At 47.1% G+C, this 68,686-nt stretch overlaps 8 protein-coding genes across 15 annotated transcripts; 3 read left to right on the plus strand and 5 right to left on the minus strand.

Moving 5' to 3' along the window:
• Positions 1–3,149: 3,149 nt before the first annotated feature.
• Positions 3,150–20,443, minus strand: LOC133926285 (uncharacterized). 3 transcript variants are annotated; one of them, XM_062372132.1, is made up of 7 exons: positions 20,163–20,443; positions 19,828–20,087; positions 19,148–19,177; positions 4,838–4,850; positions 4,644–4,716; positions 4,346–4,433; positions 3,150–3,920 (listed from the first exon to the last, which is right to left on the minus strand). In XM_062372132.1, the coding sequence occupies exons 2-7, from the start codon at positions 19,948–19,950 to the stop codon at positions 3,801–3,803; spliced, it is 447 nt and encodes a 148-aa protein (XP_062228116.1). In that variant the 5' UTR covers positions 19,951–20,087; positions 20,163–20,443; the 3' UTR covers positions 3,150–3,800. The 3 variants fall into 3 exon arrangements, with proteins under 3 accessions (XP_062228116.1, XP_062228114.1, XP_062228115.1); XM_062372130.1 differs by lacking the exon at positions 3,150–3,920 and having other exon boundaries at positions 3,935–4,433; XM_062372131.1 differs by lacking the exons at positions 3,150–3,920; positions 20,163–20,443 and having other exon boundaries at positions 3,935–4,433; positions 19,828–20,149.
• Positions 20,444–20,584: 141 nt separating this feature from the next.
• LOC133926286 (uncharacterized) lies at positions 20,585–22,774 on the plus strand. Its single transcript, XM_062372133.1, has 3 exons — positions 20,585–20,822; positions 21,998–22,114; positions 22,209–22,774. Exons 1-3 carry the CDS (start codon positions 20,646–20,648, stop codon positions 22,245–22,247), a joined length of 333 nt encoding a protein of 110 aa, XP_062228117.1. The 5' UTR covers positions 20,585–20,645; the 3' UTR covers positions 22,248–22,774.
• A 6,813-nt stretch (positions 22,775–29,587) lies between these two features.
• LOC133927857 (uncharacterized) lies at positions 29,588–30,902 on the plus strand. The gene has a single exon (XM_062374246.1). The coding sequence runs from the start codon at positions 29,588–29,590 to the stop codon at positions 30,524–30,526; it is 939 nt and encodes a 312-aa protein (XP_062230230.1). The 3' UTR covers positions 30,527–30,902.
• A 4,153-nt stretch (positions 30,903–35,055) lies between these two features.
• Positions 35,056–45,598, minus strand: LOC133926288 (ABC transporter C family member 10-like). Of its 6 annotated transcripts, none has more exons than XM_062372139.1 (14): positions 45,453–45,548; positions 45,135–45,237; positions 44,793–44,840; positions 42,630–44,665; positions 41,927–42,247; positions 41,760–41,846; positions 41,010–41,606; positions 40,601–40,765; positions 39,889–40,183; positions 37,610–37,824; positions 37,211–37,516; positions 36,876–36,939; positions 36,181–36,420; positions 35,056–35,789 (listed from the first exon to the last, which is right to left on the minus strand). In XM_062372139.1, exons 3-14 carry the CDS (start codon positions 44,806–44,808, stop codon positions 35,680–35,682), a joined length of 4,452 nt encoding a protein of 1,483 aa, XP_062228123.1. In that variant the 5' UTR covers positions 44,809–44,840; positions 45,135–45,237; positions 45,453–45,548; the 3' UTR covers positions 35,056–35,679. The 6 variants fall into 6 exon arrangements, with proteins under 6 accessions (XP_062228123.1, XP_062228124.1, XP_062228121.1 ...); XM_062372140.1 differs by having other exon boundaries at positions 45,205–45,237; positions 45,453–45,538; XM_062372137.1 differs by lacking the exon at positions 45,135–45,237 and having other exon boundaries at positions 45,453–45,598.
• A 1,011-nt stretch (positions 45,599–46,609) lies between these two features.
• On the minus strand, positions 46,610–47,460 carry LOC133926287 (histone H3.2). The gene has a single exon (XM_062372134.1). The coding sequence runs from the start codon at positions 47,385–47,387 to the stop codon at positions 46,977–46,979; it is 411 nt and encodes a 136-aa protein (XP_062228118.1). The 5' UTR covers positions 47,388–47,460; the 3' UTR covers positions 46,610–46,976.
• Positions 47,461–48,846: 1,386 nt separating this feature from the next.
• Positions 48,847–49,546, plus strand: LOC133926290 (histone H3.2). The gene has a single exon (XM_062372143.1). It carries the CDS (start codon positions 48,960–48,962, stop codon positions 49,368–49,370), a length of 411 nt encoding a protein of 136 aa, XP_062228127.1. The 5' UTR covers positions 48,847–48,959; the 3' UTR covers positions 49,371–49,546.
• A 101-nt stretch (positions 49,547–49,647) lies between these two features.
• LOC133926291 (GDSL esterase/lipase At4g01130) lies at positions 49,648–51,797 on the minus strand. The gene is made up of 5 exons (XM_062372144.1): positions 51,226–51,797; positions 50,935–51,147; positions 50,419–50,570; positions 50,053–50,323; positions 49,648–49,949 (listed from the first exon to the last, which is right to left on the minus strand). Exons 1-5 carry the CDS (start codon positions 51,506–51,508, stop codon positions 49,693–49,695), a joined length of 1,176 nt encoding a protein of 391 aa, XP_062228128.1. The 5' UTR covers positions 51,509–51,797; the 3' UTR covers positions 49,648–49,692.
• Positions 51,798–51,920: 123 nt separating this feature from the next.
• On the minus strand, positions 51,921–56,856 carry LOC133926289 (uncharacterized). Its single transcript, XM_062372142.1, has 5 exons — positions 56,476–56,856; positions 55,542–55,591; positions 54,422–54,577; positions 53,032–53,142; positions 51,921–52,267 (listed from the first exon to the last, which is right to left on the minus strand). The coding sequence occupies exons 3-5, from the start codon at positions 54,569–54,571 to the stop codon at positions 52,133–52,135; spliced, it is 396 nt and encodes a 131-aa protein (XP_062228126.1). The 5' UTR covers positions 54,572–54,577; positions 55,542–55,591; positions 56,476–56,856; the 3' UTR covers positions 51,921–52,132.
• Between the last annotated feature and the right edge of the window lie 11,830 nt (positions 56,857–68,686).

Here is a 68,686-nt window from a genome sequence, read left to right on the forward strand (position 1 = left end):
CTAGGCCTTAAACATGTTGAAGATACAACCTCAAATGCATTAAAGAAAGCTTTGACTGAGATTCTTGCTGACCATGGTTTACCTATTGCTAGACTAAGCGGGTAGGGATACGATGGAGTTTCAAATATGAGAGGTGAATTCAATGGTTTGCAAAAGCAGATTCGTGATGAGAACCCTTATACTTTATATGTTCATTGCTTTGCTCATCAATTACAGTTCGTCATTGTTTCTGTTGCAACTTGTTGCTCATCTTTTGATGATTTCTTCAACTATGTGAATTTGATTGTGATAAGTACTAGTGCATCTTGCGAGAGGAAGGATAAGTTACTTGCAAAGCATCACGAAACCATTTTGGGAAAGTTGGAGAGTGATGAGATTTTTAAAGGAAGGGGGAAGCACCAAAGCACAAACTTTGCTAGAACTAGAGATACAAGATGGGGCTCTCATTTTACAACATTAGTTCGTATTGAGTCAATGTGGGATTCCGTGGTCAAGGTGTTGGCCATGATTCATGAGGATGAATGTAATCTTGGTCGAGCAAGTGGTTCAGTGCGTAAAATGGAGAGCTTTTCCTTTGTTTTAAACATGAAGTTGATGTTGAAAGTGTTTCGTATTACAAATGATTTATCTCTCTTGATGCAAAGAAAAGATCAAAATATTGTTCAGGCCATGTCATTGCTTGTTGATGTGAAAGCATGTTTGATCACCTTCAAAAATGAAGGTTGGAAGCCGTTATTAGAAGAAGTCAAATCATTTTGTGTTGCAAAACATATTCTAATACCAAATATGGATGAGGCAATACCAAGACGACGTCAGTCAAGGCTTGATGGGAACTTGATCACTCAAGGGCATTATTACCATGTTGATACATTCTTTACTGCGCTTGATGCTATTATCACATAGATGGATCATCACTTCAATGAGGTGTCATCGAAGTTGCTTGTTTGCTTTTCTTGTCTTGATCCAAAAAATTCCTTCTCTAAGTTTGATGTTGATAAGATTGCTCGACTAACGGAGATCTATGATGGAGATTTCACAATTGTTGATCCTTCTCTTATAAAGGATCAACTTGATACCTTCATTATACATGTGAGAAGAATTGATGATTTCACTGCTTTTCATGGTCTTGGAAGTTTGGCCCTGAAGATGGTTGAAACTAAAAAGCATATTGCTTCTCCATTGGTCTATTATCTCATTGAGTTAACATTGATCCTACCAGTGGCAATGGCATCAGTTGAAAGAGCATTCTCGGCTATGCACTTAATCAAGTTAGATTTGTGCAATAAGATGTCCGATGATTGGCTCAATTACTTGATGTTGTGCTACATTGAGAAGGGGATTTTGAAAGGATCAATGCTATAAACTGAACATTGTTAGAGTAACTATACAGCGAAATAAATTATATGATGACAAAAGATGGGTAGCACCATTTGCCCTAAGGCACTACCCCAAAATAACAACACACGAGTAGGATGACACTACTCCTGCCCGTTGCCAACATCGATAAACGTAAAGTAGTCAAAAGCTAAATCTTCCTCACCTAAAAAGCAAACAAAGCACGTGAGTACGAAGGTACTTGTAAAATTTAATCCATAATTGACACTTATAAATGGCCCGACTCCAAGGAGAATGCAATTTAGATAATTAGAAAGGACTCTGCCACAAGGTTGAGTGAATTTCATATGCAAGAGCAATTTCGACTCAAGTGTACACATCTACACCTAACCATAAACAACCTTCTATCCTAAGATCATTATAATACCATATTATAACTTGAACTGTATCAAAACTTCAACAACACCACCATACACTTCCCAACATACCATCACAACCACAATGTAGGCGAAGTTGTCACGGCCAAAGCCGACGGAGACGAAGTTGTCGCGGCCAAAGCCCCCTTGGTCGACGTCTGAGCTGACGTAGGCTAAGTCGTCGTGGTAGAAGCCCCTCTGGCCGACGACGTAGTCGACATAGACATAGTCGTCACGACCGAAGCCCATCTAGTCAACGTAGTCGTAGTCGACAAAGGCGTAGTCATCGTGGCTGAAACCCCTCTGGTTGCGGCTGAAGCCCCTCTGGTCGACGTAGTCGTAGTCGACTGAGGCGTAGTCATTGCAGCCAAAGCCCCTCTGGTCGCGGCTGAAGTCAATGTTGCCAAAGGCCCCTCTGGTCGACATAGTCGGAGTCGACGGAGGTAAAGTTGTCGAGGACTCTATCCAGAGTCTCGACAACGTTGTCAAAGCCGAAAACAAAGACGATGATGACTCGTCTGGAGTCTCACCGATGTAGTCGAAGCCAAAGATGAGGACGACTCTCTCTAAGTCGATGTCGATGCCGAAGGTGACGACGACTCAATGCTGAAGGTGCCAACATAGTCGAAGTAGTAGCCATTGTCGACGAAGGTGGTCGGCAATGTACCGTGTACGAAGGGACCTTCGGTTCCATAGAGCGCAAAGGGTCGTGTTTTTAAGACCTACGGTCTGAGATCCGAGTGGAGCGTTGTCTTTACCTGAAGGTGAGCGGCAGCTCGATCCTCTTTTGTGGGCCTTTATATGACTTTTAAGCCGATTGGTGTGCTGCCTTTACCTCAGGACCAGCGGCATTTCGATTTGATGTCCTGCAAGACACAATGTGTTTCGCATTTTTTTTCGAAAACAAAATACACGTAATAACTGATGAATGCTTCGGCGCATGCACATGAAGAATAAATATTTAAATGCATTGATGTAATCCAAAGACATGGTTTGTCTTCAGTGTAGGGGCAGACACTCTTAGCCCCGTCTTTTTTCTTTAAGTCGAGAGGTGTGTTGCCTTTACTTTAAGGACCAGTAGTACTTCGGCTTTTTCTTCCTGAATGTCTTTTTTGCCTTCGATGCGGGAGCAGGCACTCTTAGCCTCCATCTTTTGTTTTAAGTTGAAAGGTGTGCTGCCTTTGCTTTAAGGACCAGCAGCACTTTAGCTTTTTCTTCCCGAATGTCTCTTTTGCCTTCGGTGCGGGGACAGACACTCTTAGCCCTCGTCTTTTGTTCTAAGTCGAGAGGTGTGCTACCTTTGCTTTAAGGACTAGCAGCACTTCGATTTTTTCTTCCTGAATGTCTCTTTTGCCTTCGGTGCGGGGACAGACACTCTTAGCCCCCGTATTTTGTTTTAAGTCAAGAGGTGCGCTGCCTTTGCTTTAAGGACCAACACCACTTTGGCTTTTTCTTTCCGAATGTCTCTTTTGCCTTCAGTACGGGAGCAGGCACTCTTAGCCCCCGTCTTTTGTGCATGCGTTACATAAATGTGCGAAAAGTACAATCGAAAAGTAAATACTTTAGCATAATGATAAACGTAGCAGTGAAGAACAAAACCTTCGGTATATGAGGGATACGCCATATCCTACGAAGATTAAAAATTCATGTATATGAGCAATAAGAGCTCTCATGCGAAGGTTAAAACATGTGTACAAGGAATATTTCCTTGAACGAAGGGTAAGAACCTGCATATGCGAAAACAAACGCTTTGATACATATAAGTAATGCAAGCGTAGAGAGCACTTTAGCACTTACACGAAGAATAAGTGCTTCGATGCATATGTTATGCGGGCGTATGAATAACAAACATACACGAAGAATAAATATCTTGACACACTTACGCAATGCAAAGCGTGTGAAGCGCATGCATCCATAGTGATAATGCTTTGTATATTCATGAAGAGTATGCACTCCGTCGCAAAAGAGTAATGATGATATTCATATATGCGAAGTGTATATATGCGCGAAGTATGCATGCATGCAAGTGCGCCAAAATAAACACCTGGCCTACGCCAAAATTATAATTTGCTTAGGTGTATGCTCCTTGTAATGATGCCCGCAGGCCAAGTATGCTCCTTGTAATGTCAAGAGGCCACTATGCAGAGTGCGCCAAAATAAACACTTGGCCTGCGCAAAAAATTATAATTTGCTTAGGTGTATGCTCCTTGTAATGATGCATGCAAGCCAAGTATGCTCCTTGTATGCTCTTTGCCTAGATTGACCCCTTCAGTACTGTTCATGGAAATAGTTTCAACACAGCCAATATTACAATAACTTGTACTTATTTCTAGAAAACTATTGGAGAAGGAACTAGGAAGAAGCATTACATGGAACATTACTTTACTTCTCTACCCAATGTCCATATTAACTAGCCACAATATATCAGCAAAGTACATTAAAAGGAGATTATACAGGAAATGGGAAATATCAAAAAGTTGCAAGTCCCCTAACAGGAGGGATCCTCCTAAGTTTCTATTAAAGTTAACAGAATACTCTAAGCACTCCTCAAACTCCAACCAAACAAAAAGAGATTCAAGAAGGCAGAAATTTACCTGAGTAACCCTCTCCACAATGCAGTCATAAGCATAAGTTCCCTTGTGTGTGCATGCTAATCTATGGAACCTAGGGTCCTTGGCAATTCTGTAAGAGAGCTAAATTAGGTCATACAAACAGATGAAAATTATAGTGAAGTACCAAATATACCCACAAGTATGTGCAATCAACATTTGTATAAGTGGAAGATGATAAGCAGGGGCAGAGATGAAAAACTACACCAACCCCTATTTGAAGGCAATGAAGCAGATAAATCCAAAAAATGCATCAAACACAGTAGCATTGGGTAGAGCACACCTCAAGGCCACACGATACTTCTGTCCCAGCTTTTCAAGCTGAGCCATAACACAGTAGGTGATACATGGGGTGCCTTCATAGTAAGACATTATAATTTGTCAGTGAAGACAAAAACAGTCCAGAAGATGTTAAAGGGATAGCTCAAGTGACTAAACAGATAAGGGGAAAGCAGGATAACAGAGTTACATGCTTACATTTTGCATAAAGGCAGTTGTCGGAGGACTAACTCCTGTCGCAGGGATCCCGAGAGACCCCTTTTTAGAGATTCGGCCGGGGGGATGATCCTGAACGAGTTCGTCGGAGAAATAAATGCGAGTGGAAATAAATGCAACGGCCGGTGGTGGGGGATGATCGACCTAGTGCAAAGGGAAGCAAATGCACCGGGGTTTAGACAGGTTCGGGCCGCACGGGGGCGTAATACCCTACTCCTGTATGGATGCAATAACTTTCCCCGAAGGGGGATCCCTCAGGGAAAATATCTGGTTACAAGAATATATGGTCTAACTGAGAGTTTGAGGCTCCCTTGTTCTAACTCTACCCAAGCTTGCTTGCGGTGTTCTTCGGATGATGTCTTTGATCGTCTCGATCTGTCTTCGGATGTTTTCTCGTGTGATTTCTGATTCGGGGGCCGCCCTTTCTTTTCTCTGCCTTTTCTTCCTTTTATGCACTCGCCGGCCATGACATACCCCGAATGGGAAAGAGGAGGCACAAGTTCCGAGACGCCACGACTGAGAAAGGCGTCATCATTCCCTCTGGTGAAGTGACAGGGGAGGTGGAAAAAGGCGGCGCGTCGCCCGATCGCCCGCCGCCGTGGACGCCCCAGCGGTGGGCGCCGTTGAGAGGGCCCACCGGGCAGTCATAGCGGCATTCGGCGCGCCCACTCTGTCTTGTCCTTCTGCCAGGGCAGGGTGGCAGGCGGAGCGCTTTGATCCTGGCAACGTTATCCCGAGATACCCCGGATGATATGGGACGGGACCCGTGCAATTAATGGACCCACGCCCCCCTGCCAAAGTATGACAGGGACTGACACTGCGGCGGGAGCAGTTGGGAATGTCAGGATGTCAGGCCGCACATGCCCATTAAATGCAGCCTCGGACCTTTGACTGGTTGACACCTTGCCGATGGGTCCTTCTGGGTCGTCGGGGCATCGGGTGTTCTCGCGCGAACCTTCGGGGAACCGAGTGCTCGGGGGCTGCCATGTGCAACCCCGAGCACTCTCTCCCGAGCACTTCTGTAGAACCTTCGGGGAACCGAGTGCTCGGGGGCTGCCACGTGCAGCCCCGAGCACTCTCTCCCGAGCACTTGTGTAGAACCTTCGGGGAACCGAGTGCTCGGGGGCTGCCACGTGCTGCCCCGAGCACTCTCTCCCGAGCACTTGTCTGTTCGGCCCATCGGGGGACTATGGTACTCGGGGGCGAGCGGGCACCTCCCCGAACACTTTCTTCCCGGTACTTGGACTCTGCGGGTCATCGGGGAACTGGGGTGCTCGGGGACCAGAGGATGTGGTCCCGAGCACCTTCTTCCCGGTACTTAGATTTTCCTCATCCTGCAGGAGGGACCTCGCGGGATGGTGACACGTGGCGGACGGCCGGCCTGGTCTCGGGACTCAGGGACCCCCAGTTCCTGATACACCGACAGTAGCCCCCGGGCCCATTGGTAGGTGATGGCACGGAGACTACGGAATGCCCTTCGTCGCGGTCGAGGCCGAGGCTGGCGTGGACGCCACATGGCAAGCTTTTGAGAGGTGGCCTTTTTAGACCCGGGCCTCGGGTACGACCCAGCGGGGAGATGAGTAGACGCGTGTCCACACAACTCCCGAAGGGTGTGACGACCGTACGGGCGGCACGCGCGGCCGTCGCGCAGATCGAGGAAAATACGCCTGGCAGCCGCTGACGCCGCACGATCGGCGGGAGATTCGCCTGGCGGTTGCGCCGATCGAGGGGGCGTTTCACCGAGCGAACCGTTGGGCGGCAACATTTGAACTTTGAGATATAAAAGGGGGAGGGAATCGGTCCGTCCCCCCCTTTACGCCTTCCTGCACTCTTGCTCTTGCCTCCTCCATGCTCCGAAGCCCTTAGAAAACTTTCAGGCGACCGAAGCGCTTCTCCTTCTTTCTCTCCACCACCAAAGCACCTCCGCTCCTGCCGAGATGCCGAGAGTCAGAGGAGGCCGTTGCAACAAGGCTCCGGACAGCATTCTGCCGGAGTCTCGTCTGAGGAACGAAGAGGCGGCGGCCAAGATTAGGAAGCTGTTGGTGCCCGAGGGGCAAGAGGGAGCCGTGGTGGTGACGCCGGCGACAACCGTTCCCGGGTGGATTGTTCTCTTCACTTCTTTCGTGGCGGTGGAGTTGGTGCCGCCGTTCTCTACCTTCTTCCTCCAAGTTCTTGAGACCTACGGCATCCAGCTGGTGCAGTTGAGCCCCAACTCCGTCGTGGTGTTGGCGGTCTTCGCGCACCTCTGCGAGATGTTCGTGGGGGTGGCGCCTTCGGCGACGCTTCTATGACACTTCTTTGTCTTGCGGCCGGCGGGGAAGAAGAGAGGGCACTCCACGGTGGATGTCGCGGGGTGCTGCAGCCTTCGGCTACGAGACGGCCTGGGGGAGCACTACATCCCCCAGGTACTGCGCAGCAAGTGAGAGGAATGGCGACGGGACTGGTTCTTCGTCGACGTCGACCCCCACGAGCGTCTTGATCTACCAGAAGCGGCGGTGAAACCTCGGAGGTCGACGTGGGAGGTGCCGCCGCTGGAGGACACGAGGTTGGAGCCGGTGTTCGAGCGCATCAAACTCCTACGTGACTCCGAGCTGACCTCGGTCATGGTGGTGGTGGACTTCCTGCGACGTCGCCTGGCGCCCCTGCGGGAGCGGGCCCGGCCGTGCTGGTTCTACACCGGGCCTGAGGACATCACTCGGACCCAAATCGGCGCAAGCTGGGACCTGGGCCCGGCGGAGCTGAGGGGCATGACCCGAGTGATCACCGGAGTGGAAGACATGAGCCGGGCGGAACTCCCGTGGCCGGAGATGGCGCTCTGCACCAATCCCGATCGTGTGGCGATCACGGCGCAGCTGCCGGAGTTCGATGCCCAGGGGATCGTGGACCGGCCGAGGAGCCAGAGCCCCGAGGCCTCCGAGCTCCCTGGGTTGGACGAGCTGATCAGCGAGGAGGCCACAAACAGCCCGGCGCGGGCTGGTGGCGGGGCTGTTGCGGGCAGTAACCGCCGTACCAGAGAAGAGGGCACCGCCGATGTCGTAGAGGTGGAGGTGCCGGGGGATCAGGGGAAGCGCCCCCGAGTCTATATCCCAGTGCCAGACTCCCCGCCGTCGTCGTCGGCAGCGGCGGCGTTCCCGGTACTGGAACTGCGACTTGTGCGGATGGGGCCTAACCCGGCGCCTGAGAGCCGCACGGTGGCCCCACCGAGCCCTCAGCGGAAGAGGAGACGGGAGGACTCCGCGCTGGCGCTGTCGGATCCGGACTTCAGGCTCCCGGCGGCCAAATGGCAGTACCGGGGGACGACGACCGGGTAAGTTTCCTTCTTCGCTCTTTCTTGGGCGCTCCTTGCCCGAACTGAGCTTTGAGTTTGATCTTCGCCTATCTCTCGCAGGCCGACCGCGGGCGCCACCGCGATTGAAGGGGCGCGGGCGCCGAGGCCAGAGCCAAGCCCGCCGGTCGCATCAACGCAGGCGGACGCAGCGACGGCGGGGGCGCCAACGGACGCGACGGCCAAGGGGAGGACGGCGGAAGCGGCGGCCGAGAGGAAGACGGAGCAGTCGCCCAAGCCCTCGGCGTCGGCGGAACCTACCCCAGGCAGGCAGAGCCCGGGGCGGATGATGGTGGAGACAGCGGCCTTGCCGGGGCCAGCGGACGCGGCGGCCGAGGCGGGCATGCGGTCGATGCCCGAGCCTTCGGCACCGGTGGAACCTACCCCGGGCATGTAGAGCCCGAGGCGGATGGTTGTGTGGTGTCCCATGGGGGCCTCGGACCCGCCAGAGGCGGATCGCGGGGAGGCCGGCGCTCCATCGGCGCCCGGCCGGCCCGCCGACCCCCTCCTGGCCACGATCGAAGGCGTCCAGGTGGCGGTCAGGCGGCTGGGCGCGGCAGTGGACGCGAAGGAGGGGCAGCTCAAAGCTGAGCGCGCCCGGCTGATTTTGGAGGGGGCGCAGCTCGCGAGCGCCCAGGAGGAGGCCCGCGCGGGAATAAGAGATTTTGAAGGGCGGGAATAAGAGATTTTGAAGGCCGCGCGGGAACAAGAGATTTTGAAAGTCGCGCGGGAACAAGAGATTTTGAAGGCCGCGCGGGCGGAAGCCGCGAGGGAGCAAGAAGATGCCGCCCGCCTGGTCGAGGCGTCGCGGCAGCAGGCTACCGAGGCCCTTGCCAGGATGGGGCAGGCGCAGTAGAAGGAGGCAGCTGTAGCAGTCCGCGAGAAGGCGGCGGAGGAGCTGCGGGCCGAGCTGACCCATCGGGAGGGCGAGGCCGAACAGACGCGCGCTGACCTCCAACGTTGGGAAAACAACCTCCGGAAGATCAGAGAAGATATCTGCCGGTGGGAGGAGGACATCTCCCTCCGGGAGGTGGACAATGAGATCACGGCGGCGGATCTGGGTGCCCGGGAGGACGTGCTGGCCCACCAAGAGGACGTGCTGGCCCGTCGGGAGGGGGAGCTAACCCGCCGAGAGGGGGAGGCTGCCGCGGCGGTAGCGACCGCCGCCACCAGGGAGGAGGAGAACGCGAAACACGAGGCGGAGCTAACCGCCCGTGAGCGCGCCTTGTCTGAGCTGGTGGTGCAGACAAAGCAAGCCGCCAGCTCCGCAACCGACGGCGGTTCTTCTGGCCCAGCCGGGGGCCAAGGACTTGAGGCGCAGCTGCGGGCTGCGAAGGAGAAGCTTGAGACCGCGTTCGTCTCGCAGGTCAACCTGCAGCAAATGTTGGAGGACATACTTCGGCGGATGCGGCGGGCCGTGGAGAAGGGTGGTCTCGGACGACTCGTCGAGGACCAGAAGAGTGACAGCCCCGCACGACAAGTCCTAGGGCTTCAGCAGGTCTGCGAGCGCCTCGAGTCCCTGCCCTGGGCCGTGCAGGACCTCGCCGCCCGGGAAGGACGCGGCTTGGCCCACGCGGTGGCCGAGCACGTCCTGGCCTGCTACCGAAGCAGAGACCCGAACTTCCCGCTGGAGCCGGCGCGGGAAGGAGTGGTTGAAGCCGAGGGAGAGGCCGCCCGGGAAGCGGTTCGGAGTACCGCTGCCGAAGTGGTGGCCGGCTTTAGGCGGGAAGTGCCGCCGCCGCCAGCCCCCGGGGATGACCCAGATGACTCGGACACCGCCTCTGCCGCTGACTAGGCTTTTTGTAGTTGTTTCTCTTTCCTTTGTTGTTGTCTTGGACGGATATAAATATGGGAGTGATCCCTCAAAAATGCTTGTATTTTCCTTATGAATATAATGGCAGCTTTTCTTTGGGCTCGCAACTCCAGTGTTCTTGAGTACTTAGTGTTCCTTCCAATGTTTTGTCTTGAAGTCCCGGGGAGTACTCAGTCGGACAGTTCCCGACCTTTTCATCCCCGGGAATGAAGTTGTCCCGATCGTTGATCTTGGCGCGTTCAGCCCTCGAGCCCTCGCGAGTCCACATTTGTCTAAGTCAAAAGACAAAGACACGAACTTCCTTGCTCGGGAGATGGATCGATCCAGCACGGAACACGCCGTGACCGGTGAATACTTTTTCACCTCGCGACCACTCAGTCAATAGACCGGAGACGCACGCAGGCGGAAATGTGACCAAGAGTCCCCGTGGCCTGATGGTGCCCGGGCTTAAGATGGACCGGACCGAGCACTGACAGCCTGCCCCTGAGGCCTGCGCTCCGGACTACTCGAGCAGCTCGAGCGATAGGATTACCCAGGGCACCTAAGAACTCGGTAGTGCTCGGGGTCCTTAAAAGCGGACCGAACACCACGACCACCACGAAGGGCTTCGGTCGGACATTAACGTATGTGCGGTACACCTTTCTACGAACCGCTCTGTCGTTCCAGGAAAAAGTAGACACACGGTAGGGTTTTGTGCGCGAGGAGATCATCTCGCCGAGCAGATTAAAAAGCGAGAGCCCCCGAGGATGACTCGGGAACATAATATTATTGAACGCCAATTTGTCTGAATTTAACCACTCACCAGACAGCTGTCGGCCTTCCGGCCAACCGATCCAGGAGGGGTGTGTGCTTCCGAGCTCAGGGTGCCCGGGGACTTGGTTCCTTCAGCCGGAGTGCCCAAGCGTCCAGGGGCACGCGAGGATCCCGAGGTCGGGTGATCTCGACCACTCATGCCTAAGTGGTAGGACCACCCGAGGACCCTTGGGATCGACCAGCAACCTGGGCATCGAGGCCCTCACGGTCGAGCTGCTCTTGATTGTCGGCCTGTGACTCAAGAGAGAATACGGAATTTCTTTGCTTGGTGCGCTCTGTTAGTGCGGTACTTGTTATAGACTGCTCTCGTTTTCGACCCGAGACCTCTTGAATACCCAAACCGGTGGACGAGAGCAGACAGAGGCATAACCCAGAGGTCCTATGGTTTGGTGGCGCCCGGGTATGACAGACCAGACCGAGCACCGACAGCCCATCCCAGGGGCCTGAGCTCCGGACTACTCGAGCAGCTCGAGTGATAGGATTACCCAGAGCGCCCCGGAACTCGGTAGTGCTCGGGAGCCTGCCACGACACCGAACACCACAGCCTACCATGTCGGACGTAAGTCAGCGGCAACTGCCCGCGTGCATACCGATTGGGATTCTTTTATCAGCGGGGAAAATGAGAGAGCGAACTTTTTCTCGCACAATCGAGCATCTCACCAGACAAATTAAACATACGGAATCCAGAAAAACGAATTTGACATAACGACTGTATATTGAGATTCATATTGAATTTACAAATTTTACATGGTTGGGCGACGGTGACTTACCTAATGGGTGGTAGCCCCCGGTCAACTTGGGCGGGGGGAAGCCCCCGGCCTGGTTGACCTAAGCCGCGAGCATGGCTGTCTACGGGTAGAACCTGCGCAGGTGCTCGATGTTCCACGGGTTCGGGAGCGGCTGCCCATCCTCTGTCACCAACCTGAAAGAACCTTCTCGCGGGACCCCGATCACGGTGAAGGGACCTTCCCACATGGGGGACAACTTATTCTTTCCTTCGTGCGACTGGACGCGTCGGAGAACTAGGTCCCCCACCTCGAGAGATCGGGCCCGGACATGGCGCAGATGATATCGCTGCAGACTCTGCTGGTACCGAGCCGCCCGGACAGTAGCACGCCGCCGGCGCTCTTCCAGGTAGTCAACGTCGTCGCGCCTTTGCTGCTCCTGCTCACCCTCGAAATATGCATGCACCCGAGGGGAGCCTAGAGTGAGCTCGGAGGGGAGGACCGCCTCAGCGCCATAGACGAGGAAGAATGGAGTCTCCCCGGTGGCGCGGCTTGGCGTGGTCCGATTAGCCCACAGTACGGCGGGCAGCTCGTCCACCCATCCCTTCCCGTGCTTAGCGAGCACGTTATAGGTTCGGGTTTTGAGGCCCTTCAGTATTTCCGCGTTGGCGCGCTCGACTTGCCCGTTACTCCGAGGATGAGCGACGGAGACGAAGCAGAGCTTGGTGCCGAGGTCTTCGCAATAGTCCCCGAACAAGGCACTCGTGAACTGGGTGCCGTTGTCGGTGATGATCCGGTTCGGGACGCCAAAGCGACTGGTGATGCCGCAGATAAACTGTAGCGCCGTGTTTTTGGTCACCTTGATGACTGGGACCGCCTCCGGCCACTTGGTGAACTTGTCGATGGCGACATATAGGTACGCATAGCCCCCGATTGCTCGGGGGAATGGACCCAGAATGTCCAACCCCTAGACCGCGAAAGGCCATGACAGGGGGATGGTATGAAGAGCCTGAGTTGGCTGGTGAATCTGTTTTGCGTGGAACTGGCACGCCCTGCAGCGCCGAACCAGCTCAGAAGCATCCTGGAGAGCTGTAGGCCAGTAGAAACCTTGTCGGAAGGCCTTCCCGACCAGCGTGCGGAACGATGAATGGCCACCGCACTCGCCCTCGTGGATCTCAGCGAGGAGATCGCCGCCTTCTGCCCGGGAGATGCATTTCAGGAGGATACCTCCTGCGCTACGCCGGTAGAGATCCCCATCTACTATGGCATAGCGTCTGGACTGCCGAGCAACTCTTTCGGCAGATGCCTCATCCCTGGGAAGGAACTTTTCCTTCAAGTACCCTCGGATGTCAAACATCCACGAGGCATCTTGAGAACATTCAGCGAGTGCAGCGCACTCGCCGAACGGCGGCGCCCTGACGGGGCTTCCCACTGAGGGCACCGCCGGGGTCCCCTCAAGTAAGTTCGAGGTTTCCCCTTCGTCCTGTTCGGCAGGCAGGACGGAAGGCCGTGCGAGTCTTTCTTCAAAGACTCCGGCAGGGACGCGCGCACGAGAAGAGGCTAGGCGGGAGAGCTCGTCGGCTAGAGCGTTGTCGCGGCGAGGGATGTACCGCAACTCCAGACCGTCGAAGCGCCTCTCCAACTTCCTAACAGCTGCCACGTACGGCTTCATTTGAGGATCCATGCACTGATACTCCTTGGATACCTGGTTGACCACCAGTTGGGAGTCCCCTTTAACCAGGAGGCCGGCGATGAGACCTTCATATTCCGCCAGGTTGTTGGACGCGCGGAACTGCAGCTGCACGACGTACCGGAGCTCTTCACCCGTTGGGGAGGTGAGAACCACTCCAGCCCCTGCGCCTTTCAGCGAGAGGGAGCCGTCGAAGTGCATGACCCAGTACCCGGGCGTGTCGCGCCCGGGATACGCAGAGATTTCTTCTGGGACGGCTTCGGGGACGGGTGTCCACTCTGCCACGAAGTCGGAGAGCGCCTGGCTTTTGATCGCCTGGCGACTGACAAAGTGCAGGTCGAATTCCGCCAGCTCCACTGCCCACTTGACAACACGCCCGGTGTATTCTCGGTTCCGGAGAATGGGTCTCAGTGGATACGTAGTAACCACCGAGACTTTGTGCGCCTGGAAGTAGTGGCGCAGCTTTTGGGAAGCGATGAGCACGGCGTAGAGCAGCTTCTGAGCCTGGGGATATCTTGTCTTGGCCTCCCAGAGGACTTCACTGACGAAGTACACCAGCCGCTGTACCCGGTGGGCCCGGACGGCGGCTTTACCCGGGGGGCTGCTGCAGCCCCCAGGCTCGGCGGCATGGTCGGGGCTGGCCGGATACTCGGGCTCGACTCCTTGATCGGGAGGAGCAGAGTGCTCGGGCTCGACCCCTCGCTCAGGGGGAGCCGCGAGGACGGGTGAGTGCTCGGGCTCGACCCCTCGCTCAGGGGGAGCCGCGAGGACGGGTGAGTGCTCGGGCTCGACCCCTCGCTCAGGGGGAGCCGCGAGGACGGGTGAGTGCCCGGGGGCCACTGGGAGCTGGGACCCAGCACCTGGCCCCACGCACTCGTCGCGCTCCACCACCAGCACCATGCTCACGACCTGAGGAGTGGCCGAAACGTAGAGCAGCAGGGGCTCACCTTCGGAGGGAGCCACCAGCACGGGTGGCGAGGTGAGGTACTTCTTCAGATCGCGGAAGGCCTGCTCGGCCTCCGGCGTCCAGTCGAAACGACCAGTCTTCTTCAGAAGCTTGAAGAGGGGGAGCCCTCGCTCCCCGAGCTTGGAGATGAAGCGCCCGAGGGCCGCCATGCAGCCGGCGAGACGCTGGACCTCTTTGAGTCAAGCCGGGGGTTGCATCTGCTCGATGGCCCGGATCTTCTCTGGATTGGCCTCGATTCCTCGGCCAGAAACTAAGAAACCGAGGAGCTTGCCCGCCGGCACCCCGAAGACACACTTCTCAGGGTTGAGCTTGAGGCGGGTGGTGCGGAGACTGTTGAAAGTCTCGGCAAGGTCCTCGAGCAGGGTGGCGTGATCTCGGGTTTTGACCACGAGATCGTCGATGTAAGCCTCGACGTTGCAGCCAACCTGTGAATCAAGGGTAATACGAATAGCGCGCTGGAAGGAGGATCCAGCGTTGCGCAAGCCAAAAGGCATTGACATATAGCAGTAAGTCCCCACCAGAGTGGTAAAAGCAGTTTTTTCCTCGTCCCCTACGGCCATGTGGATCTGGTGATATCCAGAGTTTGCATCTAAAAAGCATAAAAGATCGCATCCCGCAGTTGCATCTACAATTTGATCAATGCGAGGTAAAGGGAAGGGATCTTTAGGGCAAGCCTTATTTAGGTCGGTGTAGTCCACGCACATGCGGAGCTTGCCATTGGCCTTCGGGACGATGACTGGGTTTGCCAGCCAGTCGGGGTGGAGGACTTCTCGGATAAATCCGGCGTCGAGGAGCTTGCTGACCTGCTCTCGGATAAACTCCTGGTGCTCAGGCGCCTGCCGCCGGACCTTCTGCTTCACCGGGCGGGCGTCCGGACGCACCGCCAAGTGATGCTAGATCACCTCCCTAGGGATCCCGGGCATGTCGGACGGTTGCCAGGCAAACACGTCTGCGTTAGCCCGGAGGAAGGTGACGAGCGCGCTTTCCTATTTGCTGCCTAGGTCACCACCGATCCGGACGACCTGGGTAGCGCCTTCGCCCACCACAACCTCCTTCGTCGGAACAGAGGCGTCGGCGGTGAGTCGGGGTTTGGATGAAGAGGGTCCCGGGCCCCCTGTGCAGCCTTCGACCTCGGCCCGCGCTGAAACCAAAGCCATGTAGGACTGCTCAGCGCAGGAGACGGCGCCGCCGGAGTTGGCGATCACGGAGATGGGTCCCGCGGGGCCCGGCATCTTAACCGTGAGATATGCGTAGTGCACGGCCATCATGAACTTGGCGAGCGTCGAACGCCCGAGGATGACGTTGTAGGGGAGGGGGAGCTCCGCGACGTCGAAGAGGACGCACTCCGTGCGGAAGTTGTCCCGACTCCCAAAGGTCACCTGTAGCTCGACCTGCCCGAGGGGTAGGGAGTGCCCGGGGGTCACTCCGCAGAAGGGGAGCGACGGCCTCAGGCGTCTGGAGGACACCTGCAGCTTCTCAAAAGCCTCCTTGGAGAGGAGGTTGAGGCCTGCACCACCATCCATCAGCACTCTGCCGACCTTAACATTGCAGACAGTGGGGGACACCACCAGGGGTAGTCGCCCCACGGCTGCAGTACTCGCGGGGTGATCGGCCATGCTGAACGTGATCGGAGCGTCCGACCACCTCAGGGGCCTAGCGGCCTCCTCGCTCGGGGTTGCCGAGCACACCTCGCGTCGCATGACCTTGATGCCACGGCGCGAGGAAGGCGTGTAGGCGCCTCCGTTGATGAAGGCGACGGCATGCTCGGGCTCCTGGAAACCGAGCTCGGCGTTGTCGGGGGCGACCTCAGCATCGCCTCCCCCGCGGGACTCGTCGCGCTCCCTCTGGCGCTGCTCGACAAGTCCTTTGACCGTACGACACTCCGTGAGGTCGTGCCATCTCGTCTGGTGTATGGGGCACCATTTGCCTGGCTCGGGCCCCGCGAAAGCGGGGACCCTCGCTGGAGCAAGAGCCCGGCCGGGGGCCGGGGCTCTTGCGGGAGCCGGTGCCCTAGCTGGTGCCGGGGCCCTTGCGGGCACAGGGGCCCGAGGAGGGGCCCTGGCAGGGGCCCTTTCGGGCACGGGCCGTCTGTCGGCGCCCGCCCAACGCTCTTGCCGGCGGTCGGGCTCTTGAGCCGGCCTATGTGCGAGGCCCTGGGCCGGCTCGACAGGAGCGGCCTCGCGCTTCCTTCTCTTCTTCTTTTCCCGCTTGTCGGAGCAGGAAGAACTTGGCTGGTCGGCGGCGGGGCGGGGAGCATGCCACGCCCTGGCCTCCGCAGCCTTGGCGCACTTATCGGCCAGTGTGAAGAGCTTCGTAGTGGTCTCGATCTCGTGCGTACCTAGCTTTCAGAGCATCCGCTCGTCGCGGACGCCCTGCCGGAAAGCGACGATAACAGCGTGGGGGGCCACCCCGCGGGATGGTGTTGCGGACCTGGCTGAAACGTTGTATAAAGCACCGCAGCGTCTCCCCCTCCTGTTGTTTGACGGCGTGAAGGTCGCACTCCAAACCGGGGCGCGTGAATGTGCCCTGAAAGTTGGCCACAAACTGGTGGCAGAGGTCATCCCAGGAGCTAATAGACCCTGGGGGTAAGTTCATAAGCCAGGAACAGCCAGAGCCCTCAAGGCAACATGAAAATAATTTGCCATCACCTTTTCGCTGCCTCCGGCCGCTTGAACGGCCGTAGTGTAGATATGGAGGAACTCGACGGGGTCGATGGACCCGTCGTACTTCTCCGGCAGCTCGGGGCAGAACTTAGAGGGCCACTTGACCCGATGGAGCTCAGCGGTAAAGCCACGGCAACCGGTGCCGTACCCCGCGGCGCGGGCGGGAGTCCTTGGTGGCGAATGCCGGCGAGCCGGGGATTCCCGGTGATCGTGGGCCCGGAAAGAGGAAGCCTGATCCCCTACATCGGCCTCCTGCCGGGTTTCCCGCTGGCGCTCGAGAGTGACGCGGGCATCCTCGTGGCCCCTCTGCTCGTTGAGACGCAAGCGGAGGTCCCGGGCTTCGGATCCGGCCAGGGGGGCGGCGCTCCGCCTAGAGGCCCCCTGGCCCGTGCGAATGTTGCCCGTTGAAGAGCCAGTTCTGGCAGCGTCACGCTGGGTGGTGATGCGAGGACTCCCGGCCAGCACCTGGTGGCGAGCGGTGCCGACCAAGGCGACGACATCTTGGATCCACCGGCCTTCCGGAGTGTTCGGCGTGGCCTGGACGGGCGGGTGCCTGAGGAGAGCGTGCGCTGCAAGCAACGCGCTCCCCGGGCTGGCCTCGCTAAAGGCGAGTCTGCGTCGAAGTGTAACCCGGCGCCGTCCAGAGGCGGACCTGGCGGCCGGGGTCTCGACCTCCTGCTGGGGGTCGGAGAGTGCATCAGCGGCGGCGGCGGCGGCCCTGCTGGGCCCAACGCCTTGGTCCCCTAGGGAGGGAAAAACCGTGCGCGTGGACAGCGGCTGCTGCTGGAACGCAGCAGCGACTGGGGCCTCCTGCGCGTCGGGCAGCACTCCGTCACTGGAAGTGGAGCCGGAACGCTGGAGACGGTGCCCACCGGCCATCTTTTCCTGTGGAAGAGAGCAAACGAACAAATTCAGGGATATTCCCCCCTACCTGGCGCGCCAGCTGTCGGAGGACTAACTCCTGTCGCAGGGATCCCGAGAGACCCCTTTTTAGAGATTCAGCCGGGGGGATGATCATGAACGAGTTCGTCGGAGAAATAAATGCGAGTGGAAATAAATGCAACGGCCGGTGGTGGGGGATGATCGACCTAGTGCAAAGGGAAGCAAATGCACCGGGGTTTAGACAGGTTCGGGCCGCACGGGGGCGTAATACCCTACTCATGTATGGATGCAATAACTTTCCCCGAAGGGGGATCCCTCAGGGAAAATGTCTGGTTACAAGAATATATGGTCTAAATGAGAGCTTGAGGCTCCCTTGTTCTAACTCTACCCAAGCTTGCTTGCGGTGTTCTTCGGATGATGTCTTTGATCGTCTCGATCTGTCTTCGGATGTTTTCTCGTGTGATTTCTGATTCGGGGGCCGCCCTTTCTTTTCTCTGCCTTTTCTTCCTTTTATGCACTCGCCGGCCATGACATACCCCGAATGGGAAAGAGGAGGCACAAGTTCCGAGACGCCACGACTGAGAAAGGCGTTATCATTCCCTCTGGTGAAGTGATAGGGGCGGTGGAAAAAGGCGGCGCGTCGCCCGATCGCCCGCCGCCGTGGACGCCCCAGCGGTGGGCGCCGTTGAGAGGGCCCACCGGGCAGTCATAGCGGCATCCGGCGCGCCCACTCTGTCTTGTCCTTCTGCCAGGGCAGGGTGGCAGGCGGAGCGCTTCGATCCTGGCAACGTTATCCCAAGATACCCCGGATGATATGGGACGGGACCCATGCAATTAATGGACCCACGCCCCCCTGCCAAAGCATGGCAGGGACTAACACTGCGGCGGAAGCAGCTGGGAATGTCAGGATGTCAGGCCGCACATGCCCATTAAATGCGGCCTCGGACCTTTGACTGGTTGACACCTCGCCGATGGGTCCTTCTGGATCGTCGGGGCATTGGGTGTTCTCGCGCGAACCTTTGGTTAACCGAGTGCTCGGGGGCTGCCACGTGCAGCCCCAAGCACTCTCTCCCGAGCACTTCTGTAGAACCTTCGGGGAACCGAGTGCTCGGGGGCTGCCACGTGCAGCCCCGAGCACTCTCTCCCGAGCACTTGTCTGTTCGGTCCATCGGGGGACTATGGTACTCGGGGGCGAGCGGGCACCTCCCCGAACACTTTCTTCCCGGTACTTGGACTCTGCGGATCATCGGGGAACTGGGGTGCTCGGGGACCAGAGGCTGTGGCCCCGAGCACCTTCTTCCCGGTACTTAGATTTTCCTAATCCTGCAGGAGGGACCTCGCGGGATGGTGACACGTGGCGGACGGCCGGCCTGGTCTCGGGACTCAGGGACCCCCGGTTCCTGATACACCGACAGCAGTCCATCATTCCTTTCTCCAAATTCAGCTGCAAAGGGGAAAGAAGGATTTGGTCACACAGATGAGTGTTTATGAAATGGCAGTTAGCCTCATTATTATGTGTGCTACGGAATACAGAATTAACGATCAAACCAAATCAATGAATTACATCCTGACTTAATTCTTAGCAAATCATCCATATCAATGGGAAAACATGTTGTGAGTGTCACAAGTAACAGTTACAACATGATTCTCAGTCTCAGAAGTGTAAGATTTTGGTTTGTGTTGCTAAAACAAGTCATCTTACTCTGCATCCTAAATTAACATTCACCCTAAGTTCCTAACCACTTGCTTTGGCTTCCAGTAAGGTTTCAGCATCTTGTAGGAATAAGTAGCTCCATGTTAGTGTTGATCTTTCTTACATAGGCATAAAGATCTAGAGAACACTACATGTTATAACCAATTGAAATCGTTAACTACCTTTCTAGTGCAACCTAGCAATAGCATACAGATAGCTACAATGTGTCAACAAGCAATTAAAATCCGACTTCTGTTGTAACTTAATATTCAAATTGTTAACAGACCCGGCATGCAACCTATGGTAAATAGTATCTAATTGCAAGGTGCAAGTGGAATTATGCTCGGTCTCTAGGAATCAATTAGAGAAATAACAGAACACTGGCTGATTTGAAGGCAAACCTCGTTCTGGATGGAGAAGTTGGTGTCCACAATCACCCGATAGGGCGGCCCGAGCGCCGTGTTGTAGCTGAATAACAGCGCCGACGAAATTTGCGACCTGCGAACCACAAACCAAAACGACATAATCAAATAACCAACCGACAAGTATAGGATGCTAAACTAAGCCCCAAAATCCGAGCGCAAAGAGGACTCACACATTCAGGGTGAGCTTCTCCTTCTCTGCGTCCTTCTTCCTAGGGTTCAGCACATCCTCCTTGTACCTACCCAACGAAGAAATTAGGGTTCCTCACATAGCAAGAAGCGGTCGTTTGGGAGGAGGGAGATGGTTGCCTTACTTCTTTATGGTCTTCTTGCTGATGATCTTCTTGACGACCGCGAAGGAGGGAGATGGTTGCCTTACTTCTTTATGGTCTTCTTGCTGATGATGTTCCTGACGACCGCGAACTTGGGGCCCTTGCTCTTCGCCTTCCCCATCTTGAACAAAACCCTCAAAGCTGCGGCTACTGCGCTCCTTGGTCACTGCAAGCGGGCGCGCCTCCGTGTGATAAGCTCTCGAGGTCGGCGAGAGAGAGGGGAAGGGGGAAGGGTTTGCGTCTCTGCGAGGAAGAAGGCGGCAGGCGGTGGGGCCCACTGGTAATATGGGCCTATTGGGTTTGAGCCCAGCCCGGCCCAATAACTGGATTTTTCAGCCGTTGGATGCGACGAGGCTGTGCGGCTCGCGCTCTGGACCGTTGGATCTGAGAGTGTTGTGTGCGTTACTCTGTGACGTGGGAGGAGAGGAGAGAGGACGTGGGAGAGGGGAGAGGGGGACGTGGGAGATGGCGGCGACGACGGCGACGCTCCGGTGGGTGCTGCAGATGCACCGAGACGTGCCACGGGCGGCGCGATTCTATGTGGAGGGGCTCGACTTCAGCGTCAACGTCTGCACGCTCCGCTGGGCCGAACTCCAGTCGGGACCGCTCAAGCAAGCTCGCGCTTATGCACACCAACAACAGGTGCGACTGCTGTTACCGCGCTCTCCTCGTCGTGTTCCCTGGTTCGTAGGCCTTCTGGTGTCGAGAGGGTTGCGGCTTGTGAGGCGTTGACGGGATGCGGCGGAAGGGGCATGCTGCCGCGGTGGTGTTACGCGCTATGATGGTCACATGTTCGATGAAATGCGTGTGTGGTGCACTTGGTCATTTGTCAGATGCTGAAAACACATTGGTGATGGCATGCGAGGTGGCACACGGCATTATGCTAGGGCTATTACTTTCATGAGGAAATACAGTCAACTTTCATCTGATCGAGTCGTGGAAATTTTGGCTTGAGGAAGATTTTTTCCCTGAAATTCTTTTCCTGTGCGTATGAACTGGTCAACTGGGTGTTCAAAATACTTTCTTTTCCAATTTCCTTATTTTTCGTTGGCATCTAGCAGCTTAGATGAGTAGCTGGGCAGGTAAGATGGAGTCACGACTAAGTAATTGTTCTCTTGCACGGTTTTTGTATAGGGGTGCAGGTCTAATGTTAAATAGCTGATTCATTGCTGGCCAATGATTTGCACTTTACAGCTTACTAGTGGGCTTCACAAGTTCAGGCTTTTGAGTAAAAGGTTCTTTTGTTGATCGGCTTGGTTAGACTTCCATAGGATGTGTGCCCGAGACCAATACATGTGAAACATGCATCACAGCCTTAGCACTGCTCTGAATGTATTGAATTACTGAAGAAGTGTCGGATCAGGTTGCTGTTTTGTTCATCACTCTTGAGAAAACAATGACCAAGTTGAGTGATGACTCCCTCGGACTGTTTGGCAAGCAAGCATCCCGTTTAATATTGCATGAAAAATACACTTCATACATTTTCTTAGTGCTTCTTGCAAGCTTGTAAGATCAAGACAGTTATGGTACTCAGGTAGTGTATGAAAATGATCTACTATTGAGTTAATTTGTCCTCCGTGTATATTGTATCTTGTCGGTTTTTCTCTTGGACTTCCAAGATCATCATCGTATTAATTTACGATAGAGAAACATTTTTGGAGTATGGACATAGTTGTATGTTAAGAAAGATAGAGAACTTTCCAATTTCAAAATGTATCTTCTTGAGACATTATAGCATGTTTTTGCAATTGATAAGCACGTGAATTTGTAATTTCTGTCTAAACTTTCATGAGATTTGCAGTAAATTTGTGTCGCAGAGAGTCTATTCTTCGATGGTGTCCTTCACTGTACCAGACATAAACAGTACAGTCTCAAAATTAATGGCACTGGGAGCTGAGTTGGATGGGCCAATCAAATATGAGATTCGTGGAAAAGTATTTTCTCTAAATCCCCATAATTTCTATATATGATTGTATTCTTGAGTCCTTCAAATACATTTTTTATGACATTATATTTCTTTCAATGCAGGTTGCAGCCTTACGATGCATCGACGGGCATGGGCACTAGGTCTTTACGAGCCAGCTTGAAGAACTCCTGCTACAATTATCTTTTAATCACTCGGAGATTACTGGTGCATGTGTTCATTTCTTCCAGACAAAAGATCTTTTGACACAAGTTAACTGACTGGACCTGATGTGTCTGAAGTGTGAGAGATCATTTTATTAGCAAAATCATATGAGAAACATTGTACGTAGTTTATAGCAACGGAGCATTTATCATTCTCTGCCTCGTATTGCTGGTTCTGATGCACATTTTTCTCAAACTGGATGCACCTAAGCAAGTCGGGACGGCAGGTAAGGTTCAAGCAAGCCAAGTTCATTCAAAGTAGCATCTTCAGTGGTTCTGCTTGATCATGGGCATTGGCTATGCCATTACAATGTGCCAGTGTATCTAGTTCGATTTTAAATTCTAACGTAGGAGAGCTCTGCCACTGTTCATTCATGGCAATATATCACCATCGGGTATCATGTAATCGAGAATCTGATTTAAGCACTGATTTTTACAACGGAAACCTCACCTGACCCTTTTTTCCCCTCCCTTTTTTGAGACCCTATAACCTTTTTTCGTTGGAGAAGCTGCATGTACATGTATATGCCCTCTGTTCAACTAGCCCCGTGCCCTGGTCCATTTTTCGCGTCAGTCATCCTGGCCGTTTTCACTTCAGGTTGCCAGAACAGGAAAGTGTTGTGACCCTTTTCTTGTGATCAGGAACCTGTCTGGGCTGTAGGCAAATAAGCACAAGCATCTGCGACAAACGCGCCGGGGATCACAATCGGAGCCAACCTGGGTTCTGCAGAAAATTCTTCAGGATTCAGGCATCAGCATGCAGTAGCCAGCCAACCTGCTCCCACTATGCGTCACCTCGTCAGCAGACCGTCCTGCAAATGCAGCCACCTTTACCTTGGCTGTCATCATCCCATGCAGAGGTCACCTGCCGCCCTATGAGCTACAAAGTAACCCCTCCCAATCATTCTGCTGCACCTGCACTACAGAAAATCAGGCTATAGAGATAGACTCCCTGTTCTCGCTGAAAACAACGGGTTGCTTGCTTGCTCGCTGCCGGAATTGTCGGCTGATTTGGCCACTTGTTCTCGGCCGTTGCCGGAGGGAAAAGGTAGTTTGATCAGAGCACCTACTCCTGTTTCCGGTGAGACACCAACTCTGTTCCTTGCTGCATGATAAGCAGGAGTAGTTCAGATGAAACAAGCACTACACATCCTGTTGTTTACGATCAAATTTAGGAAAATCCATAACGAACCCTCCAAAATGTGTAGTTAGTAGGACTCCAACCGTGCCCGTTCGCCAAAAGACACCGGTGTCATACCGTTGAACAAGCCACTTACTTGTCCATCCTTAATGTGGATTCACTTCTGGTAAGAGCATGCAAAGCATTGCTAGGGATGCAAGTGAGTACTGAATTGGTTTGTGTTGGTAGAAGAGAAGATGTCTTTTACAAATAAAGTACGGTGAGAGTCTTTTCTATTGAGGAAATTTAAGCTTAGAGAAGAAGAGGAGGGAGAATAAAAAATATGTTGATAGTAAAAAAGATTAGATCCTCTGATCTGGTGACAAAGGGTTTGTATTTATAGTATTATTTATGGTGTAAATATATAGGTATACCTTACAGAGATAGTGATACAAGCTATTACATACTGTAAGGAACTAGGGTCAGTCGAATCACACAACTTAGGCCTAGGTAGAATATTTTTACCCTGCCCAGAAGGTATTACTATAGCAAATACAGTAGTGCAAGTGGCCCTAGAGACGCGATACCCAACCAGTCGTTAATTGTGGCACCGCACTATCTCGGATGTCAGAGTGGCCACCACTTGCGTCGACATTAACAGACGGTCACTTTGTGTCAGATTAATTGTCTTTGGTGTTCTCCTTTTGCTAATATTCTCTCCAGAGACCAGCTTCTTCTCCTGTCTCGAGAGACAGTTCACGGCCTCTAGAAGCCTTAGCTTCTGCAGGGACTCTAGAGCCTGAGAGCTCCGGAGAAGCTCGTGACGGTGTCCCCTTAGTATTATCTACTAGCTGGGATATTTCTCACAACAGCACTCCCTCATATGCTAGCCCTGAGGTGTGGAGAGGCAAACAGATGTAGAAGGAACTAGCTTCAACCTAGCCTCATAGTTGGGATATCCAAATATAACTTTTAGCAGTTGAAGAGCCTCTCGATGATGACCGTAAGCGATGGTGACGAAGCAAGATGGAGATGACATAACCTAGAGGAAACTGCATGGTTCGAAGCCCAAGGACGAGAGTCGGAGATATCGACTTCGTTTATCTGAAGCCCAGTGGGGGTCGCCTGAGGTTGAGCTAATGTCAGAGCCAAGGGCAGTGGTGGTTGGGGGTCGCCTGAGGTTGAGCTAATGTCAGAGCCAAGGGCAGTGGTGGTTTGCTGGGATCTACGTGCACTAGAGCCTATGCTGAGGTCGGAGACGTAGTAGACGTTGGAGTCGAAGGTCGTTGGGGCTCGAGCAGAGGCAATGCGCTTCAGAGCCATGATCAGACCGAAGGCATGGAGGCGTTGGAGACGAAGGCCGTCGAGGTTCGAACGGAGGTAATGCGCTTCGGAGCCTATGTTGAGGTCGGAGGCGTAGAGGCGTTGGAGCCAAAGGCCGTCGAGGTTCAAATAGAGGTATGCGCTTCAGAGCCCACGATGAGGTCAGAGGCATAGAGACGTTAGAGCCGAAGGCCGTCGAGGTTTGAACAAAGGCAATGCGCTCCAGAGGCATAGCGGTGTTGGAGTCGAAGGCCGTCGGGGTTCAAACGGAGGCAACACACTCCGGGGCCCATGCTGAAGTCAAAGGCATAAAGACGTCAGAGCCGAAGGCCGTTTGAAGCCATGCGACGGACAGAGCAAGCTCTTCAGCTTCTCTGATGGTGAGCCTTTTCACCATTTGAACCGTCATAATAGAGAATGTATGTAGAGGCAAGATATTCTTCCTATTTTTTTGGCACAATTACTAATGACGCATGGTAACATCAGTGCGTCTGACAGGGTAATGTGTCGGTTCTCCTAGGGTCTTGTGACGGTTGCCTTTTGTAGCGAAAATGGATCTATTAGGCTATGACTGTGATTTTGGTGATTAATGACAACATAGTCAATGGGATTAACATGTTTATCAAAAATATATGTTAGTAGGTCTTATGGATGCAATACATGAAGAAGCCACTGCAGCCGGGATAAAGTTGGATTGAATTGGAGAAGTCCCAAGAAGATTTGCCTCACCGGATGATCCGATACTCTCGGTGTTGTCATCGGAGCATATTTGACAAAGGGGAGAGAGGCCTGAAGACCTCACCGGAAGGTTTGGTGATAAGAGAAGATACACACTAGAGCATTTTATCCAGAGAAGGTTGCAGCCATTGAAGTTGAAGATCAAAGCATCGGATGGTCCGGTGATCAATGTGTTGCACACACCAGACAATGAACAATGCAAAGAGATAGAACAAAGTTCAACGCATCGGATGGTCCGGTGATGAATGTTGTGCACACCGGAGCATTATTTTCAGAGAGGGTTGCATTGGCTCGGTTGACTAAAGTCAACTCACCGGGTAGTCTGGTGATGAAGTGATGTGCATCGAATGCTTACACCGGAGCAATTTACACAGAGAGGATACAGTTGGCTCAGATACTAAGTATATACTCATTGGATAGTCTGGTGATGGAGATGAAGTATATACCGATGTGTCCGATGTTCACAGAGGCTTGAGTGGAGTTCCAACGGCTAGTTTATGAGAGTGTACCCACCGGATCATCCGGTGTTAACAACTTTTCTGAGTTGTTGGGTTAACGGCTAGTGTGCGAGTTTGAGGTTATAAATACCCACCCACTCGACCACTTGAAGTGCTGGAGTCCAGAGAAGTTCATGTACACCTGAGAATACATCCAAGCCACCAAAGTGCTTAATGTGATTATCCAAGGCGATTAAACACAATATTAGTGAGTGATTAGTGCTTATAGGTCTAGAGAGAGTGTTGCTAGGTTATTGCTACCTAGAGAGTGGATCAAGGAGCTTGTGGTTGGTGCCAAGGATGTTGGTGGGATGTTGGCGGCTGGGGCCGATGGTCTCCCCGGAGCCCGCTTCCACACGGGAAGGTCATCGGGGCCACCAAGTGACCAGGCTCTCAGAGGACACTGACTCGACGAAGGTGCTCTGGGCGTTGTCACAGGAGGCGCCTAGGGGTTGGTCCCACGCATGAGTGCCTCTGGGCTTGAGCGCGTAGAACCATTAGAGGACAACTTGTTTGGCTGCGGCCTCGGCCGTAACCCCATGGGGCATGATGGGGTCCTCGCTGCGCCACTTATTGGAATGCCTCCGTGTTGGCTTGGGCCTCCGTGCCAACCCAAGTTGTTGGGTAAGCAATGGTTGGATGGTCGCTGTTCCACCCAGCTGTGGAGCTGGTGGTGCACACGGTGTGCCCTGTCTTGGCTGCTATGCATACGTTTGCATGGATGCGGCGATGGAAACGACTGCTTGGGCTATCGCCTTGGTGATCTTTGGTGGTGTCCTACTTCTTTGTGTACTTCTATGTTCAGGTCCCCACGGGCTGCGCGTTGTTGGTGAAAGAGAAGATATCTTCCATGAACAAGGTGTGACGAGAGTCTCTTCTAGAGAGGAGATTCAAGCTTGGAGAAAAAGTAGAGAGGAGGGAGAACCAAAAATATGTTGATAGTAAAAAAGATTAGGTCCCTAGTCTGGTGGCCAAGTATTTGTATTTATAGTGTTATTTATGGTATAAATATACAGGTATACCCTACAGAGATAGTGATATAAGCTATCACTATACCGCAGGGACCTAGGGCCAGCCGAATCGCACAGTCTGGATCTAGGTAGAATAATTTTTACCATGCTCTAGCAAATACATCGATGCAAGTGGCCCTAGGGACGCTGTACCCACCCACTTATTAATTGCGGTGCCGCACTACCCTGGGTGCCAAAGTGGCCACCACTTGCGCCGGTATTAACTATTGGTCACTTCATGTCGGGCCAATTACCTTTGGTGTTCTCATTTTGCTGATATTCTATTCGAAGGCCAGCTTCTTCCCCTTATCTCAAGAGGCGGTGGCCTGAGGGGTTCACGTCCTTCAGAAGTCTTAGCTTTTGTAGGGACTCTAGAGCCCGAGAGCTCTGGAGAAGCTCGTGACGGTGTCCCCTTATTATTATCTATGGGCTGGGATATTTCCCCCCAATAGTTAGTTCTAACTCGCTACTTAGTTTATTTATTTTTAAGTTAATTAGGTGGAGATGAATCTTTAGTTTAATTAATTGAGTTTTGGGTCAATCCAATAACTTAAAAAAAACCAAAACTTGCATCCATTATCATTGCCTGATACACAATTCATGTAGACATGTAAGGCAGTTTTAATGAAATACAAATATAATTGTCCAACGATTGACACCAATGGCCCATCAAGTATCGACGACCTCTGAGGGGCTCATTCTCACTGTAGCTATTGTGCTAACATGCGACTCGTGTACTATATAGAGGATTCTCGATCTCTTTCGACTGGCGCTCGCCTCTCCTCCCTGCAGCATCTGGCGACACCGCCCTCTTCGACCTACCCACTCGATTCAACTGCCACCTCACCGCCACAGAAGGATCAATCGCCGACAAATTTGAAGCACGAGAAGATGGACAAAGCATCACCGATTTCTCGTCGAACTCTGCCCAAACTCAATCCCACTCCTCTGGGTATAACTACCCCCCTCCTAGCATCGCCAAGCAACCCGCATAACTTCCCCTTGCTCTTCTGTTCGTGAGCGCCGCCCGAGAGCTCTAGAGGAGCCGCTGAGCTTCCGCCGTCACTTCTCATCATTGCCAGGACGCTCCACAACCCTCCAACACCAACATGTACTTCAAACAGGTTCGTCGTTCTCTCCTCGTCGTGTTCCATCGCTCGCCGTCGAAGACCGCCTGCCAGAACTCAATTCTGGCTACTCCCCGAGGTTGTGCCGCCGTGCTTTGCATTGTCATCGCCATCACCGCCCTCCCCATCTCTGGTAAGAACCCCACATAGCCGTCCGATCATTTGTCAACGACCGAGATTAGATCTACCTCACCGGTTCGTCAACCAACCATGTGGCATAGCCACGTCAGCACCATAATCTAACGTGGAACGCCACGTCAACCCCTCCTTTTCTCCTTTTTTTTTATTTCTGATGCTAATGTCAAGCTGACATCATAATTCCCTTTTTAAGTAAAAAAACATAAGATTGAGAAATTCTTCTAATAATTTTGTTAATTCATTAAATAGGTTTTCCTTTAATAAATAAATGTTTAAATAATCTGAAATAATATTTTTAATGTTTAAATAGGTTTTTCATAATGTTTTAAAATCTAGAAAAAAACAAATAATTATGATAAAAAAAGAAAATAAGTTTTCTAGCTATAAAATAATTTTTAATAATATGTTTAAATTCTTTTTAGTGTTACTTTAATTAAGAAAGAATCTTTTTAATTCCTAAAATATGCTAGAAAATCCCCAAAAATCTTAGAAAATACCAAAAGTGTCCAGAAAATCCAAAAAAAATCCTACACCTTTCTTTCACCATTCCCAGGCCATATCTCTACCGTCACAACTCTGACCTAATCGTTTCCTTCACCAATAATTCACCAAAAATAATAAAATAATAAATCAAATATAGATTTGCACTTCTATGTTTTGATTCTTTTATTACAGCTGACAAAGAAACAAGGAATATGATGATGGGTTGTCTAATTTCTTAGCATTGGTCAAAACTGATCAAGACAAGACAATACATGTTCTTAGATGATGTTGACTACTTTTTAGAAGGATGCGGTAGATGATGTGTGTTTATCTTCTAAGCTGGATATCGAACCTTTGTAAGCTCACCTTTGAGGATAATTTCGAAAAGAGTTAGGAACAAAATGCTTGGTTTGATAAGGATGCTAAGCTAAAATGGAATCAAATAGAGGTGATAGTAACATAGGAGAAAAGTAGATAAATCTTCCGTGAAGCATAGTAAATTAGTTCATTGTTATTGATTAATTTTGGCATTTGGGATCTCCGATGCTGCTCGGCCCCGCCGTCCCTGCCCTTCCAACGCCACCATCAACCTCTGCCCCAACGCGGTAAAGTTCTATGGACAGCCCACCAATCAGCCTAGTTGACTCCTAAATAAAGCAAACCCCCACTTCTCTCCATTGTTAATTGCCTTCTTCCCAGCTTGGCCGCCACCTCCTCTCCTTCCCTCGAGCCACCACCTCCTCCATTCCAAGAGGGAAGCCATTTCGATTCCCCGTCATGATGGCAGCTTCCTCCCGCCGCTGCCACGCGCCGCCGCAGAGCTAGTCGGCAAGAAGGGGCGTCAATGGCGAACGCTTCCTTGGTGCTGCCGCTGCTGCTTGTGCACGTCGTCCTCGCCGCGTTCTTGCATTCCTGCACGGCCCAGACCCGCGTTGCAAACATCTCGGCCGTTGAGGCCGCCGTCCGCGACCGCGCATTAGAGCTGCTCCGCCGCACGAGTCAGCTCGTGGACGTGCCCCTTCCGGGGAACCTCTCCGGCGCGGGCGTCGAGGCCTCGGCGCTGCGCGTTCGCAGCAACGCGCTCTGGACCGACGGCGTCAACGCCACCGGCTTCACCATCCCGCCGCGCGTCGTCCCGGCCCCGTTCGCGCGCCGCGTCGCCATCATCTTCGAGCGCTTCGACGTCGGAAACGGCAGCTCGACGGCCGTTGCAGCGCTCTTCGCCGCGCCGCCCGGGTACGCGCTGGCCGCGCCCGTGGCTGGCCTCCTCGCGTTCGACGCGTCGGCCGGGCCCGACGCTCGGGTCTCGCTCCGGGCGCTCGGCGCGCCGGTGTACGTCGAGTTCAAGAACGTGTCATCAGCGAAGGGGTTCAACACCACTACCGCGAGGTGCCTGACCTTCGCGGCCAGCGGGGAGGTCGTGGCCACGTACGCTGTGGTGTCGAGCTCAGCGTGCGCGGTGCCCGGCACGGGGCACTTCGGTGTTGCGGTGCGGGCACCTGAGACGCCGCCGCCAGCCTCGGCCGTGAGGGAGAGGTGGTGGGCGTGGACGGTGGGAGTCGGCGCCGGTGGCGTGCTGGGGGCCATCTTCTTGGCGCTCTCTGTGGCTGGCGCAGTGAGGTGGAGCAGGAGGCGGAGGAGGGAGGAGATGGAGCGACGGGCAATGGCAGGGGAGGAGCTGGGACGGATGACGGTGCACGGGAGCAGGATGCCATCGGCGAAGGTGGTGAGAACGCAGCCGACGGTGGAGGAAGGGAGCCCGCTGCAGTGGCAGAAGGCGTAGCTGAGCTCCCCCCGGAGTTGCACCTGCCGGCGGCAGCTTTAATCGTGTGAGTTTTTTTCTTCATGCTCCGCTTTTGTTTTAGGTGCATTTTCAGCGTACAAATTTTCTCTTTTAGATTTTACCGCGTACCCTACTTGAACAGCACAATGTACTTTGTCCAAACTTTTCCCAAATTTCAAATGCAATTGAAATGGAGGTTTTGCAGTAAAAAAAGCGCGATTATGCAGTACATTGCAATACTTCATTCACTCTCATCCTATGGTTATTACAATTTCTCCAGAACAGAAACAGAAAATATTTAGTGCCATTTTATTTATTCATTTTTGCAATTTAATAAACTTTTTGCTGACATTAAGTACTCATAGGGGATGCATACCCAAGAATAAAAGAGTTGACATCAAAGGGATATCATGCATTATTTGGCTTCAGACACTGAATGCACAAAAAATGAACAAGAGGGAGGTGATAAGCCTTTATTCCAAAAAATGCGTATGAACTTTGATGTATTGGCAATCTAAGATAGATCTTTAAAGTTTAAATTGTTACAAAATTGTGATAAAAAAGCAACCGCCTATGGCAGTTGTGGTTATAAACGGGTGAGACATCCCTTCCCTGTGTGTGTGTGTGTGACAAGTGAAAATGAATGAACCTACTGTTTTCACTCTCTAATTTTCGTTGTTTCACTGAGTTCCAAAACGTTATCAGCGCACCCTACACTGTGCTCATCGCCAATTCACCCAATTCGACACACAGAGGATGAGCGGAAGGAGATAGCATCGCATTTGGAGGTAAGATCAACGGAGTCACCGCATACTTACCTGATGACGATGCAAACTCAAATTGTAATCGAGGATGAATTATTATTCCTAATTCGACTCATACCCTATTAAGCTATAAAGATATCCATCAAAATAGTTTCTACATTGAAACCTATAATAACAAGAATGTCGAATATCTATTCATCACAAAATATAACGAATATGACAAGCAAGTTCTTGAGAGAATTCCTTCATTATCCTCTAAGTTATACTACATATATATCAAACCCATACCACATGTTATGTTCAAGATAATTTTTTAGAACCTTCATAAATTCAAGAGATAGCATGATCTCCTTGTTCATCCTGGAATAGGGATGATGCAAAATATTATCAGCAATATTGTTTGTCATAATATTGCAAAATTTTCAAAATCCTCATATTTTGTTTGCACCGCATTTGCAACATGGAAATTAATTTTAAGGTCCTCTTACCTTAAAATTAAAGATGAATCACTTAATTTTCATGAACGTATTCAAGGAGAAATATGTTATCTAATTCAGCTATTAACTGAACTATTTTGGTACTTTATGGTGCTCATAGATGCATCTATAAGATGGACACATGTGTGTCTTCTATCAACAAGGAACCATGCACTCGCCAAGTTAATTTCTCAAATTATCAAATCACGAATAAATTATCCTAACAACAAGATAACATACATATAGATAATGTCGCTGAATTTACTTCAAGGACCTTCGATGATTATTCTATGGCCTTAGGATTAAGTTGGAGAACTCAGTAAGGTATGTGCACATTTAAAATGGTCTGGTTGAATCTCTTATTAAAATAGTAAAATTGATTGCAATAACATTATTTTAAAATTACAATTTATCAACTACATATTGGGGTCATACGATTTTACATGCCGCATACTTGATTCAACTAAGATGAACTACATATCATACGGCTTCCCCGTTATAGTTAGTACTTGGAAATCATCCATTTTCCATATGCGGATATTCAGTTGAGATGTATACGTACTGATATCACCACCGCAGCGTATATTAATGGGCCATCATAGAAAATTGAGGATCTATGTGTGGTATCATTCTTTGTCGATTATAAAATACATTGAGCCCCTAATATGGGACTTGTTTACAACCCATTACTCTGATTGTATATTTGATGAGAACAATTTTTCAGCATTAGGGGGAGACCAAAAGTATCACAAAAAATACCAGAAAATAGATTGGAATATCATAGGCATTCAATCCTTAGATCAATGTACTAAGGAATCTGAACTTCAAGTTCAGAGGGTTATCAATTTGCAACACATTGCAAATAATCTACCAGATATATTTACTGACTCCAAACATGTCACTAAATCTCATATTCCCGTTGTCAATGTGCTAGAAAGAGTGAAAATACCAAAACCTAATCAACTCCTAAATACAAATAATATGGGGAGAAGTATAGTCATAAGGAATAATGTTTCTTAAAATCATCCACGGAAATAAAGAAGTTAACTTCTAAGGCAATAAATGTAAATCAACTTAAAGTTGATAGATATCTTATGGATAATCAAAATTCAAGGCCTACAAATGTTCAACATCCAGAACCAAGCACAAATATGTGCACTAATTCAGGTGTTGGGACATCAGAATACTCTAACTCCATTGTTATGGAAAATCACAAGGAGTTAAAAGTGGTAGATGAAGTGTCCACTAATTATATTGATTCAGAAGAGTCATATAATAGAAATATTATAATTGTCAACATCTATTTCTCCTCAAAGATAACCAAAAACCTCTAGGTAGATCCAGAGCCTAAAACTATAGCATAGTGCATGAAGCTCTTAGGTTGGATCAAATGTAAGAAGGCAATTGAGACAGAAATAAGCTCGCTTAAAAAAGAGTGGTATTTACATTAGTAATATCGACTTCCCACAACACCTTCCCTGTGGAATCAAAATGGGGTTTCATCTGTAAATAGAATGAAAACAATGAGGTGATGAGATACAAAACGAAACTTGTAGCACAAGAGTTCATATAGGGATCCAGGATTGACTTTGATGAGACTTATCCTCCAGTCAGAGTGGATTAACGTTTCGATACTTGATATCTCTAGCAGTTCAAATGAACTTATCCATGCAATTGATGGATGTAGTGACCGCATACCTATATGAGTCACTCAATTTAGATATTTATATGAAGGTCCCTAAAGGACTTAAAATTCCAAATACAAATACAAACAGCAACCTGTATTGTGTTAAACTGAATAAGTCATTATATGGCTTAAAATAGTCAGGTAGTACGTGGTACAACTGACTAAACGAGTTCTTTCCGCAGAAGGATTACTCTAACAATAATGACTGTCTATGTGTGTTTACAAATAAATCATCAACTGAATTAGGTATCATCTCTATGTATGTCGATGATCTCAATATCATCAGAAACATACAAGATATAAATAAAACACATAATCATCTAAAGATGGAGTTTGAGATGAAGCCAAATTCTGCTTGGGTCTTCAACTCGAACATCTTCCATCATGAATACTTGTGCACCAGTCTGCTTATGTTCAAAAGATATTAGAGAGATTCAATATGGATAAAGCATATCTATAAAAAAAAAATATGGTCGTCAGATCTCTTGATATGGATAAAAATTCATTCAATATGAAGGATGATGAAGAGATATTAAGATATGAAGTCATATATCTCAGTGCTATTGGAGCACTTATGTATCTTGTAAATTACATCATACCTAATATTACATTTGTAGTGAATTTACTAGCTAGATATAGCACAACTCCTACTAAATATCATTTGACATGAGTGAAAAATATCCCCAGATATCTCAATGGCACTAAAGAATCTTGGTTTATTTTATAAAAAAAATCAAGATATGTTTTTAATTGGATACGTAGATACTGGCTACTTATCATATCCTTAGAATACCAGATCTCAGATGGGATTTGTATTCCTATATGGTAGAACAATATTTTCGTGGAAGTCATCTAAACAGACCATCGTAGCAACTTCCACTAATCATTCTGAAATAACCGTATTATATGAAGCATCACATGAATGTGTATATTTTCGCAGAATAATTAACCACATACAACAATCATGTGGTATTGATGCATTAGAGTCACCAACAATTATATAAAGAGCAACATTACAAAACATATTGCTCTAAAATTATTCTATCCTCATGAATTATAGACAAATAGAAAAATAGAAATTTTGCAAACAAAATCATGTGATAATTTCACATATTTATTTATGAAATATTTACCAAAGTCTACATTCAGAAAAATGTATACATGAAATTGGTACCATAAGTCTTCAAAATTTGCATAGTTCAAAAGGAGTAAATCCCTAATATACATAATCTGTTATGATCCTCACATAGTAAATATTACACTATTTTTCATTATGAGTTTTTCCTATATAGTTTCTCATATAAGGTTTTTAACAAGACAATAGCAATGCTAGAATGTACATGTCATATTTTTTTCCTTCTATTTTTCACTAGATTTTAAAGGAGTTTTTGATGATATATTACACAGATATATCTTCTCATATTTTTCCCATGAGATTTTTAAATAATATTTAACTTGTCTAATATAGATTATGATATTTTGATCAAGGAGGAGTGTTACAAAATTGTGATCAAAGAGCAACCACTTATTGCGGTTATGGTTGTAAATGAGTGTCAAGGAGACACCCCTTCCCTCCGTGTATATATATGTGACAAGTGCAAATGAATGAACCTCCAGTTTTCACTCTCTAATTCTTTCTTCTTTTTTTCGAACCGGCAGGAGAACTGCCCGTTGTTATATTAAGAAGGAATAATAAAATGGTGGTACACCAAACTCAAAACAACACACGCACCGCAACACAGCTTTACAAAAGATCAAAAACAAACGCAAACGCGAAAATACAAAAACATCCCCAAAACGCGCACACACAAATGCTCATTGATCAAACACTGATCAACCACCACTGCCATCGTGCTAAGCAAAGAACAAGAACGAAGAAAATCCAGCAGCACCCGCCGAACACCAGGAAGAGGCTTCCTCAGCGATCTTCTGGACCAGCGAGGAGGCACAAGGACTCGCATTATCAAAGACACATTCATTGCGGTGTTTCCAAATGAACCAAGCAATGACTTGAATGGCGCAGCAAAGAGCCATGAACAGAAGCTGTGCATAAGTTGATCAAAATTTCAGGTAGAAACTAGATAAGAAAATAGCATTTCCCGACAACATCTGGTGCTTTTTCTTCAGACTCCAAGTAAACGAGCTCCTCTGATATATGAGCGCAGGTTTTTGTCTCTCTCTTTCTAGAGACTGCAGAGAGTAAACATACATAATTGATAACTTGTTCTAAATGTTTCCATTCGAAGTGTATGACCAGTACTCTTTGACAAGCTCGCGGAAGAGCGATCCTTCGGTTTCCATGAGCTTCGTAGGTTTGTCATACTCCACTACTTTCCCTGGAAGTAAGTTGAACTCATTAGTATGGGCTATGGACTACGGAGTATATGCTGCAAGACTATCATGAGACAGACCTTTTCATAATCTAAAACAATTGAACAGAAAAAGATAAAAAGTCTACCTTTTGCTCCTAAAAAATGAATAATAAGAAATGCTAAGATAGTTCAGTTCTGAACCTCTGATTTATTGTTCAATGCTGGTAGAAGTACAATAAACTTAAGAGGAATAAATTGATGCAGAAAAGGCTAAAGTAATAAAGAGGAAAAAGGTTAGTTCACTTGTATCAACAATACATTTGGTTTCAGCCCATATTCCAGATTTTAAGTTGTGCTGATTCATCAGACAATTACTATATGGGCATCACTGTATTTCTAGTAAGTTGGAACATACCGTCACGCATTGCAAGTACCATGGTGCAGTCCATAACTGTTGGTATACGGTGTGCGACAGTGATAACAGTGCAATCTTTGAATTCTGTCCTGATTGTTTTCTGAAGAACAGCATCAGTTGCATTGTCTATAGAAGCTGTGGCCTCGTCGAGAACTAAAATACGGCATCTTCTCAAAAGTGCACGTCCCAAACAAAAGAGCTGCCTTTGGCCCATGCTCCAGTTTGACCCATCTTCGACAACTATACAACATGATGTCAATCAGTGTAGAAGACAGCAGGTGTCATGCTAGCAAAAAAAACTACAAAAGACACCATCCCTAAAAACGTTAGTAGCTATTTGTGTGTGGTACAAATGGAAAGCCCATATTTTTCTTTATAGAAATAAAACATAATTGTACCATTGAAAACACAAGTTCTTTATGCTCGGAACTCATCAACACAGACATTTGCCTGGTCAACAATTTATCTTTTTTTTTCAAAAGAAACAGGGAGAGCTCTACATGTGCATTATGAAGGAAGTTCAAAGCAGATTATGAAACAAATGATTGATACTTTAAGTGGCACATGTACTTTCACCCCTAGTCTGAGTTCTGAATACTCTGATAAATTTAGTGAATTTAGTGTAATGATTCCCAAATTACTCAATTTGTTAAGGATTCAGGAAACAGAAGTACAGATGCAGCAAAGTCTCCTACCAAGTGAATCCAATCCCTGTTCCTTCTCCTGGACAGCTTCAAGAAGCTGACATTTGTCAAGAACCTGCATCAGAGTAGAAACTAACCACTTCAGTGATTTACTTCAAAGTTTGATGATGCACAGATGTCATCAAAAGAGAGTGCACTTGTTGCAATTGACATGCCTCTGATTCAGTTTATTCACCCCATTTTGAGAATGTTTTCGAAATTTCTGAGATTGTTGGGTGTTATATCACGATAACTAGTTGAATTGTCATGGTCACGACTCACGACAACCCTTTTTCATTGTAAAATTGTCTGAGACTGAGTGGGGTGAGAATAGTATGGCACATTACCTCCCACATTTGTTGGTCGGCGAATTGCCCAAGAGGGTCTAGATTATATCTTATGCTACCGTGAAAAAGTGTTGGATCTTGTGGAATGATACCCAAACGTGAACGCAGGTCATGTAACCCTATTGTTGTGATGTCTACTGAGTCTATTATTATTTTCCCTCCAGCTGGCTCAACTAGACGAAACAATGCGCCAATTAAAGTTGTCTTGCCACTTCCTGTCCGGCCAACTATACCGATCTTATCTCCACCGTCAAAAGAGCAAGTGATTCCATTTAGTACAAGAGGAGCATCTTGCCTGTACCTAATCTGTTGAACGAAAATCATTCACGTTAATTTGCTAGAATTCATAGAAGGGCTTTGCCGTGTAAAGAATACATGTGAATATTGATCTTTGATTACCTTCAAATCTTTAAGCTCCACCCTGCCAACTTGGGGCCAGTCTGGTGATGGTCGATTTTCTTCAATAATCTCTGCTGCTTCACTTGGTATGTCCATGTATTGGTTCACCCTTTCCACAGAGATGATTTGATTTGCAAGCTGGCACTGGTTTTGAATAGAGAAAACAAAGGATATATTTAGGGATAGACCATAGGACAATGCCATCCCTACAAAACCTGCGCAAGTACGAATTGGAGTAATTAGTGTTTCTGGTGGCAATATTGAAAGCTTCATAACATGAATAAATCAAATGTCTGTATTTTTTTTGCCACTTAGCCATGCAATCATCTCGGTTTAACCATTTTTCACTCCTTGGGCACAAATACCAATGGGACAAATCCAGTAGCAGGAGGCAAATTGGCCAAAAAAAAAAAAAAAACAGGATTTCACCAGGCTTAATGGCAATAAGAGAAATTCCCAATATCAAATGCTGACAAAGTCTGCTCTCTTGCCTTTGGTGGACAAAGTGGCTGACCAACTCCCCGGATGGAAGGTTGCTCTCATTCACCTAGCCAGTAGAGGAGTCCTAGTTAAAGCAGTACTCATGGCCATCCCCATCTATCACCTTATGGCCCTTGATGTACCACGGTGGGTGATCAAGGCTATAGACAAAAGAAGACGAGCTTTTTAATGGAAAAGGCGCAAGGACGTCAAATGTGGACACTGTCTACTCGCTTGGACTAAGGTATGCATGCCTAAGGAGTTGGGAGGGTTGGGCATTCACAATCTAGAAATTCTCAGCTGGGCGCTATGTATGAAGTGCCTTTGGATTCAGAAAACCAAACCAACCCGATCTTGGGCTCTCTTCAGCTCTTCAGTGCCAAGTAATGCCTCGGTGATGTTCTCCATCATGGTCACAACGGTGATCGGTAATGGCAACAACACTAAGTTCTAGAGTGATCACTGGTTGCTGGGACAATCTCTAAAGGTACTAGCGCCTCATACACATGCTTTGGTATCTAAACGCACTTGGCACCTCCAAGGGACGGACTGTCAGACAAGCTCTTCATAACAACACTTGGATTCATGACATCAAAGGCACCATCACGGTCTAGGTTTTGGAGGAATTCCTTCAGATTTGGGAGCTTGTGTCGAGATGGAATTACATGAGGATGTTGAGGACTCGCACCTCTGGTCTGCATCAACTTTGGGTGTGTTCTCTTCCAAATCGGCCTACTGAGCCTTTTTTCACGGTACCTTTGAGTTTGAACCATGGCAGCGGTTGTGGCGATCATGGGCGCCTCCTCGAGCGAAATTTTTCATCTAGTTGGTGTGGCACAACCGGTGTCGGACTGTTGATCGCCTCACGCGCTAGGGATTGCCTCACCCGTCGAAATGTCCACATTGTGATCAGATGGACGAGATTATCACACACCTTGTCAGCTATGTTTTTGCTCGGCGGGTTTGTGTGGAGGTCCTGCAACCAATTCGCTTAGTTCGGGCAACGTCAGTGAGCCAAAGTTCCATCTCCTTCCAGATCTGGTGGTACAAGGCGACCACGATGGTGGAGACCCGTCGACGCAAAGGCTTTCATTCTTTAGTCATGTTGGTGGCTTGGCTCCTTTGGAAACATCGCAATGAGTGTGTTTTTTAGGGTAGGAACCCTAGTGTTCCCCAGCTACTCTATAGGATCCATGAGGAATCCACTCTATGGTGCTCTGCTGGTGCTAGTGAGCTGAGCTATTTGTTGATATGAGTCAGTCGGTGTCTAGGTCGCTCTTTTGTTCCATTGGCGCGTATGTACATCTTGAGCCTGTGTATGTGGGGTGTGAGTGTTGGTGTACTGTTTTCTTTTGTACTATTTCCTCCTTAATATGATGACGAGCAGCTCTTCTGCCAGTTCGAGAAAAAAAATGCTATCACTAAAGCTGCATTTCCACATAAAATACCAATGGTTACATAAAGTTACATAAAATCAGAATAAATGGTAGCTTGGGAAATCCGGAAATGTACTGCATTATTCATCAAATATCTGGCCTGGCAGGCTTGCAGCAAATATAATTTTACTTGCGATTTAGCATTATGAAGTATAGAAAAACCTTCACATTCCTTAGCACGATATCAGGAAGCTATGAAGACCTAGGTTATTTTTTTTCCATGTATCTAACAATTTATTGCAAATCAAATGTAAGAATTAATGGTCATAGAGCTTGTTGCCTTTTTTTAAAAAAAAAAACTTTGGCCAATATCCGCAACAATGTGGTGATACTTGAAAGTTGCAACTTCTATAAAATGCTCACCAGGGCTAAAAGTTCCTTGAGGAAGAAGAGCCATGACAAAGGCAGAAAAAGAAAGAACTGCAGCACTCATTGTCTCCAAGCGTTGAATCAGCCATTCAGTTGCTGCAAAATTATAAAAATATGAACCAGCATTCTTGTCAACAAGCTCCAAATTTTTCTCAAAGAAACGATCTTCTTCCTCAAAGGCCCTTATTGTTATAGCCCCTGAAACTGATTCGCCTAAGTGATTAGCTAGAGCCGATTTGGTAGTGCCATTGATCCTCATCAATTCCTTAGCTGAGGCTAAATAGTACCTCTGCATGACCAAACATAAGATATTTCAGTCAATAGGAATCATGAATGTAAGACGGTAGACTGTTTCACCCCTTGGATCAGAATAGCAGCAAAGCACATTAAGTGGTATATTTTTTAGAAAGTCGGCAGGAGGGCTGCCGTTTTATTAGACCAGGAGCAAAAGGAATACAGAAACAAAAAAAAGAGGAAACGGAAAGAACGAAAAAGGTCCGCAACGACAAAAAAAACAACAGAGCGGCCAGACTAAAAACCGCACTGGAGTTCACCTAAACTCCAGTGAAGCTACGGCAAGCCACAAGGAAGGAGCAAAAGAAAAAAGGCTACAACCAGACGGAAAGACTATGAAGAGAAAGGCAAGGCCAACATTAAGTGGTATATGAATTAATTGATTCTAGCCAACAGAATCCCACAGAATTACCTGCAACCTGATTGCCAAAACTATCGTTGGCACGGCGACAAACAGAACTTGCCATGTAACAACAGCCAATACCCCCAGATTGCTATATGCATTTAAGCTGGCACTAATGCTAAACATGAAGGCGAATGGAACATCAAGGTCAACAATACTCAAATCTGAAGAAACCTGTACGAAAAAAATAGCAAGTTAATCCATCAATAGAGAATCTCCAAATGTAAAATAAAACTTTGGTTTATCATATCTTCCTCTTTCCAATTCATTTAAGGATTATCCTCGACTAAAAGGAGAGATGCTCACACTAGCATTAATATGTAGGAGGTGAGGATCAAACCCTGGTTGGTTGGATGGCAACCACCCCCACTAGCCAATATGTCTTAGGGAGATTCTCAATTTGTTGAAGGATTCTTACCCGGCTAAGTACCCTTCCTAGAGGGGTACAATCAAAAAAGGACATCGGTGCACGGAATAATGAGTTGAGTAACTGGGAAAAAAAGGATCTTGATGTCTGGACCCCAAGAACAACAACTGCGAACGATCTAGATAGCAAGAAGAACATCGTGCAGATTCCAATAGCAATGTAGACAGAAATCAACTTCAGTGTACTAACATCCGGATTCTGGACATTAGCAGCCATCCATGTATTCTGTGATATTTGCCCAGATACGAAAATAATGTGGGAAATAACACAGAGAGAGGCATATAAGAAGCCTTTGTTCTGACGCAGGTAGAGGATATAAGGTTTGAGACCTGTATCCCCCATTTCTCTTTCCTCTGTCTTGATCAGTTGATCAACTGGTGATTGCTCCACAGATTCTATATATCTGCTTCCATGGATATCATTTGTGTCCTTGATTGATATTTCCTTTGCTCTGTGGGGAGGCACTTTGTTAATATCTAAAACACCAATAGTATCTTTATGGGCATTTACAAGGTTCTGAAATTCTTGACAATATGCTAGTAGATCTTGGTAAGGTGCAGATCGAATAATCTCGCCGTCTGACATTAACTGCCAAAAAGCAACACTAGTTTTAGATGACATCGAAAAAACAAATAAAGTCGCTAAAATAAATATAAATCGTGGAGGGACTGATATCTTCATGTTGCACATGCGCACACATAGAGAGAGACAGAGATATTAGGATCATGTGTGAGAACAAACCAGAATGGAATCAAATACGGGTAGAAAATCAACTTGGTGGGTCACCAAAAGAACAGTCTTGTCTGATAGAGCTCCCATGACATAATCCTGTCAAACAAGTAAATGTTTTAAAGCAGTCTATAACCAAATAGTAATATAACAATTCATAATTGTTGTGTGGTCCTTACATTAAAGAGACTTGTTGCTGTATGGGCATCAACAGCACTGAAAGGGTCATCAAGAAGATATGTGTCTGCATTTTGGTATAACGCGCGAGCAAGCTGAACACGCTGCTTCTGACCACCGCTAAGATTTACTCCTCTCTCCCCAATTTGAGTACGGTCTCCATATGGCAGCATTTCAAGGTCTTTCACTAAAGAGCACCTCTCAAGTGTTTCTTGGAATCTTTGCCTGTCCATCTTAGACCCAAAGAGAATATTGTCTTGCACAGTTCCTGTTTGGATCCATGCATTCTGAGAAACATATGCTATTTTCCCACAAACTTGGATCTGAAAGATTTAACAACGAATACGAATTGATATTTAAGTTCCTATAACAAAAGGAATCCATAAACATGCTTAATGTTAGCACTATTATCAAGTGAAATAATCATAATAACTTTGCAGAACTAATGATGATGTTGTCCACGTGCTGTATTTTGAGAAAGGAATTAGCAACTAAGGTTCTGAAGTGCACATAGAAATATTGTATTATATGGAAATTCTGTACTTGCAATTGTGCGATAAGTTTATAAAGATTACAAAATTTGCAATCTGATACGAAGGAAACTTAATGAAAGTACCATTTTCTTGGAGGAAGCGAAGTACATCATAAAATTGACAACTCTATGATTTTCCATTTTATAAATATGAAGGTAATAGAAAAGCATACCGTGCCTTCAGTTTTCTGGACCTCTCCAAGAACTGAAGCCAAAAGTGTCGACTTTCCTGATCCTACCTCGCCACAGATTGCAACCTTCTCTCCAGCTTTGACAACCAAATTTATATTCTTTAGAGTTGGTTTTGATGGGTTCTCATTCCATGAGAAATTGCAGGAGTTTATCACTATTGGATACTCGGTGCCCACACAGTATTTCTTCCTAACTTGTCCATTCAGCTCAGGCGCATCAAGAAACTTTGTTATCCTAGTGAAAGCAACTTTAGCTTGTATCACAACTCCAATCACATCTGGTATCTGCCTAATTGGATCTTGAACAAGGCGCAGAGTTGCCACAAAGGAGAAGACGTTGCTAGCATCCAGAGGAATTTTCAAAAGATAGCATGCCAGGAAGGTCGCAGCCGAAACCAAAACAGGTGATGACCAGAACAGAAAACTGTTGTATGCTTTCCTGAGCTGGAATGCTGACAACCACTTGTATTCAATCTCCCTTAACCCCTCAATGACCTTCTTGAAATGAGTTTCCCACGCATAAAGTTTCAAGACCTTCATATGAATTAAGGATTCTAACATGGCCTTCAGTCTGGCATCTTGGGCTTCCATAAGTTTACTCTGAAATTTGTGTTGCAGTTTGGCCAGGGGAGCATTGCAAAGTACAGTGATAATGATGACAGCCAGCGAGGCAATCATGGCAATACCAACTGCACTATACAGAATTACCAGAGCAATGCAAAGTTGGACGCTTGTTGTCCATGTCTGATGGAACCAGTACGGGAATTCCCCAATCCGGTAGGCGTCGACAGTAACATAGTTCATGATCTCTCCAGAAGAATGCTTCATTTTAGCTAAGTTTGATAACTTCTGTTGTTTCTTATAGATAGCGGCAGATAGGAATGACCTCACTTGGAGTCCTAACTTCCGAGTGAGGAAATACCACTGCCTCTGTGACAAAGATTCGCAGCATTTGCAAAAGAACATTGTTGCAGCCAACACAAAGCCTTCATATTTAAAAGACTCTTTCCCAAGCGAAACATTGATGAATGCCTTGAGAAGCAATGGACCTGAAGATATTGCGAGCACCTTGAGCAATGCGAAGAAACCTGAGACCATGATCCCACTTTTGTGACAAGAAACAATAGTCCAAAATACGGACTGAGTAGCATGTGGCTGTAACTGCTTCTTGATGTTCAGCTTCTCCAAGAACATCAAATATTGATTATATGCTCGATCTGAGGCACCTAAAAGTGGCATGTCTTTTTCCTCAAGGGGCTTCTCATAACCCATCTTCATCAAAGGGTTCAGCCACCAAAATGACATGACGCTGAAAAAACCAGCTTTAGCAAAAGGCGTTACATGACTCTCAGAATCAGCCATATCATCAACGGTCTCAGTGTTCAGGGGCTTATATAAAGCACTTTCAATTCCTTCACAACCATCTTCCTTGATGTCCCAAATTCCATAAGCAAGGAGTAGTAGTGCACCTGGTAGGAATAGAACATCTAAACAAGACTTCGTGGTGATCGCCTTATCTGTGACCATGTAAACAATTGAAGAGCAACAAACGAATGCTGCATATACAGTCAGCACAACCGACCAAAACCGGGCAAATGTCACTCCAAGAAACGGTGCCCTGATACTGAAAGCAAAGCTGATAAGGATCAAGCTGAGTCCTTGAGACAGGGTTACCAACCACCAATGTATCAGGTAAACAGAAGCATCATGACTGAAGTTACTTCCCAGCATCCACAATCCTAGGCCAAGATAAATCAGACCCAAGCAGCCATTGAACACTACACCAGCCAACTGTAGTGGCGAATTGAGAACGACAAGCTGTCGCGCAGTTCCTCTCCTCTTCAGGATTTTGATAAGCAGTTGGAGTGCAAGTATGATAACAATCAGCGCAGCAGTGCCAAGCACCAGCAGATGATTCATACAAGTGGAAGAGTCGAATATTTCCTTCAATGCACATGAGACAACAGCATCTTGCTTGGGGAAAATTGGGCTCCCACAAAAGTTCATCATCCAAGAACCTGAAATATCGTTACAAAATATTGGTGTGAATATCCCGGCTTGTAGGAGTTCATACAAAACTGACCGTCAAAAGGCGCAAGGATGTTGTTAACCATATAAGATAAGAAAGGTGAGAAGTGGACTAACTTGTAAGGGAATCCATCTGACCAGTGTGGATCAGGTTTCCTTCCAGCCCTACAGCAACCATGAACAAGAATCTAGTAAGGGCAAGGAGCAAAAAAAGAAGGCCTCAAAATCATGAAAAGAAACTAGGTGATCGCAGAAACTTTGAGGCACACAAGTGACACAAGGCAAAGATTGCAGTAAACGATTCCGCAAAAAAAAAGGGATTGCAGTAAACGGGGCATAAATATAAGGGGCTAACTCCACAATTGCAATGTTCTTCGTGATCCATTAGCACAACAACAACAAAAAAAACAAAGATAAAAAACATACTGTTCATTAGCAATAAAAGAAAAGATGACAAACTAGAGAGGAAGAACGAGGTGTAATTCTTTTTGCCAAGAAAAGAAAGATCAAAAGAGTCAAATCGCCTCACCTCCCTCTACGGCCTCTGTCTGATAAATCCTAACTGAAAATTCGAGTTAAAGACAACGCGTGAGCATCTGATGCAGAAGAATCCGGAAACCCAACTACCAAAAAATTATTCCCCCATCTCTCCTTGAGACCAGGACCCAACGCCCGCAATGAGAAGAACCAAACAAGAAATCCGCAGCAGAATCAGCAACCGATCATTGATCAGATTTTTCTTTCCTGGATCAAGCACGATTCCCGAGGATCTCTTACTTGTCTTTCTCCTCCGAGCATTGACCCTCCTAGCGCGACCTCGCAATAAAAGGCCTCGTACCTAACACTGTGCTACTATCGCTGCCAGCGTGGTCGTCTTCGAGAGGTTCCGGTTTCCACTGGAGACAGAATAGTTTATAGGAGAAAGCGGGGAGTTTGGTGGCGGAACGGACAGATCCGGTCGGGGCAACTATACGGTTCTTTCTTAATTTAATATTGAGTTATACTCCCTCCCTCCGATTATAAATATAAATTATTTTAAATTTATTTATAAGATTTAAAAATAGATTAAATGACTTTGTTACTCCTTATTTATTCTGTTTTGAAAAAAATAACTCATTAATTTATAAGAGTGATATTATTTATTAAATAAGGGCAAGAAGGAAATAAAAGAGAAAAAAGTGCATAAAAATTTGAGAATGATTTATATTTAGAGAATAGTTAAGAAGATTAAAATAACTTATATTTGTAATTAGAGGAAGTATATAAGTATATATGGGTCTTTCTATAAAATTTTCTTTCCGGAATGTCATGGTTCGTCACGGCTCACGTCACGTTGTCGCGCAGTGGAGGCGAATCTCGTCGCTGTCGCGTTTGCATCCGATGCCGACGTGCCGTGCCCCGCATCGCTTCTCCTCCCTCTCTCCCGCTCAGCTCGGCTCACCGTCCCCGAATCGCCGCGTGTTTCGCGTAGCCACGCCCAGGATTCGCTGGAAACAAGGTGAGAAACGACCAAAATCACTTTCACCTGCATCGGGTACACCATGGATTACACCGAGATCGACGACTCAGGAGAAGAACCACGACGGCAAATCTTCGGTCTAGTTTTCGATTTTTTTAAATAATAATAATTTATTGGCAAATTGCAAAAATTTAATTCAAAAATAGGAAAATTAAAGAGGATAGAATTGTCATTTTGAATTATATTTTTTCAATTTTTTAATAAAATAATATTATTTCAAAATATTCTAATATTTCATCAGTCTGTCTATCCATGCAAAGCATATTTTAAAATAAAAAAGTCTTCAACACAAATTTTAACCTTCAATATATCTTATGATATATTTAGCTATAAAATTAATACATATTAAAAACACTTTGAAATACAAATATATTGATACAGCTTTTTAAAACTAATTTAACTAATTGTTGACCAAATCTTAAAACTGGAACCTCTGACGACTACGCTGACAGCGACAGAAGCAATCTGTAGGATGGGCCGGCCTAACTCAGTTCTCAACCTTGAGCTGCAGGCCGGGCCAGAGAGAGCCAACTGCTCACGGGCCGGGCTGGATTTATTACAGCCCAGTTTAACATGCCAGATTGATAACACTGAAGCAAAATGGAAACAGGACAGCAACACAAACAAATTCTAGACAAGAAATGATTCGAGCGAAACTTCGGCAGAAAATCCGCATCCAAGATGAGCGATTTACATTGATAACCAGAGATCAACAGTGATAATAGGCATTGCAAGTTCTTGTTCTAGAAGCCATCTATCTAGATCCGGAGGTCACGAGACGCCTAGGCGCGCTCCCCGCGGATGCGACGGGCGAGCTGGATGTCCTTGGGCATGATGGTGACGCGCTTGGCGTGGATGGCGCAGAGGTTGGTGTCCTCGAATAGGCCCACGAGGTAGGCCTCCGCGGCCTCCTGCAGCGCGGCGACCGCGGAGGACTGGAACCGCAGGTCCGTCTTGAAGTCCTGCGCGATCTCGCGGACGAGGCGCTGGAAGGGGAGCTTGCGGATGAGCAGCTCCGTGCTCTTCTGGTACTTGCGGATCTCCCGGAGCGCGACGGTGCCGGGGCGGAAGCGGTGCGGCTTCTTCACGCCGCCGGTCGCCGGGGCCGACTTGCGCGCCGCCTTCGTCGCCAGCTGCTTCCGCGGCGCCTTGCCACCGGTGGACTTGCGCGCCGTCTGCTTCGTGCGCGCCATCGCGAAGGATCCGGTCGAGTTGGTAGCGAGCGCCGGTGACTTGGAGTTGCGGTGGTGGGATGGGATGAGCAGGGAGGGAAGGGTTTAAATAGGAGAGGTGGATCTGGCCTTTCGAGCGCGAGAATTTTGGGGCTTGGAATTTGGCCGGGCGGGCGGGCGAGCGTGGGACGGGCGCCGTTGGATCGCGTAGGAATGGAGGGTGCCGATTCGGTTTGGCAGGTACCACGCGGATCGCGATCCGTGGGTGGTGGACTCTATCCACTGGCCGAGCGCCACCTGGCAGTTGCTTTTGTATTGGCCTTGTGGGTAGTCCTTCACCGCCCCACTGCCAATCGGGTTTACAGTTTGGCACTTCGGCTAATCCATGATGCATTTTACAGGGAACTTACAACTTAGCATTAATTTGGGTGGCCCAGAAACAAGTGCCGCATAATTTGGGTGGAACTAAACATGCTTTTTTTTCTCTAGCTAAGGTGCCGATCGTCCACATCTGGCTCTAACAGAGAAGTATTGCTCTCTACAGTGATATGATACGGAAGAAGCAAATTTGCTTCTCTCTTCATCCCTCGATATTATTTGCTGAGTATATCTGTAGGTTTGAGGAGAGGAGAAAAGTAATATAAGGTAAAAAATAGGTAACTGTTGGAGATAAAAAAAAGGAATAATATAATAGTGTTAAATAATACTATAATAATTCTCGCGGGCCGATTCGTGGAATCAACATGCACAGACGTTTTCGCGTGGATCACGGCTGTAGTTTCATGGCGAAAGATGTATGGATTTCTTCTGTATCAAAGTACCCAGCAGAGCAGGAAATGAACCTGGGCTGCACGCGTGGGACGGATTCCATCAGCAGGTGGACCCAAGAGAGAGCACGGCCCACGATTGCCCAACCAAGCGAAGCGACCAGAGAGCCTTTTATTTTTATATTTCGAAAATTAAAAAATTGCAAAACTAAATGTTCGCTTGAAAGAAATTATAAAAATAGGTTATTGTCGCCGGTTAGAAGATGACATCTTTTATCTTTCAAAAGTGTGGCCATTGGAAAGTCGACACTGTTTTTTTAATTTTGAAAGCAATATAATGTATTATCTTTTTTAAGTTATTGTTGGTTAGAAAGGTGACATCTTTACCTTTTAAAACTTGAAAAAGCGATACCTTTCTGTAATTTTTGTAATTTTCTATTTTTATAATTTTTCAAACCAACATCTAGTTTTACAATTTTTTATTTCCGAATACAAAAATACACACGCGGATCACGATCCGTGGCAAACCCTGCAGCAGACATCCCCACTGTCCAATCTCGCGAATCCAACGGCTGCCCGTGAAACAGTTCCTCCCGCCACCAAAATCGTTCGAAGCACCCGATGGCCCCCGTCCCTTCAAACCTCCCAAATTTTCGCGCAAAATTTTCAAGCCGCGCGCCAACTACCCAAATCCCACCGCTACTTAAACCCACCCAATCCTCGCCACCACGGCACCACCACATCAAATTCCCAAAAATTCACGCGCCCCACTCGTCATCTCCCAGATCGGCGATCGCCGTCCCCTTCCGCGCCCAACCCACCTGCGATGGCCCGCACGAAGCAGACGGCCCGCAAGTCCACCGGAGGCAAGGCGCCGCGGAAGCAGCTGGCCACCAAGGCGGCGCGCAAGTCGGCCCCGGCGACCGGCGGCGTGAAGAAGCCGCACCGCTTCCGCCCCGGCACCGTCGCGCTCCGGGAGATCCGCAAGTACCAGAAGAGCACGGAGCTGCTCATCCGCAAGCTCCCCTTCCAGCGCCTCGTCCGCGAGATCGCGCAGGACTTCAAGACGGACCTGCGGTTCCAGTCCTCGGCGGTCGCCGCGCTGCAGGAGGCCGCGGAGGCCTACCTCGTGGGCCTCTTCGAGGACACCAACCTCTGCGCCATCCACGCCAAGCGCGTCACCATCATGCCCAAGGACATCCAGCTTGCGCGCCGCATCCGCGGGGAGCGCGCGTAGGCCGCCACCCGCTGCTTGTCATGCTTGATTTCTGCTGCTACTACTACTAGAGGTGTTTAGGCTCTTCTCGCTCTGTTCTAGCAGAGCGAGATGTTTCGTTATCAGCTTCTTGTTATGTGTTGATGCTATTGCTGTATTGATGCAATACAAAGGAGATAGCGACTTGACTGCGTTTATTATTATTCTAAGATTTGGAGATCAAACCTCTATTTCTTAAGATATGTTCTATTTTGAACATCTTCCGCTAAGAGAATGATCTGTGATACAGCCTACTATGGTTTGACCAATGCTGTGAGTCTTACTAAACGATGCTGTGATCAGCCTATGGGCTGCAAAGCTTCGAAAGATTGAAAGCAGGATACGAATAGGAGCCACTGATCACTGCAGATGCTATGATCTTGTTTGCCGCTTCGGTGGCATGGATTCCGTCCCAGCTCAAGTAGTTTTGCGGATCTCCACAAGCTGTCGCGCTTACAGTTTGATTGTTCACGACCTTGCTGTTCCCGCAGTAAACATCTTGGTTGAAATTGTAAGCGCCGCCGCCATATCCGCAGCAAGCCTTATTCCCATACTTCAGCCCTGAAATCGTCACCAGATCAGTCAGTTGTGGTGTTGGATATGAATATGAATCAAATTTAGTCAGTTCCTAATACGATGCTGCAAAAAAATTCAGAGAACTTACCATGAGCATTTGGATGTTGGAACAGGTCAAGCGTCACGGAATGTTTGTCAACATACACGATCGACGCATCCTGCAGCTTCTTCCTGACCTCAGCCAAGCTGCTGTTGAGCAATTCATTGAAGTAGACTACTCCGCTGTTGTAAGTTTTCATGCATCCAAATTCATCCAAGTCATTGCTGCTATGCGGAAGCTCCGTGAGGAATGCTAGGTAGCATCCAATTGGCGCCATGTTAAACACCATGAAGTTGCGAGCTCCGATGTTATACAAGTCCTGCGATGAATGAAATAAGTAGCATAAACCATGGAGTTAACTAATTCTCCGATTATTTTTATCATTTTAAGCTAACTGCTATTTCTAGTACTTACCTGTATTGTCCAGGATATTTGGTTGACAACTGAAGGGAGACTTTGCTTGACTGTTTCGACACCGAGTGATCCTAGGTTTGAGGTGAAATCATTTTGGCCAATGTCTATTGTATAAAGAGCATTGCCAAAGACATCAAGGGGAGGAAGTTGGCCTGCAAAGCAATGAGGCAAGCACTCAGTCATATCTTCTTTAACAACAACTATTTACTTTCCCTAAAAAAACCACTATTCATTGTTTATTAAGTCATTCGATTCAGCACTGCTAATGCTAAGTCTATCGGAGTACATATGAATATGAAAATCATTAATATCTAATACAAAAAACAAAATCATCAATCTATTGCAAAGGTCCTGTCCCATCTCCAGCCGACACATGCGTAGATCTGAACCTGTTGCTATCTATTGCTTATTTGCTTCTCTGTCCCTTTGCGTCAGAAGTTCAGAGCTTGTTTTCTCACTTTTCTGTAATATTCGGCAGCTTGATTGAAAGAAAGAGTGTTCAGTATTGTAGTATACCATTGTTGCCATTGGAGCTTATCACCCTGTTCCTGAACTCCTTCATCTGGTTGAGCTGGATGCCGAGGGAGAAGGGGCTGGTCCCGGTGACGAACACCGACGTCTTGGGCAGCAGCGCCGTCGACGCCAGCGTCGCGAAGTTGGCGCCGTGCCGGTAATCGGACCCGATGGACTGCAGGTAGGGGCTCAGCAGCGGTAGCCCCAACGCTTGAACTGTTATCAAAGAACAGAGCATCTCGTCAGAACCTCACGAAGAAGACGTGAAGAAATGTGCAATGTGTAGGTGCGTGCCTACGAAGTCGATGACGAGGCGGCCGTCGGATGCGCGGCCGGCCGGCCTGTGGAAGTAGGTCATGCCGAACGGCGCCTGCTGCGCCGGGAACGCGGCCCAGAAGCCGCCGGTGTCGGAGTTGGAGTCGCCGAAGTTGAACACGGCCGGGAACTTGCACGACCCGGCGCGCGCCGCCGGGCAGAGGCAGCACACGAGGAGGAGCAGCCGTATGATCTTCATCGTGGAGAGCGAATTGACGTGCGAGCTTACCTTGGTGATGTGGTATGGGAAAGGGCGCGACATGCCACGTTTATACACAGGGGGAGAGAGTTCGTGGTGTTGAGCTGGAAATTTGTCCCCGTTTTCGTTTCCGTTTTCGTTTTCTTTTTCGTGCGAAAAAATATTTTGAGATCAATAGATAGCGATGCGTCGGAGCTGGCCTGCACCAGCATTGCATGGGACAGGCAGCCTGCCGCTGCTGCGCCAGGACAAGGCAGTACTGCCGTCATGAGAGATGTATCCTAGTACGTGCTTGTCGTTGATCCCACTACCCATGAGATGAGAGCAACCAATCGTTATCCTCGAGCCGTTCATGACAGAGGACGCCAGAAGAGTTTGGCTGCCGCCATGCAGCAGCGCTCCTGTGTCGCCGCAAGCAAAGATTCAGACGCTGACGGCAAAGATGTAATACATACGCTGAAAGAAGACGCAGATGTGAAAGAAATCGGTGCAAAAATCACCAAACGGGCCATGCGATACAACCGTACAATCGTGTTCATCGGTTCACGCTACTTGCTACTAGCAGATAACACGTAGATCGAAGTACAAACACTCGGGACTCCATCACATGTGGCATGCATGATGGTTGCCAGCATAGGATGAGGCTGTACATGGGGGTATACATATGTAAGGCGTCTTGTTCTGGGATCAGGATGGCGAGGAAAGCAGGCGTTGGATAACTCTGTCAGGATCGTTGTCGTGGATCGCCAGCAGCTCGGGAACGTTCTGGGACGTGAAGCCCATCTCGTGGAGAATGTTGTAGGATTTCACGAACTCCTCTACCTGAGCAGATGACAAGGTTCATACTTGTCAGTTTGACGAGCATGCAACAACAAATGAAAATAGACATAATGCATAATGCCTACCAGGGATTATCTCAGCTAAACTGTTTTACATGTCAGATTATTTCGTTTACCTTTTACCCAGTTTTGTACAATTAACAAACAGCAAAATTATAATTGGCATTTGGCATGCATTTCTTCTCTCGTTCCTACAGACTAAATTATAATTGCTATTGAAATTAGCAAACAGCAAATAACTCTTTTGCAAAAATTGCTATTGAAATTTGCTCTATTGCTTCAGTGAAAAATCCCGAACCCTCCGAAAACATGTCAAGCATTTCTAGTTCTAAAAAATCTAATAGCCAATTATAATTTATGAGAGCAGTAGTGGTGAGTGTAGTTGATAATCATGAACAATGGGAGAGTAACATAAAATCCCAACAGACAAAATGAATAGAGATGATTGAAATTTGAAAATCTGCTCATAATATATTTCAATGGTTCATGAGACACTTTTATGAAGCGGAAGTGGCACTTCCTTTGTCTTTCATTAAGAGGACATGAAGGCAGTCATAGTCTTGGAAAAGGGATTAGTGCAAGAAATATGAATAGGTGGATGTTATTGCCTGCATCTGAATAGTGATAAGATATACAGAGCTATACTATTGACGTTAAACAAACTTCAGTTATCAGCACACAGTTTTTTAATTGATTGATGATGCTGGAAGAAGTATTAAGAAAATACAATAAGGGGGAAGAGCATGCCTTCACTGGATTATCTCCATAATTCAACACAGCAAATGAGACAGCTTCACGTCCAAGCCCCATCGCAACATACTTGTCCACAACTGGATCCCCTGAAGATGCTGATCTAGCCTGCAAAAGGAAAAAAAGCAGTGGCAGTTATCGATCAACAGAATTTGTTATAAACAGTTGTGGCTGGTATGCACTAGCACTACTCATCATGTGAAAAGGATGTCAGGGTGGTCAGAACCTAAAATGAAATCAAGGTTGTACTATCTAAATTTCATAAAGTGCCTCTCAGAGAAGAGAAGTTTCAACTAATGGCTGTACTATCCTAGGATTTCACTTAGGTGACAACAGGTTGGACATATATGAGCAAGCACAAAAGGAACAGAACTTAACTGGATTAACAAAAGTGATGGTCTCCTGAGATAATCAAGTTCACACATTAAGTAGGATTGCAATAGAACATGTTACTCTTGAACAAGGGTTTTATCAAGGGGTCAAGGACCATCAGGTTACCAGCCAGTATGTTGTTCTAGGTTTTGAACATCTTAAAGTATATCCAAGCCAGATTATAAACAAATCATAGCAGATAATCGCACGTGACAGTTTTGTCATGAGTAAACTACATAAAACAGCAAGGTAATGGTATTAATTCTCAGTGTATCAGCTGAATTGGGTTGGAAAGGGCCTTAACTGCCTAATATAAGGTTTGGGGGTTAACAATAGCTCACATTTGGCATTATTAACAGATGAGAACATTCCTAGAAGTTAACATTATAAACATTGGCTAAGTCTGGGTCAAAAGAAACTTGGAGCAAAATGTCACTAATAAGCACAAGAAAACTTTTTTGCAACAGCAACATGCAGAATAGGGCAAAAAAAGAAAGAACAACAGAATAAAAGTACCGATAGTTTTGTACAAACTGTGCCAAAATCACATAGATCATTACTCCACACGGAAATGGCAAGACCAGGTTGAATGTTCAGATGCAAGCTTAAAGTATCAATTTATTATTGCTTCAATAATTAAGTCCATAAGCTCTTCTAGTCTTTCAAACTAAAGCCTATGTTAAATCAAATTTATTATTGCTCCAATAACGGCAATAAGCACATCCAGAAGTTCTTCTACTCTTTCAAACTAGTGCCTATATTATATCAAATCTGCCCGTCAACAACATTAATGAGAGGGAAGAAGGGTGGGAGAGTAAATTTTATCAAATACTGGTGGGTCTAAGTTATACAAGGAAAGCTTGGAATTAAGCCAACAGTAATAACTAATAACTAGTCTAACCAATTTTTGACGTTCCAATAAGAACCTGAAGTAACATAGCTAATGGTATCTGTGTAATGATTAATGATATACTGATACATGAAAGACGGAAGTAGTTGGAGCTGTGTATCTTGCCTGCTGTGGCACCGTCTGCGGTGCCTGTCTTTCTACCACAAATTTGTTCCAGTTGGGATTCTCCTTCTCTGCCTCAGCAAGAATCTTTCTCTCATACTCAAAGTTGAAGTTGAAGGTGCTACGAGGAATTTCAACCATATGTGGTGCCATTTGAGGCTGAAAACATGACTATAATTAGAAGATCACAAATTCCCCGAACAAAATGAGTGAATGAGAGAAGCGTGAATAGCAAGTACTAAATGCCATGTAACAAACAGGGTTACCCTTAATAACCATACAATATGAATGTAAGTGTGGAGAATGCTGAAATGCATCTGTAGGAACAGAACAAACACTAGCCAGTCCCCAAATACAGTATGAACTTTGATGGAACCTATACATAGTGTGACTTGTATCCACTTACATTTAACTCGTTTGACTACGAACTATTAAACCATGATTATGAAAGCAATGAAAAGCAAGGGCTACACAATAGTTCCATTGACAAAGTTGTTACTGGAAACAGAATGACCAACAAACATAAGTTCCTTCTATTGTTTAGACACACTTTCATCCCAAGCTGTCCAATCATCACGGATAAGCTGCACTTATTACGTCTACCATGGGGTACCAAAAAGGGTAATCGCCTATCGAGAAATGGATAAAACACTAAGATTTGCAATGGTGCTTAACAAGATCAGGAAGATGATCAAAGGTAACTGGACAGATAAAGGTGACCCATAATGGATCAATAATGATGAACCAATCCATTGCTGCAAATTTTCATGCCAAAAACTACCCTAATTGAAGCCAAAACTAATAGATGAAAATGGATTATTTATTAACAAACATATCAGTTGTTGGGCTGCAATGCATCAACTCTTCATTGCACAAGCAAAGGAAAGTGAACAGCAGTTGAAAACTTTCATCAATTTACAACTTAACAAATAACATGTCAATGTTTGTCTAACAGTTAGGCAAAAATTCATTTTGACTGAAGTCTGGAGTAAAACTTGTATCTAGAGGAAAGATTATTGTCCCGTGGGACTTGTAATTTATTAGAATAGAAATTTTGGTAGAGAAAATTAGTTCTTGAGAACACAGCAAAACAGTAACTGAATAAAAAAATTAAATTACTCACAGGAGGGGTAATGCGGTATTCAGGCTTTATCGCAATTTGTACGCCCACTTCTGTATAATAATAAATAATGTTATTAGAACATGAACTGTTCTTGATAACAAGCAAAACAGGAAACACTAGTGAACAGTTTATTCATTTTTTGCATGATGGAAACAATAAAATAAATGCATAAAAACATTTATCAGCATTACCAGCTATTTTGCTGTCTTCAGTAATTACAAAATTTACATCCATGAACCTAGGCAAGTTTACCATCTTAACAACTTCAACTATGTTGAGAAAAAAATTAGGGAATATGCATTTACACATTTTCATTGTCGCACTCAACATTACTGAACCATTTCGTATGCATTTGTCATCCGGTGTTGTTGCATTCCTTGCCAGTTGTTAGTGGAAAGTGAAGTACAATGCAAACACAGATAAAACTTGTAAAAGACGCACATGGATACCTAAAAGTCCATATAGCACCTTAATTTGTGCATAACCAATTCATGTTTTTAGTCCACAACTAAGCAGCACCAAAAACACCTGGGCAAACCTATTCCATTGCCGCAAGACAGTTTCAAAGTTCAATTCAATTTAGCTCGGATCATTCGAATTACTGATACTCAACTGCCAGCATGCCCTGGAGTATTATCCAACTTGCATCAGCTTGCAAACAGTTAATAGCTGAACAAATACGCCAGTTTTAGAGCTGGATTTATCAGTTCCCCCATCACGATCCCTACAATTAGAACCCAAACAAAAAAGCGATCTGCTTATCTAGTAACCACCGAAACCCAGCCAAGTAAACCGAATAAACGATTTAACGTCCCCTATTCGATCAAGTATTACGCGTGCAGTTTTCCGCTACCCAACAGTCCACCAACCAGGGAACCATCCAACCGTGAGCCAACCAGCCAAGCAATAATCAGTGGGGAAGGGGGAGAATTACTCGATGTAGACGAGGTGGGAGCGAGCGGCGTAACGATGGGGGCCGAGGAGCCGGAAGCGGAGGACGAGTGGTGGTAGGGCGCGGCCCGCGGAGACGCGGCGGCGGTGCCACTGCCGTGGGAAGGCTGGCCGACGCGTGGGTAGAGGTGCGAGCCGCCGGCCGCGGCCCCGGGGGGCGCGCCGTAGAAGCCCTAGCCCGACCGGCCCCGGGAGTCGTACTCCATCGGCGCCGCGGGGGTGGTGGACTGACGTCAAGCGGTGGAGCGCTCCGGCGAGAGCGGGGCCGATCGCTCGGACCACGCGGCTTGGATGGGAAAGGCTCTGGAAAAGGAAGAAGGGGTTGAGACGCTGAAGCAAATTCTACGTGATGAATTTTATCTATGTTATTTATCTTTTTATTTTATAATTTAATAATTAAATTAAAGAAGAGAGTGAATACATTATACGTGTCATCATATGAGAAATAATTTTTTATAACACTGAATCCTATAAAATTTACTTATAGGATGCGAAGTCGATGTCCACGACGTGACCAAGCTATTCTTCATGGATGCGGATCCTCCGCACATATGTCAACATCATACAGTAAATTAGAATATCTACGACTCTACGTCCTTATTCGAGCGTATGCGTTTGGTTTTTTATACAGTTTAGTAGAGTTACATTATATGCTAAGCGAAAGTCGAAATTGTATTTATTAAAAAGATAATTGTTTGATTGGTTATATTTATAAGTTAAGTTGAGTTTCTATTTATATATATATATATATATATATATAAATATAAAGATTATGAGTAATAACTCATATAAAAGTGATTTTATGGTATCTATTAATAAATAGATCTATATGTGCTGCATAAATGAATACAAGAGCCTATATATATTAACATCTATTGAATTAGACTAAAACATAAATAAATAAACATGTTTCTCTTAAAATTATACATATTTACCGGATCCCTGAGGCTGCCGAGCGCACGGCGTGGAGGGGATGCTCTCCCGCTGGGCTGCGAAATGCCGATGGGCCACTTCTACCGCCGATCCGTGCGGGTTTCATCTCGTACCATCGGGCCACGGGTTGGGCGCGCGCGCGCGCGCGTTCGGCACGGAGCATGATGAGGGCCTCGGCCGACGCGGCCTTGCCCGTGACAAACTGCCCAAGCTGCTGCGGACCTGTACCCATCGGCCCATGGACGCCCCCAGCGCTGCGGAACTATAACAAACCGCAGCCCGGTTCCGGCGGTGAAAGCGGTTCGTCTTCGTCTATCATCGCCTGTGATTCCAGTGAAATCCAGAACCTCGCCGCGGCTCATGGATCTGGAGTAATCATCGCTCGCAGGTTGGCGCGTCCGTTCAGACTCGAAAGAGAGGAAAAAAGAGGTTTGTTTAATCGCCGTATGTGGTTAATGGCTACTTCGTGCGTTTTCGCTAACCTGAAAACCAGGATCCAAGAACGAAGCGACCGATATATAATTCAACCCATCAAGCTCGCTAAAGGATGGATTCTCGTTGCGAAATTGTGATGGATCCGTCGCAAACTGTGGCGCAAAAAAATATAACTAACATGCACTTCGCATTCCATCATAAGCAAAATTCCAACCATCCTGCACGCTCCTTAAAGATACACGAATAATCAACCACACACGTTCATCGCTCCCCAGATGCTGGCCGTGGCAGTACCGGTCACATAGAATTAGAATATGGTCACGTCAGGCGCCGTCGGTTTTGGCAACTGGCCCGGGCCAGGTCAGTCGAGCTTCAATTCGTCCGTTTTCCCGAACCGGCCGTCACTAGCTTCGCTGGCGCGTCATCAGCTCTTTTTTTTTTTCAGAAACACACAACTAAGGTTACGTCACTCCTGTTTTTTGTTGCACATAGAATGATAAATGAAGGCTGAAAAAATCGGATTAACTAATTTTGGACATCTTATATCTATATTTAACATATTCATTTAATTATAAGAAAAATAGTAGTACTTTCATGCATGTACATAATTTTAACATGTAGATGACGGTAATATAAACCTAACAAAATTTGTTTCATTTTTTTTTTGAGTTTTAGATATTTTCTTTGCATTTTAGATTATTTCAGCCAATTTATCAATATAACTAATATTTATTTTAACATTTTTCTAGAATTTCTGAAAACAAAAATTATATTATATATATATATGTGTACGTATATATATATACATGTATGTATATACTTATATATGCGTACGTATACATAAAACTTATGTAAACAATAGCTACAGTACCTTAACCTGTTGATCTCCGATCCTTATCCTTTAATATACGTAATAGACTAGACTCACGGCCGTGCGAGTTGCCCGGGACAGCGAGCGTGGCAACAGCGTGCGCCGTTCCCACCACGGCCTGTCCGTCGCGTTGGCCGCTTCCTGCCGGGCCGCCGGCTCGTTTCGTCCGGTACCGCCCCGCCCCGCGGCTCGGCATCTTCGGGTCGTTGCGGCCGGTGCGTCCGCTGGCCAGTGCCGATCGACAACGCTGGCTTGGCCTTGGTGCCTGCCGCGCTTGGCTCTTCCGTTGTCCGGGGTGCATGCGTCGACCGTGCGCGAGGCCTCAGCTAGCCCTGGATCACGGCAGGGGGGCTTGAGATTATTGGCTCCAGTTTTACTCACTTGGATCACGGGGGCGATTAGTTATTGTACAGCCGCATAGTGTGGTGATCGTGGGATCGTGTAGAAATTGACTCGAGTTGATCGAATCCTGGCGAGAGGTTACAAAAATTCTCACGACAAATCAGAAATCCGTGCTCTACAATCTGACCCCGGCCAGATCCAGCTCATTCAACTGAGAGATTAAAAGAGTTTCTAATACATGTGAACGATGGATTCTGCAATCCAAACGTACGCTTCGTCGTTGAGGCATGCATGCATATACACAACTTGTTTGTCATGGACTCTGAACAAAATATATACAACCGACGCAAATTAAACATTCTAAACGTCACATGAGATGATAGGCTGATAGCATTCGATCAGACAATGAATTACCAACCTACGTACTTCTCCTTCTCGATCTTCTTTTACGAAATAATTTCTATCACTAGATACATTGGTACTGTTAAAGGATAAACTTGTACATATACGTGTGTGTATACCACGGTAACATCCTTGAGATGATAAGGCCACTAGCAAATAGGATCTGGTGTTAACGGCTTCGGCTTTCCTTGTAACAAACATGCATGGCCATCTCAAGGTTGTTAACCGGTGTTATATATGTAAATGCCACGGATGAGGCTTTTCCATCTAAGAGATTAACACGTATACACCAAGGACCCAAGATAGGGCCTGGTGCTTCCATCATCTGCGCCTCTGGTTTTACATGGTAGTCAGAGCCGTTTCCAAAATTAGATCCAATCTCCAGCAAACTTGCCATGGCAAGTTCTTCCTCCGCGACGTCTAATCCTCTCTCCGGTCATCCAGTAACGGAGAAACTCACCAAGTCCAACCACGCCCTATGGAAGGCCCAAGTTAAGGCCGCCATCCGAGGTGCTCGTCTTCAAGGGCACCTCACGGGCGACACCAAGGCGCCTCTAGAAGAGCTTGTCACCAATGTCGACGGCAAGGAAGTAAAAAGGTCGAATCCGGCCTATGAAGAATGGGAGGCGGCGGATCAGCAGGTCCTCAGCTATCTCCTTTCATCGCTCTCCAAGGAGGTGATGATCCATGTCGCCGCATGCGATACAACAGCAGCGGCGTGGAAGGCCATTGAAGAAGCATTTGCAGCGCAAACTCGCGCCCGCACCGTGAACTTTCGCATTGCCCTCGCCAACACCAAGAAGGGCAATGCACCGGTTGCGGATTACTTTTCCAAGATGAAGTCTCTTAGCGATGAGATGGCGGCAGCCGGACGACGGCTGGATGATGAAGAGCTGGTCGAGTACATCATTACTGGCCTTGGAGAAGAATTCATGCCATTGGTCACTGCTCTCACCGCCAGGGTAGAACCGATCTCGGTGGGGGAGCTGTATTCACAGCTTCTCAATTCTGAAACCCGGATGGATCTTACATATGGAGGAGGTCCTGGCTCCGGTTTTGCTAATGCAACCAGCCGTGGCCGTGGTGGAGCGCGCAATGGAGGGCACACTCATGGTGGTCAGGGCGGCCAGCGTGGGCGCGGGCGTGGTTACTCGTCTCGCGCCCGTGGTCACAGTGCACCGCAGAAGGGAGGAGGTCGCGGCAACTACAACTCAGGTGGCCGCGGCAACTACAACTCCAACAGCCGTGTGCCCCCTCCAGAAGATGATGATCGCCCACTCTGCCAGGTATGCTACAAAAAAGGACACACTGCTGATCGGTGTTGGCACAGGTTTGAAGAGGATTATGTCCCGGATCCGAAATTGGTGGCTGCAGCAACCAGCTCATACACAGTTGACACCAACTGGTATACTGACACTGGTGCCACCGACCACATCACTGGGGAATTGGAGAAGCTGACCCTTCGCAACAAGTACAATGGAGGAGATCAGATTCACACAGCAAGTGGTGCAGGTATGAATATTAGTCACATTGGTCATACTACAGTTCGTACCCCAAATCGTGATATTCATCTTAAAAATGTTCTCTATGTTCCCCAAGCAACAAAGAATCTCATTTCTGTTCATAAATTAGCTTCCGACAATTCTGCATTCCTGGAATTTCATCCAAACTTCTTTTTGATCAAGGATCAGGCAACGAAGAATACAATTCTTAGAGGGAGATGTCACAAGGGGCTTTATCCTCTTCCTTCAGATCCAATAAAGCAGGCTTGTGGTGCTGCCAGGATTTCCTTGTCACGGTGGCACAGTCGTTTAGGTCATCCTTCTTCAGCTATTGTTAAACAAGTCGTTACTAGCAATAATTTGTCTTGCCTAGATGAATCATCTAGTAGGTCGGTTTGTGATGCATGTCAGCAAGCTAAGAGTCATCAATTGCCTTATTCAAGATCTTCAAGTGTGTCTATTTCTCCTTTAGAGCTTGTATTCTCTGATGTCTGGGGGCCTGCACCAGAATCAGTTGGTAGAAAAAAAAAACTATGTGAGTTTTATTGATGATTACAGTAAATTCACTTGGATCTATCTTTTGAAGTATAAGTCTGAAGTTTTCCACAAATTTCAAGAATTTCAGGCTCTTGTTTAGAGACTCTTTGATCGAAAAATTCTTGCAATGCAAACCGACTGGGGAGGAGAGTATCAAAAACTCAATTCCTCCTTCACCAAAATGGGGATCACCCATCTAGTGTCATGTCCTCATGCACATCAGCAAAATGGGGCGGCAGAGCGAAAACATCGTCACATCGTAGAAGTGGGTTTGTCCTTGTTATCTCATGCTTCTATGCCCCTAAAATTTTGGGATGAAGCCTTTCTCACAGCTTCCTATTTAATAAACCATATTCCAAGTCCTATTATCCAAAACTCCACCCCTCTAGAACGCTTGTTCCAACAAAAACCGAATTATGATACCCTTCGCGTTTTTGGGTGCGCTTGTTGGCCTAATTTGCGCCCATATAATTCTCACAAACTTGAATACCGATCCAAGCGCTGTATTTTTCTAGGATACAGTCACCTTCATAAGGGATTCAAGTGTCTCGATATAGCTTCCGGGCGTGTTTATATATCTCGGGATGTTGTATTTGATGAAGAAGTTTTTCCTTTTTCTGAACTTCACTCCAATGCAGGCGCACGCCTTCGTTCTGAAATCAATCTCCTTCATCCAACTTTGTTAAATCCTGGGGACGCACATACAGTTGATCAATTTGCTAATATTCCTGCTAACCCTGATGATTTAATTGTTGAAGAAAATTCAGGAACAGTTGATGCAGAAACTACAGCAAATATACAGCCGGAACACATCCCATGCACTGGCGCTGGATACGAGGCTGATCCACGTTCGTCGGCAGTCACCGGTGACAGGGTATCTCCCTTGGGATCGGTACCTGGTACCAGCAGTACACCCGACGGCCACTCCCATGCAGATTCGGTCGCTGCTGGGCTGTCTCCACCACTGCCACCGATTGAGGGGGAGCAACGTCCGCCTCAGGCACGAGGGGGCGTGACCGCGACCGCGTCAGGTGATAGCGACCGAGCGCAGCTGTTCCCTGCGCAGCTGTCCCTTGGATCTTCTGCACTGCCTGCACCAGATGGAGGATCGACTGCACCGACTGCACCCCCTGTTGGATTTTCTGCGTCGACCACAGAACAGCAAATACTGGCTCGTCCAAGAACTCGGCTACAAAGTGGCATCCGAAAAGAAAAGGTATATACCGATGGTACTGTTAAATATAATTTTCTAATGTCAACCGGTGAACCATGCAGTGTTGATGATGCACTAGCCAATCCAAATTGGAAGCAAGCGATGGAGACAGAATATAGTGCCTTGATAAATAATAAGACCTGGCATCTTGTTCCACCACAGAAAGGAAGGAATGTTATAGGGTGCAAATGGGTCTACAAAATCAAGCGTAAAGCGGACGGGAGCCTAGACAGATACAAAGCTCGCTTAGTGGCGAAAGGGTTCAAACAGAGGTATGGAATTGATTATGAAGACACTTTCAGTCCTGTTGTTAAAGCTGCTACTATTTGTATTATTCTGTCCATCGCCGTCTCTCGAGGGTGGAGCCTTCGCCAACTTGATGTACAAAATGCATTTCTTCATGGTCATCTTGAAGAAGAAGTTTACATGCAACAGCCACCAGGTTTTTGAAGACACCTCTAAACTGGGCTATGTGTTGCAAACTTGATAAAATATTATATGGGCTAAAGCAGGCACCTAGAGCTTGGTACTCTCGGCTAAGTAGAAAACTCCTTTCATTTGGTTTTCATGCGTCAAAAGCAGATACTTCACTGTTCTTTTATAACAAAGGAGGTGTAACCATGTTTGTTCTTGTGTATGTTGATGACATCATAGTAGCTAGCTCTACAGGAAAGGCTACCGATGCTCTTCTCCAGGATCTCCAAAAAGAATTCGCACTGAAGGATCTTGGGGAGCTTCATTATTTTCTTGGCATCGAGGTGTCCAAGGTACGTGATGGCATAGTACTAACACAAGACAAGTATGCTTCTGATCTTCTTAAGAAGGTAGGAATGTCAGATTGTAAACCTGTAACTGCCCCATTGAGCACAAGTGAAAAACTGTCCCTACATGAAGGATCTTTATTAGGTCCGAATGATGCTACTCATTATAGAAGTGTTGTTGGTGCTCTACAATATTTAACACTCACTAGACCTGACATAGCTTATTCAGTAAATAAAGTGTGTCAGTTCTTACATGCACCAACAACTGTGCATTGGGCAGCAGTGAAAAGAATTTTGAGATACCTAAAACAATGTACCAAGCTGAGTCTCAAGATTCACAAGTCCTCATCGACGTTAGTAAGTGCCTTTTCAGATGCAGACTGGGCAGGCAGCACAGATGATAGAAGATCTACAGGGGGCTTTGCAGTCTTTCTGGGCTCTAACCTCGTGTCTTGGAGTGCTCGCAAGCAGAGCACAGTGTCAAGGTCTAGCACTGAATCTGAGTATAAGGCATTAGCTAATGCAACAGCAGAAGTGATGTGGATACAAACTCTTCTTCGAGAATTGCATATTAATAGCCCAAGAGCAGCAAAGTTGTGGTGTGATAATATTGGTGCAAAATATTTATCAGCTAATCCAGTGTTTCATGCTAGGACTAAACATATAGAAGTTGATTATCATTTTGTCAGAGAAAGAGTATCACAAAAATTGTTGGACATTGAGTTTGTTTCTTTAGGTGATCAAGTGGCAGATGGCTTCACGAAGGCTTTGTCAGTTCGACTCTTGGAGAACTTCAAATACAATCTCAACCTGGTAAAGTTGTGATTGAGGGGGAGTGTTAAAGAATAAACTTGTACATATGCGTGTGTGTATACCACGGTAACATCCTTGAGATGATAAGGCCACTAGCAAATAGGATCTGGTGTTAACGGCTTCGGCTTTTCTTGTAACAAACATGCATGGCCATCTCAAGGTTGTTAACCGGTGTTATATATGTAAATGCCACGGATGGGGCTTTTCCATCTAAGAGATTAACACGTATACACCAAGAACCCAAGATAGGGCCTGGTCCTTCCATCATCTGCGCCTCTGGTTTTACAGGTACATCCACTCTAATTTACACGAGTTTGTATATCTACACCGAATCAGATTATAATCTCTCCCTGCCGAGTTCGAACGTCGACGGACCGTACCCAACAGGCCTTGCGAATATAAACGACAGTATAATCCAAAAAATGCTGGCCACGTCACTTCTAAATTATATGCAGCAACAATTATATATTGACAGCAAAATTTTATAAGCTAATCCTTATTTTCTAGAGATGGCAAAAAGCAAATATTTGTCCTACGTCTCTATGCGTACACGAGACACCAAACATCTTGCTGTACGTCGTCGGCATCTCAGCAAGAGACAAGAGTGTATCAAAGGTCCGTGCGCTCATAGGCGGCTAATAATCATTCTGATATTTGTGGTTATCTGAATAAACATAGTATGTGATTAATTGGTTTGTACTCCCTGTTCTGTCTTCATCTCGACTGAATACCGATTATATTCCTCATTGTTAGACTTTTGGCAGTTTTCCGCTCATAATTTGCTTGTGCTCAAGCTCGTGGTAGAAAAAATATAGCGCCTGATGGTTCCTCTGCCCTGTTTCAAACACATGAATTCTGCATGAAAGTTATGGATCATTTTAGCCACATTTCTATGTCTACTCTTGCCATGTCCCATAATAAGGCATCAATAAATGAGTTATCTTTAACCATTAACCAACTAAAGATTGAGGGGTAGTATGGCCATTTCATCAACTCCTTAATTTTCGTGCCCATTCCCAAATAAACTTATATTTGGGATCAGAGGTGATACATTTTTTTTTTGATAATTTAAAGTTCAAGCCATTACAAAATATATATTCCTACTACCAGGAGAAGCTAAATAAGTTCCCGATGAATTTACTGCTAGAGAGTTGTTTAATCTATTGCTTGTTAATTGGCGGCCTACGCATATCACACTTGTGTAGGCAGCCACCATCGGGGGGACGAGTTATCCTGTGGAGCCACTTGTGTCATTCGATTCTGATTTTTTTTTTTTTTGAAAAAAGCGTAAGATTGGCAAAGATTGGTAGCTCTATTTCAAGTGAACACCAATCTATTAAAAAGGATATATCTGGAGGAAAAAAGTGGCCTCACTCAGCAGTACTTGTTCTCTGTGTGTATATATACACACACGATGCTTTAGAAAGCATGGGGTCAACTCCATATAAAGTTGACTACTAATATAAAAGTATTTTATTTGGCCATGTGAAAATAATATCATTATATTTTCTGTGAAAAATCATGCTAAAATTTTCTAAAATATAGAAAATGTTGAAATTCCGTAACTTAATTTGGAACTAAGGTTCTGCTATATTTCTAGCTCTTCATATTTCCACCATTCTAGAAATATTTCATGTATGCACCACAATTCTCAACACTTCTTATTGTCAAGTTATTATTTTTTGAAAAAATAAAATTCAAATATCACATGCATACGGAGGCTCACTACAAAAGTATATATATCTTTGGGAAGAAAACAAACGAGTACATAGAAATGTTGAGCTGTAAATCAGCTTAATCCAATTATTTTACTGCAAAGTTGTTACATAATCTTTCATGTCACCTCGCTTTCTAATCGACATATGAGCCATCCATCATCTCTGATTCCAGCAATTAGGTGTCCTCCATGTAGATTCTAACTTGTCCGATCTACTAAATTCTCCAATCCCGCTTGCTCTTCTTTTGATTTGGCCATGTTGACTCCTGAGTCCCTGGAAGGAGCAGGGTGCCTATGAATAACCGATCAAATCGTATTCAAATTAATTATTAAGATAATATGAGAGATAGTACACACTTATCTTTCGATATATCACGTGTTATCCCACATCTCAAGACGACGATAACGACCTATAATAGTTTCACCTCCTAGCCGGCTAAAGTTACTATGCAGCGAGAATAAAATTTATAAACAGTAAAAGATATGTGACGCCATTTGTCCTAAGGCACCCCCCAAAACAAACACGAGTATCTCGCACTAGTCTTGCTCGTCACCAATATCGGCGGGCATAAAGTAAACATACACTATTTCTTCCTTACTAGCAAAACTCAACAAAAATAATGTGAGTACGAAATTACTCGCGAGACTTATTTCATATTGGGTACATATAATAACTCAACTCCAAGGATCATAAATTTAGGGATGTGTAGCAAGAAATCGACCACAAGGTTAAATGAATTTATATGTAAAAGCATGTTATCGACCCAAGTGTGTGAACATCTACAAATTAACAACTTATACTTGCCTATCATGAGATTATAACCATAAACATATATTTCACTTGATCATACTCTTTCTAACATGACCCACACTAACCACTTCCTAACACACCACAAACATCCCAACATCAGAAACTCTACGAATGATGCAGATGGACGTAAGCATGCTTATAATCAAGAGCGCGGCAATTCAAACTGATCTTACACCCTGCAGAGATATGCATCTTCACCCACATGACTCGGGTCCATACTCTTACTCTCTGAGACAACCTTTCTTATATCCAGAACTACCCATTTGCATATGCCCCTATGGAAAAAGGGTTACCACAAGCATGTCTCGGACACCTTCGGCTCTCCGCCACCTTGCTTCTTCTCATTCTTTTTCTCTTACGCGTCATAGGGTCGCAAGTCAAGCGTTAGCATGGTGTATGATAAACGGCTCATTCGTACATTTATTGAATATGTGAAAGTACGAAAAGTGCTTAAACCAACGGCAACTAACGGTTGGTGCTTAATCGATGCAAGCAGCCTATGTTATTCGGGTTCCTCTCCTGAACTACCCCTGGCACCGATCACATCTTGTCTCATTCTCACAACTCATATATCTCAACATTATTTTCATTGTGAAGCAATAATTAAGCCATATAGCTCACGAACGATGGTAGAACTACCGCTCGACTTATATCGATAACCTAAGCATCTCGGATAACTTTTAAGTTAGACATTGACAGGGTTATACCCATGTTACAAGGATATGGATCATCAATAGTTCAATGTGGGAATGATGCATCAACATAGGTTCTACCTATAATTTCTAGCATTGACTCGCGAACATGCATAACATACGTATAACGATAATTTATCAAATTAGATATCACACGGTCCAAAGTAAAAGGTGAAACATGCTTAGATGCTTTCCTTGTAGCTATGGTGCTTCGCTTACGTACATCTCCGGTTTGATGTCAGCCTCGACCGCTTGAACCGTCGACGTGTCACTCTTTAGATAATTTAAGAATGCATCGAATAAACAAACAAACGAACGGAAAATATATGTTTAAGATGCATGATCATGAATGATGAAATACGTCATGTTACAAAAACATTTACAAAATAACGCTTAAGCAATTGTGTTAAAAGAGGTTTGTCGGTGTAATAGGTAAGGGGGTGCCCCACCGGGCGGACCTCACACTTTCAAATGTCAGCCAATGGTTGATATCCTTGGGACCACAGCTTCACACCACGACCAGGGAAGGGCTCAGTCGACTAGCCCCCTGGTCAATGGAGAAGACCTATGACCAACCTTTGTTGGTTGCAGGGCAGCTACTCACCTAACTAGTCAAATCGCATTAAATGTCGTCTACTCAAATTTTTTTCTTTCCCGAGGTACCTCATTTCGGCGAGCATGGTCGTGGGTAGACATAAAGCTGTAATGACCCATCTCGTAGCATTTATTGCTACGGGATGGCCTCGTAGACGAACGTGACAGCGCTCGGCAGGCGTGACAGGGCATGCAGGGCAACTAGAGCAGGATGAGCGTGCATACCCTCACCTAATGATGACCTAGGAGTAGTTGGCTCCATCAAAAGTAGGTCTGCTGCATAGTTTGGCATGGTCGGTTTATATGTACTCCTTTTCCCATGTTAAGGGGGAGGACCTGGTTTGTAGAAGAGAGAGGATTTCTATAACAAGTTCACCAATCCATAAGAAAATACATATGACATAAGTCTATTATCCCACGAGAGGCCTGAACCTAGATAAATCCCCGCATTCTTATGTCCATCCAACCCCCCCCCCCCCCCAGAAATGCCGATCAACGTGCTCGTCGTCCGACACACCATAAATTCATTATCAGAGATCATCCTCGACAACGTTGGAATTTTGTATAAGAC

This window comes from Phragmites australis, chromosome 8 (assembly GCF_958298935.1).
Source record: "Phragmites australis chromosome 8, lpPhrAust1.1, whole genome shotgun sequence".
NCBI lineage: Eukaryota > Viridiplantae > Streptophyta > Magnoliopsida > Poales > Poaceae > Phragmites > Phragmites australis.

Bases quoted from the DNA above. Each gene is read 5' to 3' on its own strand.
- LOC133926288 (XM_062372137.1), bottom strand. The intron at 42,248-42,629 runs GTATGCTTTTCT...TAAATCTTTCAG, and splicing joins TCCAGAAAACTGAAGGCACG to ATCCAAGTTTGTGGGAAAAT. The intron at 37,825-39,888 runs GTGAGCATTTTA...GTACTTGCGCAG, and splicing joins TCAAGGAACTTTTAGCCCTG to GTTTTGTAGGGATGGCATTG.
- LOC133926291 (XM_062372144.1), bottom strand. From the start codon at position 51,508: ATGTCGCGCCCTTTCCCATACCACATCACCAAGGTAAGCTCGCACGTC. The intron at 51,148-51,225 runs GCACGCACCTAC...CTTTGATAACAG, and splicing joins CCTCGTCATCGACTTCGTAG to TTCAAGCGTTGGGGCTACCG. The intron at 49,950-50,052 runs GTAAGTTCTCTG...TGACGATTTCAG, and splicing joins CCAACATCCAAATGCTCATG to GGCTGAAGTATGGGAATAAG.
- LOC133926285 (XM_062372130.1), bottom strand. From the start codon at position 19,950: ATGTCGTTTTGGTTTGTGGTTCGCAGGTCGCAAATTTCGTCGGCGCTG. The intron at 19,178-19,827 runs GTTTGCCTTCAA...TCCCCTTTGCAG, and splicing joins ACTTCTCCATCCAGAACGAG to CTGAATTTGGAGAAAGGAAT. The intron at 4,434-4,643 runs GTGTGCTCTACC...GCTCTCTTACAG, and splicing joins AAGTATCGTGTGGCCTTGAG to AATTGCCAAGGACCCTAGGT.
- LOC133926289 (XM_062372142.1), bottom strand. From the start codon at position 54,571: ATGGCACCACATATGGTTGAAATTCCTCGTAGCACCTTCAACTTCAAC. The intron at 53,143-54,421 runs GCAAGATACACA...TTCCTTTTGCAG, and splicing joins CGCAGACGGTGCCACAGCAG to GCTAGATCAGCATCTTCAGG. The intron at 52,268-53,031 runs GCATGCTCTTCC...TCATCTGCTCAG, and splicing joins ATGGAGATAATCCAGTGAAG to GTAGAGGAGTTCGTGAAATC.
- LOC133926287 (XM_062372134.1), bottom strand. From the start codon at position 47,387: ATGGCGCGCACGAAGCAGACGGCGCGCAAGTCCACCGGTGGCAAGGCG.
- LOC133926286 (XM_062372133.1), top strand. From the start codon at position 20,646: ATGGCGGCGACGACGGCGACGCTCCGGTGGGTGCTGCAGATGCACCGA. The intron at 20,823-21,997 runs GTGCGACTGCTG...TTTGTGTCGCAG, and splicing joins CTTATGCACACCAACAACAG to AGAGTCTATTCTTCGATGGT. The intron at 22,115-22,208 runs GTATTTTCTCTA...CTTTCAATGCAG, and splicing joins AATATGAGATTCGTGGAAAA to GTTGCAGCCTTACGATGCAT.
- LOC133927857 (XM_062374246.1), top strand. From the start codon at position 29,588: ATGGCGAACGCTTCCTTGGTGCTGCCGCTGCTGCTTGTGCACGTCGTC.
- LOC133926290 (XM_062372143.1), top strand. From the start codon at position 48,960: ATGGCCCGCACGAAGCAGACGGCCCGCAAGTCCACCGGAGGCAAGGCG.